This window comes from Haematobia irritans, chromosome 5 (assembly GCF_050003625.1).
Source record: "Haematobia irritans isolate KBUSLIRL chromosome 5, ASM5000362v1, whole genome shotgun sequence".
Lineage (NCBI taxonomy): Eukaryota > Metazoa > Arthropoda > Insecta > Diptera > Muscidae > Haematobia > Haematobia irritans.
In genome coordinates, this window is record NC_134401.1 from 42,834,705 (window position 1) to 42,906,793 (window position 72,089).

Below are 72,089 nucleotides of genomic sequence, written 5' to 3' on the forward strand. Positions count from 1 at the left end.
ACATCAGTTACCGCAATTCCCATCAAAAGTCTATTACTATTCAATTACATTTTTTTTTTTGTTTGAAGTAATTGTTTTTTTTTTTTTTTTGTTTTTGTATAAAAACAAACATTATTTTAATCTATATGCAATTTAAGTTTATTTATTTTAATGTTTATTTTATGGGACACAATGATAAAACAATTGATTTATTTCATTGTGACCATGTGTGTATCTGTGTGTGTGTGATGTATGGGAATGTGCAAACGTTTTATTTTCTTTTCAACTGACAAAATCACAGAACCTACATAAACACAGAGCAAGTAAAACGTTTCTGTGTAAATCACAAACATTCTGCTTTAAACGAAGATTTATGGCATTTCAAATAGTTGGTCATTTGCTGGTTAAAGGATATACTCACCACACACACTCACTTTAGTCAAAATATTCACATACACACCACACTCTCATACAATTGACCAGACTGTGACAACAAAAGCTACAAATAAACACAAATGTCAACAAAGAAACAATTGCATGTGTTTAGAACAAATATCAAGAAACACACACATACACATATACACGGATATAAAAACATTCACATACATGTATGAGTAAGCCTGTAAGTAAGCCATGTGTATTTGAACAATGTTTAGAGAGTGACTATAACAAATAATTTATATTATGGCCCATTTCCGGTTTAACTCAATTCTATTTACAGTTTACCATAGACACACACACATACACACATACTCTTACATATACAACCACACATACTCCAACAAAACCCTAAAATATAGAGCTAGCTCTCATATATATTCAAATAGACAATTTTATTACCAGTCATATTTTATTTTATCCAACATAAAATTGGAAAATATCTATGGGAACGTTTGTGTCCATATGGGAATATCCTAGAAAAACTTTGTACACATTTCTAGGTTTTGCAGGACAATTTGTCAAAAACACTAAAATCAAAAACAAACCATTGTCATAAACAGCCAAGGTTAAAAACTAAACAAAACAAATGCATGAAAAATAGTTTCTAATGGGGTCATGCAACCAAACATTTTTCCAGTAAAATGAAATTGCTTTTAGTGAAAAATTTAAATCAGAGATATAGATAAAATAAATGAATTTAAATTTAGACACGATAGAAAGAAGATCATTGCCACCAATGTGGCCAATTATAAAGGATTTGAGAAATTTTATTTTTAATTAACCCTTTAATGCCCCAATTTTTTTGCCAGCTGATTAAATATTCAATGTTAACGACACAAAAGCAAGAAAACTAAACAAGAAAAATGTATAAGGTAAATTTCAGTATGTGCTGCAAAGCCTCTTGAACAGTTTTAACTAAGTTTTCTTCATATTTTTGATATAATGAAGCCCGACTAAAGGGGGGATTGGGCATTAGAGCGTTAATTTAAATCCTTGGAAAAAAATGAGCTTCCAAAAAAGTAGTTTGGGTTCCCAATTTGTGATCTGGGAGTAGTGTGAACTTGGATGAATTTTACATAGGCTTGCCATCGGACGGAAGTATTTAGTTTTTGGATCTTTTGCATTGCTTTAAATGTTGTGCCTTGGAAGTTCATTTGAATGAAGAAATTAAAAAAAAAAACAAATAAGGAAAGTCTAAAGTCGGGCGGGGCCGACTATATTATACCCTGCACCACTTAGTAGATATAAATTTTCGATACCATATCACATCCGTCAAATGTGTTGGGGGCTATATATAAAGGTTTGTCCCAAATAAATACATTTAAATATCACTCGATCTGGACGGATAGAATTTGATAGACTTCTACAAAATCTATAGACTCAAAATTTAAGTCGGCTAATGTACTAGGGTGGAACACAATGTTAGTAAAAAACAAGTAAGTAAAGTAGAAAGTCGGGCGGGGCCGACTATATCATACCCTAAACCACCCTTACTGAATTATTAATCATAAGCATTTGTGGGGTAACATTGATATAGGTATGGGAGATAAACCGCAGTTGCAAATTTAAGAAAATTAAAGGGTACATGTCTATGGGTGCTTTGTGTCAATCTGACTATAGCTCATAGTCAATGTTGCCAGGGAAAATGTTCGGTTTACCCTACAATGACAAAAAAAGTTTCCTACTTTCCCATACATTCCCAAACAATTTTCTCTACTATAGTTTTCGTTAAATTTAAAAAAAAAATACAAAACAAAAATGGTTCTAAGTACTTTATTATCTTAAAACATGAATATGCAACGTATATAACTTAGAATATAAATTTGTATCACCACCACGGTTGCCACAGTTGGTAGAATTCTACCCAAATTAGTAATCTTTTTTTGTTAAATCTTTATAAAAATAAAATTTTGGAAAAAGTTTCTATAAACAAATTTTTGTGAGAAATTTTTCTATAGAAATAAAATTTTGACAATAAATTCTATAAAAATAAAATTTTGAGAAAAAATTCCAGAGAAATAAAATTTTGAGAAATTTTTTTATAGAAATAATATTTTGAAAAAAAATTCTATAGAAATACAATTTTGAAATAACTGTAATAAAGTTTACCACACATTGTTAAAGATCAAGCCTTGCCGGCTTCTAATTTCCTCCTCTAGAGCCACCAAAATGTAAAAATTATTACAAATTGTGTTGAGTGAAAATGTCCTACATTGTGTCCCTACGTCCCTACAAGACGCTAAATATTAGAAAAACCCTACATATCCCCTACTTCTAGCAACACTGGCTGTGTTGATAGTGCGCCTACGGAGCTAGTATGCCACTAATATTGAGCCCATTATTAAAAAAGAGAAAATCGTTAAATTAGTGTGGGTAATATAAAACAAATTTGTAAAAATCAAGCAATATTCTTATGTAAGTGCTACAAGTACGTATAAGAACGATCGGCTAGTACATCAAAATTTGAGTAAAATTGGTTAATAAATAAGAGTACTATGGCCAAATTTGGGAAAATCGAGCGATGCATATATATGGAAGCTATATCTAAATCTGAACCAATTTGCATAATATTTTGCGGGTTTGATTAATATCACAAAAGGTTACCTTGTGCAAGATTTGAGTAAGATCAGTTAAGAAATGAGGCCTGTATGGTCAAACATAAGGTTATTAAGGGCGAATTTTTCAAAATCGGGTGATACATATATGGGAGCTATATCTACATCTGAACCGATTTCGATGAAATTTTGCACATATAGTTAGTACTATAGAGGACTGAATCTAGCAAACTTTTAGTAAGATCGGTAAATAAATAAGGGTTCTATGGCCAAATTTGGGAAAATCGGGCTATACATATATATGGGAGCTATATCTACATCTGAACCGATTTCGATGAAATTTTGCACATATAGTTAGTGCTATAGAAGACTACATTTAGGCAAATTTGGGTAAGATCGGTTGATAAATAAGGGTTTTATGGCCAAATTTAGAAAAATCGGGCGGTACATATATATGGGAGCTATAGCTAAATCAGAACCGATTTCGATGATTTTTTGCACATATAGTTAGTGCTATAGAAGATTATATTTAGCCAACTTTGAGTAAGATCGGTTGATAAATAAAGGTTTTGTGGCCAAATTTGGGAAAATCGGGCGATACATATATATGAGATCTATATCTAAATCTGAACCGATTTGCATGAAATTTTGCAGACTTGAAGGGCGATGGAAAAGATTACATTTTGCCAAATTTGGTGACGATGCGTTTGGAAAAACGCGCAACGTGATTCCATTTGTCGAAATCGGGCGATACATATATATGGGAGCTATATCTAAATTTGATCCGATTTCTTCCAAATTCAATAGCGTTCGTCCTTGTGCCCAAAAAAACTCCCTGTACCAAATTCCATCAAAATCGGTTAATAATTGCGACCGGAATCCTGTGAACAACAAATACATGGACAGACGGACGGACGGACGGATACCAAGCTCTAGATCGACTCAGGAGGTGATTCTGAGTCGATCGGTATATATTTTATGGGGTCTAAAATCAATATTTCTGGTAGGCACATTTTTTGGCCGATCAAACTTATTATACCCAAACCACTATGTGGTTTAGGATATAAAAACCGATTAAATACGTATATAAAGGGTGATTTGTTAAGAGCTTGATAACTTTTAAAAAAAAAAAAACGCCTAAAATTTGCAAAATCTCATCGGTTCTTTATTTGAAACGTTAGATTGGTCCATGACATTTACTTTTTGAAGATAATTTCATTTAAATGTTGACCGCGGCTGCGTCTTAGGTGGTCCATTCGGAAAGTCCAATTTTGGGCAACTTTTTCGAGCATTTCGGCCGGAATAGCCCGAATTTCTTCGGAAATGTTGTCTTCCAAAGCTGGAATAGTTGCTGGCTTATTTCTGTAGACTTTAGACTTGACGTAGCCCCACAAAAAATAGTCTAAAGGCGTCAAATCGCATGATCTTGGTGGCCAACTTACCGGTCCATTTCTTGAGATGAATTGTTCTCCGAAGTTTTCCCTCAAAATGGCCATAGAATCGCGAGCTGTGTGGCATGTAGCGCCATCTTGTTGAAACCACATGTCATCCAAGTTCAGTTCTTCCATTTTTGGCAACAAAAAGTTTGTTAGCATCGAACGATAGCGATCGCCATTCACCGTAACGTTGCGTCCAACAGCATCTTTGAAAAAATACGGTCCAATGATTCCACCAGCGTACAAACCACACCAAACAGTGCATTTTTCGGGATGCATGGGCAGTTCTTGAACGGCTTCTGGTTGCATTTCACTCCAAATGCGGCAATTTTGCTTATTTACGTAGCCATTCAACCAGAAATGAGCCTCATCGCTGAACAAAATTTGTCGATAAAAAAGCGGATTTTCTGCCAACTTTTCTAGGGCCCATTCACTGAAAATTCGACGTTGTGGCAGATCGTTCGGCTTCAGTTCTTGCACGAGCTGTATTTTATACGGTTTTACACCAAGATCTTTGCGTAAAATCTTCCATGTGGTCGAATAACACAAACCCAATTGCTGCGAACGGCGACGAATCGACATTTCACGGTCTTCAGCAACACTCTCAGAAACGGACGCAATATTCTCTTCTGTACGCACTGTACGCATTCGTGTGGTTGGTTTAATGTCCAATAAAGTAAACTGAGTGCGAAACTTGGTCACAATCGCATTAATTGTTTGCTCACTTGGTCGATTATGTAGACCATAAATCGGACGTAAAGCGCGAAACACATTTCGAACCGAACACTGATTTTGGTAATAAAATTCAATGATTTGCAAGCGTTGCTCGTTAGTAAGTCTATTCATGATGAAATGTCAAAGCATACTGAGCATCTTTCTCTTTGACACCATGTCTGAAATCCCACGTGATCTGTCAAATACTAATGCATGAAAATCCTAACCTCAAAAGAATCACCCTTTAATTCAGTTTGACAAAATTTTCTATAGAAATAAAATTTTAACAAAATTTTCTATAGAAATAAAATTTTGACAAAATTTTCTACAGAAATCAAGTTTTGACAAAATTTTCTATAGAAATGAAATTTTAACAAAATTTTCTATATAAATAAAATTTTAACAAAATTCTCTATAGAAATACAATGTTGGCAAAATTTTCTATAGAAATAAAATTTTGGTAGATTATTTTTGGCTCTTGTGGCAACCATGATTATGAACCGATATGGACCAATTTTTGTGTGATTGGGGATCTGTTATATATAACTATAGACCGATATAGACCTTGTTAGATATGGTTGTTAACGGCCAAATACTAGCACAATGTACCAAATTTCAACTGAGTCGGATGAAATTTGCTCCTCCAAGCGGCTCCACAACCAAATCTCGGGATCGGTTTATATATATAATTATGGACTGATATGGACCAATTCCCGCATGGCGGCTAGATACCATATACTAACACCATGCACTAAATTTCAATCAGCTCGGATGAATTTTGCTTCTCCAAAAGGCAGCGGAGGTCAAATCAGGGGAGCGGTTTATATGGGGGCTATATATAATAATAGACCGATATGGACCAATTCCTGCATGGTTGGTTGAGATCATATACTAACAACACGTGCCAAATTTAAAACCAATCGGATGAATTTTGCTCTTCCAAGGGGCTCCGGAGATCAAATCTGGGGATCGGTTTATATGGGGGTTACATATAATTATGGACCGATATGGACCAATTTTTGCATGGTTGTTAGATACCATATAAAGGGTGATTCTTTTGAGGTTAGGATTTTCATGCATTAGTATTTGACAGATCACGTGGGATTTCAGACATGGTGTCAAAGAGAAAGATGCTCAGTATGCTTTGACATTTCATCATGAATAGACTTACTAACGAGCAACGCTTGCAAATCATTGAATTTTATTACCAAAATCAGTGGCAGAAAATCCGCTTTTTTATCGACAAATTTTGTTCAGCGATGAGGCTCATTTCTGGTTGAATGGCTACGTAAATAAGCAAAATTGCCGCATTTGAAGTGAAGAGCAACCAGAAGCCGTTCAAGAACTGACCATGCATCCCGAAAAATGCACTGTTTGGTGTGGTTTGTACGCTGGTGAAATCATTGGACCGTATTTTTTCAAAGATGCTGTTGGACGCAACGTTACGGTGAATGGCGATCGCTATCGTTCGATGCTAACAAACTTTTTGTTGCCAAAAATGGAAGAACTGAACTTGGTTGACATGTGGTTTCAACAAGATGGCGCTACATGCCACACAGCTCGCGATTCTATGGCCATTTTGAGGGAAAACTTCGGAGAACAATTCATCTCAAGAAATGGACCGGTAAGTTGGCCACCAAGATCATGCGATTTGACGCCTTTAGACTATTTTTTGTGGGGCTACGTCAAGTCTAAAGTCTACAGAAATAAGCCAGCAACTATTCCAGCTTTGGAAGACAATATTTCCGAAGAAATTCGGGCTATTCCGGCCGAAATGCTCGAAAAAGTTGCCCAAAATTGGACTTTCCGAATGGACCACCTAAGACGCAGCCGCGGTCAACATTTAAATGAAATTATCTTCAAAAAGTAAATGTCATGGACCAATCTAACGTTTCAAATAAAGAACCGATGAGATTTTGCAAATTTTATGCGTTTTTTTTTTAAAAAAAGTTATCAAGCTCTTAACAAATCACCCTTTACTAATATCATGTACCAAATTTCAGCCGGATCGGATGAAATTTGCTTGATGGTTTGTAACACATCGAATTATTCCTCTAAGACCCCATAAAGTATATATATTCTGGGTCGTGGTGAAATTCCGAGTCGATCTGAGCATGTCTGTCCGCCCGTCCGTACGTCTGTTGAAATCACGCTTACTTCCGAACGAAACAAGCTATCGTCATGAAACTTGACACAAATAGTTGTTATTGATGTTAGTCGGACGGTATTGCAAATGAGCCATATCGGACCACTTTAACGTATAGCCCCCATATAAACAGATCCCCAGATTTGGCTTGCAGGGCCTCTAAGAGAAGCAAACTTCATCAGATCCGGTTGAAACTTTGTACGTGGTGTAAGTATATGGTCTCTAATAACAATGCAAAAATTGGTTCATATCGATCCATAATTATATAGCCCCCATATAAACCGATCCCCAGATTTGACCGCCGGAACTTCTTCCAAGAGGATCCGGATGATATTCAGATTAATGACCGACTTGTCTCTCAACACAAGTTATCATAAGGCCTTGTGTCACTCTTCGCGAGGACCTCACAAAGGGACCCTTGGGGTCAACGACATGGGCAACTACATCTACAGGCACAGATAACGGCTCCAAGTAGTGACCCAACCCAAATGTCAACCAAGTATAATACAATGGCAGTAGAAAAAGAACTCATAAACGCTTTTAGGAACAGCACGAAAATCCTACGCTCCCCAGGGAGCACACCACGATTTTCTGTAGTGGCGGGAAATACTGAATCTAAAACGGCGATAGCACCGAACTCCAATAGGAAGAAAAGACAAAGATTGCGTCCGCAGAAGCCTAGGTCCGAGGCGGCAATAAATAAGCCGAGAGAGGGACACACCTACGCCAATGTGCTGATTTAATCTCTATAAAATGTAAAAAATATGTATAGAAAATAGGGGAAATTTTCTCAGTACTGAACCCTGGAAGGGGAGGAATTCATTGTAGAATCGTATCGACCAAATACCCTACTTTTCACTATAAATAAGTAAAATTCTGGTAGTTAGTTTAGTTCCCGCTCAGGAGGGAGCAGACCCACTGCTTTGTTTTAATTAAGAGTTTATATTTACGAGGGCTTGAATAGTACGAGCACTGGACTTGTCTGAAACGTTGGTTAGCTTCTGGCGACACATTCCTAATCCTGGTCTGGTCTTAGTATTTCCCTCTCAGGAGGTAGTAGTCCCGAGGCCTTGAATAGTACGAGCATAAGACTTGTCTTGGTAGGTTGGCCAGCTACATGGACGATAGACGATCTTATGTTAGATATCTGATGATCTACAAATCGACGTTATCGTCAACTAGGAATCATTTGAAAACCAGCTCACGATCAACTACAAATCAAAGAATTTTTATAGGGCCCCTATGAAGATCTGGATATGACTGAACATGCCTCGAATGCTGAGATCTGATGATCTAAACGAAGTTGTCATCAACTAAGGATCATTTGGAAACCAACTAGTTCAACGATCAACTACAAACTAAGGAACTACAATCTCCAGATTAAATAGAAATCAACGAATTCTTTATTGGATCCATATGGAAAACTTGGGGATCACGAAACATACCTCAGCTGTAGAGATGTGATGCACTATAAAGCGAAGCTATAGACCATTTGGAAACGAATAAGCTTGGAGATGATTGAACATACCTCATCTGTAGAAAAAACCATATCACAAAGCCCAGCTGAGAATTTGCTTCATTCCCCTTTTTTAACTTAAATATTTGTTTAACTACCTCTTGGTCTTTATTTCACTTAACAAACAAATCTCAAAATTAATTTCCCTGAAATGAATACATGACCATGCTGGATCCTTATGGAGACCCTGGAACATACCCCACATGTAGAAAAAACCATGTTACAATACCCAAATGAGGATTTAGCATCTCCCCATTTTTTGAACTTGAATCTCGTTTAACTTTCTCTTAGACTTAATTACACTTGACAAAAGAAAAAAACCATCTCAATGTCAATTTCCTCGAAATTAATACCCATGATCTTAAGGGAAACAAGAGAAAAAAACAAGCTTCCTGCTACTTAACAAAAGAAAAAACCAATCGCATTACATTTTCCCATTTCTTTTGACCTTCCTTTGAAAAGTCCTTTTGCAAAGGAAAATTTTATTAATACACAATCACAAAAGGGCACATGACCTCGGATGTTGGCAATCAGTCCATCTATCAGCCAACAATTTTACAGCTAAAAGACTGTCAGCTAATATACCCTACTCACAAAACACCACAGGACATAACAATAACTTCATTCACAGGTTTCCCATTATGTCTTTGCTCGAAATTTTGCAATTGCTCCAATACATGATGGCCACGACGAATTTTCCCAAAGGCTATACGACGACCATTCAACACATCCAGAGGTTTGAAACTCAAAGTAAAACTGATGAAGCGAAATTTACTACCACGCAAATAACGGCTGGGAAATGAAAGAATGCCAGCCGCTTGACCATGATTGATGGCCATGGCATCATGTTCGATATTGGGTATGGTCAGGGCATTTTTATTGGCCAAATACAATTCACCCTCGAGCCAAAGGTGTTCAAAAAGGCGAGTAAATTTGAAGTGGTCATGCTGACGCAGCCAACAGGTGCTTACAAACTGGGCCACAATTTCGGGGCATGCCTCGGTAAACAATTGCACTGTTAGACGACCCAACGCCTGGCCATTACTCCATTGTAAATCCATAAATATTTGAGGTCTCAATAATTTCGCCAATAGATTGGGACATTTGACAAATGGCAGGCTTTTATAACGTTGCCATATGTGATAGGGTATGGCATAGGAGAATTTTTGGTCATCTCTTACTTTCGTAGATTTTCTCTTTGTGTGAAATTTTCCATCAATATTTGTTTCGTTTTGGGCCTTTTTGTAATTTACGGTCATATGATGATTTGTTGGCAATTTTATAGGCATTTCCTGTAGCATGTCAATGCTTTTTGCTTGGCGTAAAGGTGATTGTGTAAATGTCCTGGAATTGCCATTCCTATACAGGGCCATCATCATTTCTAGGAATGTTTTTGGTTCATGGTTTTTCTTTTGCAGAGCCAAAGCCTTGGGGACATGACTGTCTATTAAGCTTGTGGCATTTTGTATACGCAAACGATGTTGCCGATACCTTTTCTTACGTTCGATTTCATTCATGATGATTTTGGAGATTTGTAGAACAAACGATTTTTCTATTTTGTTTAAATTCCGATGGTGATGGTGGTGGAGGAAATTTAAAAAGTAAAATTTTAAATTCTGAAGGAAAACAATTTCAATATTTTTTCTCGACTTGTCATTTGTAATGACAACTCATAATCAGATATGGAACCAAAAAGTAATCTACCAAAATTTGAAGAAAATTTTACTACAAAAACAATAAAAAATCTTATTATGAAATAAATATTTTATTATTATTTTTTAAGTTTATTTATTAATTTATGATCACTCCAAATAGCAACCATTTTCTGGGTATTGTAAATTTGTCGAAGTTTTTAACATTTTTAGCTTGCACCAATAAGAGGAAGTTACTACTTCTACGAAAAGGAAGACCTAAACCTAAAATTAAAAATTTTGTCAAAATTTCTTTCAATAATTTCTTTCTTTCTATAGAAGCTTTTGTCAACATTTTATTTCTATAGAAAATTTCTTCAAAAAAAAGTTTTTCTATAGAAAAAAAAAAGTTTTTCTATAAAAAATTTGTCAAATTTTATTTCTATAGAAATTTTTGTTTCTATTAAAAATATTGTCAAAATTTTATTTCTATAGAAAATTTTGTTAAAATTAATTTCTATAGAAAATTTTGTCAACATTTTATTTCTATAGAAAATTTTGTCAAAATTTTATTTCTATAGAAAATTTGATTCAAATTTGATTTCTATAGAAAATTTTGTCAACATTTTATTTCCATAGAAAATTTTGTCCAATTTTTTTGTACAGAAAATTTTGTAATTTTTTTTTTTTTTTCTATTGGAAAAATTTTTGTCTATAGAAAATTTTGTAAAAATTTTATTTTTATAGCAAATTTTGTCAAGATTTTATTTCTATGAAAATTTTGTCAAAATTATATTTCAATGGCAAATTTTGTCAAAATTTTATTTCTATAGAAAATTTTGTTAAAATTTTATTCCTATAGAAAATTTTGTTAAAATTTTATTCCTATACAAAATTTTGTCAAAATTGTATTTCTATAGAAAATTTTGTCCAAATTTGATTTCTTTAGAAAATTTTGTCAAAATTTTATTTCTACAGAAGATTTTGTCAAGATTTTGTTTCTATAGAAATTTTTTTCAAAATGTTATTTCTGTAGAAATTTTTTTTTTAAAGTTTATGTTGTCAAATGTTGTCAAAATTTTATTTCTATAGAAACAAATTTTGTCAAAATTTTATTTCTATAGAAGCAAATTTTGTCAAAATTTTATTTCTATAGAAAAATTTTTGAAAATTTTATTTTTATAGAAGCAAGTTTTGTCAAAATTTTATTTCTGTAGAAGATTGTGTCAAAATTTTATTTCTACAGAAGATTTTGTCAAGATTTTTTTTCTATAGAATTTTTTTTCAAAATTTTATTTCTATAGAAAATTTTTTCAAAAGTTTATTTCTATAGAAAATATTGTCAAAATTTTATTTCCATAGAAAATTTTGTCAAAATTTTATTTCTATAGACGCAAATTTTGTCAAAATTTTATTTCTGTAGAAAAGTTTGTAAAAATTTTATTTCTATAGAAAATGTTGGCCAATTTTATTTTTCTTAGAAAGTTTAGTCCAGTTTTGATTTATTTACAAAATGTGGTTCAAATTTTATTTCTATAGAAAATTTTGTCACAATTGTATTTCTAGAGAAAATTTTGACAAGTTTTGTTTCTAGCGACAATTTTTTCAAATTTTTATTTCTACAGAAAATTTTATCAAAAATTTATTTCTACAGAAAATGTTGTCAAAATTTTATTTCTCCAGAACATTTTGTCAACTTTTTTTGTATATTTTATTCAAAATTTTATTACTGAATAAAATAATTTTCCAAATTTGATTTCTTTAAAAAGTTTGGTCCACATTAGATTTCTATTGAAAAGTTTTTGTCAAAATTGTATTTCTATAGAAAATTTTGACATTTTTTTCCAGCGACAATTTTGTCAAAATTTTAATTCTATTGAAAAGTTTGTTAAAATTTTATCAAAATTTTATTTTATAGAAAATGTTGTTAAAATTTTATTCCTGCAGAAAATTTCGTAACAATTTTATTTTTGTAGAATTTTTTTTTTTTTTTAATTTTATTTCTATCGAAAATTTTGTCAAAACTTTATTTCTACAGAAAATTTTGTCAAAATTTTATTTCTATAGACGAAATTTTTTCGAAATTGTATTTCTATAGCAATTTTTTTTTCAAAATTTTATTTCTATATCAATTCTTTTTTTTCAATTTTATTTCTATAGAAAATTTTGTTTCTATAAAAAATATTGTCAAAATTTTATTTCTATAGAACATTTTGTCAAAACTTTATTTCTATAAGGGAGCCACCGTGGTGCAATGGTTAGCATGCCCGCTTTACATACACAAGGTCGTGGGTTCGATTCCTGCTTCGACCGAACACCAAAAAGTTTTTCAGCGGTGGATTATCCCACCTCAGTAATGCTGGTGACATATCTGAGGGTTTCAAAGCTTCTCTAAGTGGTTTCTCTGCAATGTGGAACACCGTTAGGACTCGGCTATAAAAACGAGGTCCCTTGTCATTGAGCTTACATTGGAATCGGGCAGCACTCAGTGATAAGAGAGAAGTTCACCAATGTGGTATTGCAATGGACTGAATAGTCTAAGTGAGCCTGATAGGATGCCACCAAACCTAACCTAACCATATTTCTATGAAAAATTTTGTCAAAATTTTATTTCCATAGAAAACGTTGTCAAAAATTTATGGCAAAATATTATTTTGTGAACATTTCATTTCTCTAGAAGAAAATCTTGTCAAAATTTTATTTCTATAGAAAATGTTGTTAAAATTTTTCTATAGTAAATTTTTTCAACATTTATTCCTATAGAAAATTTCGTCAAAATTATATTTCTATCGAAAATTTTGCCACAATTTTATTTCTATAGAAAATTTTGTCAAAAATTTATTTCTATAAAAAAATTTTGTCAAAATTTTATTTCTATAGAAAATTTTATTTCTATGGAAATGATGTCAAAATTTTATTTCTATAGAAAATTTTATTTCTATGGAAATGATGTCAAAATTTTATTTCTATAGAAAATTTTCTTAAAATTTACTATCGAAAATTTTGTCCAAATGTTATTTCTTTAGAAAGTATAGTCCAAATTAGATTTGAATAAAAAATTTTCTCAAAGTTGTATTTCTATAAAAATTTTGACAATTTTTGTTCTAGCGACAATTTTGTTTGTTTCTTTTCCATAGAAAAGTTTGTTAATATTTTATCAAAATTTAATTTATACAAAATTTTGTCAAAATTTTATTCCTATAGAAAATTTTGTCCAAATTTTATTTCTATAGAAAATTTTGTCAAAAGTTAATTTTCATAGTAAATTTTTTAAAATTTTATTTCTATAGAAAATGTAAAAATTTTATTATTTCTATAAAAAATATTGTCAAAACTTTATTTCTCCAAAATATAACTACTTAGTTAAAACCAACAAAAAACGCAATAGGATAAAATGGAGATATATTTGTTGATCAAATTATCTGTTTTTTTTTTGCTTGGTATAATTGGGTGGTCCTCTTGAAGCCAAAGGGGTATTGGTTCCATAACATAATCCTATTAATATCACCATGTATTTAATTTGCCTTACTAAAACTAACAACCAACCTATTCCAATATCTGTAGTTAAGCATAAATTGTTATCTTCCCCGAAAAAAAAAAATATTAATTCAAATTTTCCTTTATCGCTTTCTTTTCTTTTTTGTCTCGTTTTGGTATTTCCTTCAATTTTTCCATTAGCATTGCAATGGACTTGAAATCCGGTACATTACTCGTACCACCGGCTGTTAAAAATTCAAGTTGTTCACATCCCCGTTACACTAGCCACAATTTCCTGCAGCACGTTGGCATTGCTGAGACCATTGAAGCAGTTCTCATTTTAATTCTAACTCTGGGTGTAATTGGAGCAAATGCCCTGGTGATATTTGTCATAAACAATAGACGTTATTCGCCTTACATACATCAGCAGGTAGGTAAACAAACGTATTTTTAGTTTTTTTTTTGTGTTGGTGGATATAGTTTCCAAGTTTGTTAGGCGATAGAAATTTTGAATAAGTCAAGAGCACTGAAAAAAAAATAAATATTTTATTTATTTAAATATTAAATATTTTTATTTATTTATTTATTTATTTTAAATAATACCAAATGGTACTAAATGTAGTAGAAGAGGTTCAATATTTATTATTATGTTTTTTTATAATAAACTTCTATGATACACATTTACGTTACATCTCAACATTCCCAAACTACTTTTATTTTTTGTGTGGTTAAAAAAAGTTTTTTCTGTATTAAATTTCATTCCACCTAAAATGCCCTAAATAAGTATAGTTTCTGTTACAAAAAAAATATATACGGCCGTAAGTTTGGCCAGGCCGAATCTTATGTACCTTCCACCATGGATTGCATAGAAACTTCTACGAAAGACTGTCATCCACTGGGCGTGATTTCAACAGACGGACGGACGGACGGACGGACGGACATGCTCAGATCGACTCAGAATTTCAACACGACCCAGAATATATACCTTATGGGGTCTTAGAGCAATATTTCGATGTGTTACAAACGGAATGACAAAGTTAAATACAAAACGGTACTAATTTTAGTACAATTATACATTTATTTAGGAGGGTAATATTGCTCTAAGACCCCATAAAGCATATATATATATATATTCTGGGTCGTGGTGAAATTCTGAGTCGATCTGAGCATGTCCGTCCGTCCGTCCGTCCGTCCGTCCGTCTGTTGAAATCACGCTAACTTCCGAACGAAACAAGCTATCGAGTTGACACTTAGCACAAGTAGTTGTTATTGATGTAGGTCGGATGGTATTGCAAATGGGCCATATCGGTCCACTTTTACGTATAGCCCCCATATAAACGGACCCCCAAATTTGGCTTGCGAGGCCTCTAAGAGAAGCAAATTTCATCCGATCCGGCTGAAATTTGGTACATGGTGTTAGTATATGGTCCCTAACAACCATGCAAAAATTGATCCACATCGATCCATAATTATATATAGCCCCCATATAAACCGATCCCCCGATTTGGCTTGCGAGGCCCCTAAGAGAAGCACATTTTATCCGATCAGGCTGAAAATTGGTACATGGTGTCAGTATATGGTCTCTAACAACCATGCAAAAATTGGTCCACATCGGTCCATTATTATATATAGCCCCCATATAAACCGATCCCCCGATTTGGCTTGCAAGGCCTCTAAGAGAAGCAAATTTCATCCGATCAGGCTGAAATTTGTTACATGGTGTTAGTATATGGTCTCTAACAGCCATGCAAAAATTGGTCCACATCCGTCCATAATTATATATAGCCTATATGGGGGCCGGATATAGCCGATCACCAGATTTGACCTCCGGAGCCTCTTGAAAGACCAAAATTAATCTGATTCTGTTGATATTTGGTACGTGGTGTTAATATATGGCCTCAAGCATCCATGCAAAAATTTGTAGAAATCGGTCCATAATTATATATAGCCCCCATATAAACCGGTCCCCAGATTTGACCTTCAGAGCCCCTTGTAAAAGCAAAATTCTTCCCAGTCAGTTGAAATTTGGTACGTGATGTTAGTATGTTGGTTCCTATCAGTCCATTATTATATATAGCTCCCATATAAACCGATCCCCAGATGTGACCTCCGGTACCTTTAGGAGAAGCAAAATTCATCCGATCTGCTTGAAATTTGGTACGTGGTGGTAGTATATGATATTTAACAACCATGCCAAAAGTGGTCCATATCAGTCCATAATCATATACAGCCCCCATATAAACCGGTCCCGAGATTTGGTTTTGGAGCCTCTTGGAGGAGCATATTTCATCCGAGTGAGTTGAAATTTGGTACATTGTGCTGGTATATGGTCGTTAACAACCATGCCTAACTAGGTCCATATCGGTCTATAGTTATATATGACCCTCAGATAAATCGATCCCCAATCACACAAAAATTGGTCCATATCAAGTTCATAACTCTATATAGCCCCATATAAGCGACCCCCATATTTCAATTCTGGCTCTCTATGTACCGTGCAAAAAGTCCATATCGATTCGTAATTATTTGTAGACTTAACTATACATAACTTGTCTAATATATACCACGTATGGACTAACTCACAATTTAGAAAACGATGTTAAGAAGTTTTAAGATACCACAACCAAAGTAATTCGATTGTCGATGACAGTCTTTCGTAGAAGTTTCTACGCAATCCATGGTGGAGGGTACATAAGATTCGGCCTGGCCGAACTTACGGCCGTATATACTTTTTTTTTTTGAGTAGTTGTATCATGTTAGAAAGGCCATCTACACATTTGTTTCGATTTCTGTATGTCCTTTTTATCAGTGGTGCAAAGGAATAATTTTTGTATTAGTTTTATAAAATCAACTTAGTCCACCATAGCAATTTAAAATTTTTAAATTTTTCGTACCCTTCAATACCAATTTCTCGTACTTGTTATTTTTTTCGTGTCTCTTAAAACATTTTATTCGTATTTTTTGTATGAAAAATTAGGTTTCGTACTACTATTGAAAAATTAATTCGTTTCACCAATGCGAATATTCTTTCGTTTAAATTTATTGTACTGTTTTAGTGCCCTCTAGTGTACATTTTATTTATTTTTATACCTCTTGGGTCATTTTTGTATATTATTAGTGTAATCGAATGGGTTTTGTATTATTTTTGGAAAATTAATCCTTTCCAATATTTTATATTTTATTTGAATACTATTAATATTAAAATGTTCGTACTTTTCAGTACGTTTTTCTTGTATTTTTGTATACATATAATTATTAAAATAAAAATATTTCTCTATGTATTGTGCTCTGTCGGGTGCTCTTTTAGGAAATTTTAATTGAATCACTTTAACAAAATCCTTCGTCTTTTTGGCATTTTGCTTTGTATGCATTATGAATTCCTTCTAGTTATGTCCAATTTACTGACAGCTTTTTTTTATTTTTTTTTTTCATATTGCCCCATTTTTCCACCAACATTATCTTTGCATATTTTTTCCATTTTATACCAATTTATTTTCAATTTTTTCTTCATCACATCCTTGATTTTTTTTGTGTGGACGCAAACACATTCTCGGATGGGTGCTATTTTGCTGATGCCGGATGCTGAATTTAAAGCCACGTTATTTGCTTACATCGTTGGCCTTAAATGACCTCACCATTGGTTTGCTTATCACACCATTTGGTTTATTGCCAGCATTGTTTCACTGTTGGCCTTATGGTGAAATTTTCTGCCAAATTCAGGTAAGTTGAACTCGAAAGAGTATCAAGTTTATATATGGAAAAAAAGAGAAAATATTTTATGGTAGTAAAGTAAGAAGAAATAAAACAAAAAATAGTTGAAGAAAATATTTTTAATTTACTTTAAGTTAATGGCTGATATGTTAGTGTTATGAAAACGAGGGCTCATATTTTTAGTATTTTTTTATAATTTCGAGGGGGTATAAATTTAATTTTAATGCCTTAAATTATGAAAAAGGGGGTTTTGGACCGAGCCAAAATTCTGAGGTGATTTATCAGTGTCGGTCCGTATTTATTTATTTATATGGAGAAAAAAGAAAATATTTTATGGTATTAAAGTAAGAAACAAAAAAATGAAAAAAACATCTGGAGAATTTAAACCATTTAATTTATCTTAAGTTAATGGACAATAATGTTATGAAATCAAGTGCCAATATTTTAATATATATTTTTTTTTTAATTTCCAGAGGTTTTACAAATTAATTGTAAGGCTCTAACATATGAAACAATTACCCAAAAAAAGGTTTTTTTAGATCGGGCTAAAATATTAACATCTGTTCATTGCACTTAAGCACAAAGCGCTACTTCATAAATGCTGAAGTTCGTTTTCATAAATTTTCTCTCGAAATAAAATTTAGACAAAATTTTCTATAGAAATAAAATTTAGACAAAATTTTCTATGGAAATAAAATTTTGACAAAATTGTCTAAATAAATAAAATTTTGACAAAATTTTCTAAAGAAATAAAATTTTAACAAAATGTTCTAAAGAAATAAAATTTTGACAAAATTTTCTAAAGAAATAAAATGTTGACGCAATTGAATATAGAAATAAAATTTTGACAAAATTTTCTAAAGAAATAAAATTTTGACAAAATTTTCTAAAGAAATAAAATTTTGACAAAATTTTCTATAAAAATAAAATTTTGGCAAAATTTTCCATGGAAATAAAATTTTGACAAAATTTTCTAAAGAAATAATTTTTGACAAAATTTTCTATAGAAATAAAATGTTGATAAAATTGTCTAAACAAGTAAAATTTTGAAAAAATTTTCTACGGAAATAAAGTTTTGACAAAATTTTCTAAAGAAATAATTTTTGATTAAATTTTCTATAGAAATAACATGTTGACAAAATTGTCTATAGACATAAAATCTTCAAAAAAATTTCTACGCATTTAAAGTTTTGACAAAATTTTCTATAGAAATAAAATTTTGACACAATTTTCTATAGAAATACACTTTTGAAAAAATTTTCTCTAGAAGAACGATTTTGATAAAATTTTCTAGAGAAATAAATTTCTATAAAATAAAACTTCTAAAAAATTTTATACAAACAAAAAATTTTGATAGTTTTTTTCTATATAAATAAAATTTTGACAAAATTTTCTATAGACATAAAATTTTGACAAAATTTTGACACTATTTTCTACAGTAATAAAATTTTGACAAAACTTTCAATGGAAATAAGATTTTGCCAAAATTTTTATGGAAATAAAATGTTGACAAAATTTTCTATAGAATTAAATTTTGACCAAATTTTCTACAGATATAAAAATGTTCTATAGAAGAACGATTTTGATAAAATTTTCTAGAGAAATAAATTTCTATAAAATAAAACTTCTAAAACATTTTCTATAAGCATACAATTTTGACAGTTTTTTTTCTATAGAAATAAAATTTTGACAAAATTTTCTTTAGACATAAAATTTTGACAAAATTTTGACACTATTTTCTACAGTAATAAAATTTAGACAAAACTTTCAATGAAAATAAGATTTTGACAAAAAATTTTATGGAAATAAAATGTTGACAAAATTTTCTATAGAATTACATTTTGATAAAATTTTCTATAGAAAAAAAAATTTTAAAAAATTTTCTATAAAAAAAAAATTTTAAAAATTTTCTATAGAAATAAAATTTTGACAAAATTTTCTATAGAAATAAAATTTTGACAAAATTTTTTATAGAAATAAAATCTTGAAAATATTTTCTATAGGCATAAAATTTTGACAAAATTTTCTATAGAAATAAAATATTAACAAAATTTTCTATAGAAATAAAATATTGACAAAATTTTCTATAGAAATAAAATTTTAACAAAATTTTCTATAAAAATAAAATTTTGACAAAATTTTCTATCGACATAAAATTTTGACCATTTTGCAGTCTATAAAGCTTTGCCCAAATAAATTTGACAAACATTCTTTTCCTCTGTTGGTTAAGCAACTCTTGTAGTTTAGTCAACGCAATGGTTTTTAAGCTGAGATTAAAACAACAAATACATTTTTGGCCAAATTGACTATCGAAATAAAATTTTGACAAAATTTTTTATAGAAATAAAATTTTTACAAAATTTTCTATAGAATTAAAAATTTCAAAATTTTGACAAATTTTCTAATAGAAATAACATTTTGACAAAATTTTATATAAAAATAAAATGTTGACAAAATTTTCTATAGAAATAAAATTTCGACAAAATTGTCTATAGATATAAAATTTTGACAAAGTTTTCTATAGAAATAAAAATTTGATAAAATTCTCTATAAAAATAAAATTTTGACAAAATTATCTATAAAAACAAGTAAGACTGTCTAAAGTCGGGCGGGGCCGACTATATTATACCCTGCACCACTTTGTAGATCTAAATTTTCGATACCATATCACATCCGTTAAATGTGTTGGGGGCTATATATAAAGGTTTGTCCCAAATACATACATTTAAATATCACTCGATCTGGACAGAATTTGATAGACTTCTACAAAATCTATAGACTCAAAATTTAAGTCGGCTAATGCACTAGGGTGGAACACAATGTTAGTAAAAAAATATGGGAAACGTTTAAATCTGAAGCAATTTTAAGGAAACTTCGAAAAAGTTTATTCATGATTTATCGCTCGATATATATGTATTAGAAGTTTAGTCAATTTTACAACTTTTCGACTAAGCAGTGGCGATTTTACAAGGAAAATGTTGGAATTTTGACCATTTTTGTCGAAATCAGAAAAACATATATATGGGAGCTATATCTAAATCTGAACCGATTTCAACCAAATTTGGCACGCATAGCTATAATGCTAATTCTACTCCCTGTGCAAAATTTCAACTAAATCCGAGCAAAAAATTGGCCTCTGTGGTCATATGAGTGTAAATCGGGCGAAACCTATATATGGGAGCTATATCTAAATCTGAACCGATTTCAACCAAATTTGGCACGCATAGCTACAATGATAATTCTACTCCCTGTGCAAAATTTCAAGCAAATTGGGGTAAAACTCTGGCTTCTGGGACCGTATTAGTCCATATCGGGCGAAAAATATATATGGGAGCTATATCTAAATCTGAACCGATTTCAATAAAATTGGGCACACTTGACTATAGTACTAATTGTTCTTCTTGTGCAAAATTTTAAGCAAATTAGGGTAAAACTCTGGCTTTTGGGACCATATAAGTCCATATCGGGCGAAATATATATATGGGAGCTATATCTAAATCTGAACCGATTTCTTCCAAAATCAATAGGAATCTATTCTGAGCCAAAACACATACTTGTGCCAAATTTGAAGTCGATTGGACTAAAACTTCGACCTAGACTTTGATTACAAAAATGTGTTCACGGACAGACGGACATCGCTATATCGACTCAGGAGCCCACCCTGAGCATTTTTGCCAAAGACACCATGTGTCTATCTCGTCTCCTTCTGGGTGTTGCAAACATATGCACTAACTTATAATACCCTGTTCCACAGTGTGGAGCAGGGTATAATAACATTTGGACAAAATTTTCTATAGAAATACAATTTTTGCAAACTTTTCTATAGAATAAAATTTTGACAAAAATTTCTATACAAATACAATTTTTACAAAATTTTCTATAGAAATACAATTTTGACTAAATTTGTATAGAAATAAAATTTTGAAAAAAAAAAATCTATGGAAAAAAATTTTAATTTTATAGAAATTTTATTTTTGTAGAAATAAAATTTTAACAAAATTTTCTATAGAAATAAAATATCGACAAATTTTGGTGGATTATTTTTGGTTCGAGTGGCAACCTTGGTTGTCAACCAAGGAGAACAAAAAAGTTTTTCTGGCTAAAATTATCATGAAAACTAATTGGCAAATTTTCAAAAATATTTTTTTAAGCCTAATAAGTTCTCAGCTCACCTTTGTTTTTCGCTTATAATCAGGTGGTACGGTATTCTCCGTATGACTTCAATGCTCTCTAATTTTTTTTTCCATAGCGAACATATTCCAATTTAATTGTGAATCTTTTTGATATCACAATTTTAATACATAAACATACACTCGCCATCATAAAAGACTATGTACAAAAAAAAGGCTTAAAACAAGGACAACTGGTAGTCATCATAATTTTGTTCTGTTACAATCCACCAACAGTGTCGAGTTAACATAGCCCAATGATTCTTAACTGTGTTTTCTTTTTTCGTTTTTCGTCACTATGGAATTGGGTCAATTCTGGCATTTGTTGAAACCAAATCCAAAAAAAAAACCTCTCATTTATAGCGAAAGATAGGGAGAGTGAGAGAGAGCTTAAGAGGAAATAAACAAACACAAAAAATACCGGCAACGGAAACAGCCGGATATGTTGTTCAAGCCAATGATAATGATGTCAATGTTGATGTGAAAGTTGTAACATTTAATATTTTTAAGTGTTATGCGGAAACATGAAAAAAACAGAGGCAATTTTGTCCTTTCCCATGCAATACATGTCCACATAATAATGATCACTGTTTGTTGCGTTGTTGTTGGACAATTTTTCAAATGGATTAAAAGCGACCAACAAGAGTGACCCAAATATAGGCTATGCGAAACGGAAAGTTTTTTTTTTAAGGCTAATGAAATTTAATTTTATGACATTAAATTTTAATGGAAATTACATTTGGTAAAATAAATTGTGGGCATATTTTCGTTTGGGGGTGTTACTTGATTTAAATGTGATTTAATTCAATTGAGTTTAGAGAGAGCCTAAAGTTTAGAGAGAGTCAAAAAATACATACACAGAAAAAAGTGAATTGTTTTTATCAGAAGAATGAACTATTTACAGAAAAATTTAACTAATTTGCACTCCACATATAGAAATTTTGACAAATTGTTATTAAAACAAAGAAAATTTAATGCTCTGGATGAAATCAATGGCGCCAAAACATGTCCATTTTAACCTTACAATAGTTCATCCTTACTATTTTTGGGAATCCTAAGAAAATTTTCTTCTGCTTCAGTTCATATTGAACTTACCTGTAATCACATTTAGTTCATAAAATATACAAAAACAAGAATTTACAGCAGTAATTTCGGCCGGGCCGAATCTTAAATACCCACCACCATGAACCAAATATTAGGGTTTCCTTTGAAATTTCAGGAGGGCTTGAGAACACTTCCCGAAGATGAAAGATTTCACCTATGAGGACTATATCAGATTCTGGATTTATAAGAACCATTTTTGTTTGAGTTTTAGAGGAATCATTAACATCTCTTGTAAGTGTGCAAGAAAATTATAAAATAACGTCTTGATTTGAAATCTTAAGTCAGTAGATTTTCACCCGAGAAGTAAAATATGGAAATTTTCAAGCAATTTTCATGATCAGTGCGCCTTCTATACCCTCAAGAAGTGAAGTCGGTCTATATGGAGGCATTACCAAATGGACCGATAAAAACTTAATCCGATACACGTTTTTGTGAGCCTAAAATACCAGAATATTTACAATTTCAGTCAAATCGGATAAAAACTACGGTTTCTAGAAACCCAAGGAATTAAATCGGGAGATCGTTCTTATGGGGGCTATACTAAAATATGGACCGATACTCACCGTTTTCGGTACACCTCTTTATGGCCCGAAAATACCTCTAGATTTCCAATTTCAGGCAAATTGGATAACAACTTCGGATTCTAGAAGCCCAGGAAGTAAAATCGGGATGTCGGTCTATATGAGGCTATACCCAAACATGGACCGATACTCACCATTTGTGGCACACCTCTTTATGGTACTAAAATACCTATAAATTTCCAAATTCAGGCAAATTATATATAAACTACGGATTCTATAAACCCAAGATGTAAAATCGGGAGATCGGTCTATATAGGGGCTATACCAAAACATGGAACGATACGAACCATTTTCGGCAAACCTTCTGATGGTCCTCAAGTACCTCTAGATTTTAAATTTCAGGCAAATTGGATAAAAACTACGGTTTCTATAAGCCCAAGACCCCAAATCGGGAGGTCGGTTTATATGGGGACCATACCAAAACATGGACCGATGCTCACCATTTTTGGCACACCTCTTTACGGTTCTAAAGTACCTCTCGATATCCAATTTCAGGTAAATTGGTTAAAAACTGCGGTTTCTAGAAGCCCAAGAAGTAAAATCGGGAGATCGGTCTATATGGGGGCTATACCAAAATATGGACCGATACTCACAATTTTTGGCACACATATTTGTGGTCCTACAATACCTCTAGATTCCCAATTTCAGGTAAATTGCATAAAAACTGCGGTTTCTATAAGCCCAAGAAGTAAAATCGGGAGATCGGTCTATATGGGGGCTATACGAAAACATGGACCGATACTCACCATTTTTGGCACACCTCTTTATGGTCATAAAATACCTCTAGATTTCAAATTTCAGGCAAATTGGATAAAAACTACGATTTCTATAAGCCCAAGACCCCAAATCGGGAGGTCGGTTTATATGGGGACTATATCAAAACCTGGACCGATATAGCCCATCTCCGAACTTGACCTGCCTGCAGACAAAAGACGAGTTTGTGCAAAATTTCAGCACGATTGCTTCATTATTGAAGACTGTAGCGTGATTACAACAGACAGACAGACAGACAGACAGACAGACAGACAGACAGACAGACGGACAGACGGACATCGTTATATCGTCTTAGAATTTCTCCCTGATCAAGAATATATATACTTTATATAGTCGGAAATCGATATTTCGATGTGTTACAAACGGAATGACAAACTTATTATACCCCCGTCACCATTCTATGGTGGTGGGTATAAAAATATACATACAAAAAGGAAATGTCCTTGGGCTATGAAAATTTCTATACAAAATTTTGTCAACTTTTTATTTCTATAGAAAATTTTGTCAAAATTTTATTTCTATAAAAAATTTTGTCAATTTTTTTTCTATAGCAAATTTTATCAAAAATGTACTTCTATATCAAAATTTTATTCCTATAGAAAATTTTGTCAAATTTTTTATTTTCTATAGCAAATTTTGTCAAAAATTTACTTCTATAGAAAATTTTGTCAAAATTTTATTTCTATAGAAAATTTTGTCAAAAATTTTTTTCTATAACAAATTTTGTCAAAAATTTACTTCTATAGAAAATTTTGTCAAAATTTTATTTCTATAGAAAATTTTTTCAAAATTTTATTTCTATAGAAAATTTTGTCAAAATTTTATTTCTATACAAAATTTTGTCAAAAATTTACTTCTATAGCAAATTTTGTCAATATTTTATTTCTATAGAAAATTTTGTCAATTTTTTTTTCTATAGAAAATTTTGTAAAAATTTTTTTTCTATAGCAAATTTTGTCAAAAATTTACTTCTATAGAAAATTTTGTCAAAATTTTATTTCTATAGGAAATTTTGTCAAAATTTTATTTCTATAAAAAATGTTGTCAAAAATTTTTTTCTATAGCAAATTTTGTCAAAAATTTACTTCTATAGAAAATTTTGTCAAAATTTTATTTCTATAGAAAATTTTGTCAAAATTTTATTTCTATGGAAAATTTTGTCAAAATTTGTTATTTTTTATACATTTTGTCAAAAATGTACTTCTATAGAAAATTTTTTCAATTTTTTTTTTTATAGAAAATTTTGTCAATTTTTTTTTCTATAGAAAATTTTGTAAAATTTTTTTTTTCTATAGCAAATTTTGTCAAAAATTTACTTCTATAGAAAATTTTGTCAAAATTTTATTTCTATAGAAAATTTTGTCAAAATTTTATTTCTATAGAAAATTTTGTCAAAAAAATTTTTTCTATAGCAAATTTTGTCAAAAGTTTACTTCTATAGAAAATTTTTTCAAAATTTTATTTCTATAGGAAATTTTGTCAAAAATTTTATTTCTATAGAAAATTTTGTCAAAAATGTACTTCTATAGAAAATTTTGTCAAAATTTTATTTCTATAGAAAATTTTGTCAAAATTTTATTTCTAAGAAAATTTAGCAAAATTTTATTTCTGTAGATAATTTTTATAGAAAATTTTGTCAATTTTTTTAACACACAATTTTGTAAAAATTTTGTAAACATGTTATTTTTATACAAATTTTTGTCAACATTTTATTTCTATAGAAAATTTTGTCAAAATTTTATTTCTATAGAAAATTTTGTCAAAAATTTTATTTCTATAGTCTATTTTGTCAAAAATTTACTTCTATAGAAAATTTTGTCAAAAACTTACTTCCATACAAAATTTTGTCAAAATTTTTTTTCTATAGCAAATTTTGTCAAAAATTTACTTCTATAGAAAATTTTGTCAAAGTTCTATTTCTATAGAAAATTTTGTCAAAATTTTATTTCTATAGAAAATTTTGTCAAAATTTTATTTCTGCAGAAAAATTTTTCAAATTTTATTTCTATAGAACAATTTTCTAAAATTTTCTTGCCATAGAAAATTTTGTAAAATTTTATTTCTATTAAAAATTTTGTCAAAATTTTATTTCTATAGCAAATTTTGTCAAAAGTTTACTTCTATAGAAAATTTTTTCAAAATTTTATTTCTATAGGAAATTTTGTCAAAAATTTTATTTCTATAGAAAATTTTGTCAAAAATGTACTTCTATAGAAAATTTTGTCAAAATTTTATTTCTATAGAAAATTTTGTCAAAATTTTATTTCTAAAAAATTTAGCAAAATTTTATTTCTGTAGATAATTTTTATAGAAAATTTTGTCAATTTTTTTAACACACAATTTTGTAAAAATTTTGTAAACATGTTATTTTTATACAAATTTTTGTCAACATTTTATTTCTATAGAAAATTTTGTCAAAATTTTATTTCTATAGAAAATTTTGTCAAAATTTTATTTCTATAGAAAATTTTGTCAAAATTTTATTTCTATGGAAAATTTTGTCAAAATTTTTACCTATAGCAAATTTTGTCAAAAATTTACTTCCATAGAAAATTTTGTCAAAATTTTATTTCTATAGAAAATTTTGTCAAAATTTTATTTCTATAGAAAATTTTGTCAAAATTTTATTTCTATAGAAAATTTTGTCAAAATTTTATTTCTGCTGAAAATTTTTTCAAATTTTATTTCTATAGAACAATTTTCTAAAATTTTATTGCCATAGAAAATTTTGTAAAATTTTATTTCTATTAAAAATTTTGTCAAAATTTTATTTCTATAGAAAATTTTGTCAAAGTTTTATTTCTAAAGAAAATTGATTTTAGCGCTCAGTTCAGCTACAAAAGAATGATATTCGTAACATTAGAAATGAGCGTAGTGGCGTCGTCACTGCCAAATCTCAGTAAGCGATAATAGGCCCCAATTACACGCAGAGATGGAATATGATCACCTCAACCATGTTTCAAGAGCAACATGTTATTTTTGGATGGTGACCGTGTAACATGTTTATGGCAAAAATGTTCTTTTCTCGCCAAAAATAATATGCTTGCCGAAATCAGGCACATTATCTCCGAGAAAATAACATGGTTGCGACAAACATGTTACATGGTCACCATTCAAAAATAACATTTTGCTCTTGAAACATGGTTGAGGTGATCATATTCCTTCTATGGGTGTAGGAACGAAACACAATCTCACGAAGTTGGGGTTAATTTTCATATGAAATATATATATATATATATATATTTTTTTTTTTTTTTTAATTTTTATATGAAATAATAAAGGCAATATGAAATATTTGCGATTTATTTGCATAATGTAAATGGGCCATAAAACTAAAATTAAACTAATCCTGAAAACAACACGTAAAAATTTAGTATTGTTGTTTTCCATATAATTTTTTGTGGTCTGATTTCATTTAGGTTTTGTGGCTTTGAAGCGCGCGCCCACATTTCTAATTACAAAAAAAATCGCATCAAGAGATAAAATAGGAAATCAGACTATGCCATGACATCGACCAGCATATTTAGGAGTTTCTTTTTTAACGTGACATTAGTACATAAATAATCATATTATATTTTATCCACATTTACTTCGGCTCACTCTCATTTCAGTTTTACCAAAAATGCCAAATTTTACAACTACAAACGTTTGCATATCTACAACAAAATTCTCCCATTCAACATTATTTAGATTTAAAAAAAAAAACAATATTGAAGCATACCTTTAGGCTACATATATATTTTAGAAATATATTAGTATAATTTAAGGCATTCACATATTTTTCCATTTTTTTTTTTTCATTTTCACAATGGAAATGAGGAAATGAGAAACTAAATGAAGTTACTCCTTATATTAAGTAAATATTTAGTATAGTTGGTTTCCAAATAATTTTCTGAGGTCCGACTTTATGTAAGTTTTGTGGCTAAGTTCAATGGGCTCATATTTTTAGCGCCCCTTACAACCCATTCTTATTTCATTTTTTTTTTTCAACCCACTCGCTGTCGGCTGTACCTTAAATGCCAACTTTCACTATTAAGTTTGCATTTGTAGTACAAAATTCTCCCAGTCAACATTGTTTAGATATAACAAAAAAAAATCAATATTGAAGCATTACTTTTGCTGGATATTATTTCATTTACTTTTATCCACTCTCATTTCAGTTTTACCAAAAATGCAAAATTTTACCATTACCTTTGCATTTGTAAAACAAAATTCTTCTAGTGAACATTGTTTAAATTTTTACAAGAGCAATATAGAACATACCTTTCGGCTTTATATATTTTACAAAACTATTAGCATAATTTTAGGCACCCAAATATTTTTCTAATTTTAGTTTTAATTTTCATTAGTTTTCAAAATAAAATGAAGTTACTCTCCATAAAAACTAAAAATTAAAGCATACCTTTAGGCCTCATATATTTTACAAAATTATTAGAATAATTTAAGGCATTTCAATATTTTTCAATGTTAATCCTCTAATGCCCAATCCCGCCTTTAGGCGGGCTTCATTAAATAAGGAAGCTTTTAGTAAAACACACCTTAAGACAACAAAAATGAATAAAAGAGAAAAGAAACCTTAGTTGAACCTGTTCAAGAGCCTTTGCAGCATATACTGAATTTTACCGTATACATTTTTATACCCTCCACCATAGGATGGGGGTATATTAACTTTGTCATTCCATTTGTAACATATCGAAATATTGCTCTTAGACCCCATAAAATATATTCTGGATCGTGGTGAAATTCTGATTCGATCTAAGCATGTACGTCCGTCTGTTGAAATCACGCTAACTTCCGAACGAAACAAGCTATCGACTTGAAACTTGGCACAAGTAGTTGTTATTGATGTAGGTCGGATGGTCTTGCAAATTGGCCATATCGATCCACTTTTACGTATAGCCCCCATATAAACAGATCCACAGATTTGGCTTGCGGATCATCTAAGAGAAGCAAATATCATCCGATCCCGTTGCAATTTGGTACATGGTGTTAGTATATGATTTCTAAGAAACATGCAAAAGTTGGTCCACATCGGTTCATACTTATATATAGCCTCCATATAAACCGATCCCCAGATTTGGCTTGCGGAGCCTCTAAGAGAAGCAAATTTCATCCGATCCGGCTGAAATTTAGTACATGGTGTTAGTATATGGTCTCTTACAACCATGCAGAAACTCGTCCATATCGGTCCATAATTATATGTAGCCCCCATATAAACCGATCCCTAGATTTGAACTCCGGAGCCCCTTGGAAGAGCAAAAGTCATCCGATCGGGTTGAAATTTGGTACGTGGTGTAAGTATATGGTTATGGACCATATCGGTCCATAATTATATATAGCCCCCATAAAAATCGATCCCCAGATTTGACCTCCGGAATCTGTTAGAGGAACAAAATTTATCCGATTCGGTTGAAATTTGGTACATTGCGCTAGTATATGGCCGCTAACAACCATGCCAAAATTGGTCTATATCGGTCCATAGTTATATATAGCGAATCCCCAATCACACAAAAAGTGGTCCATATCGCCAACAATAATCTACCAAAATTTTATTTCTATAGAAAATTTTGTCAAAATTTTATTTCTATACAAAATTTTGTCTAGATTTTATTTCTGTAGAAAATTTTGTCCAAATTTAATTTCTATAGATAATTTTGTCAAAATTTAATTTCTATAGAAAATTCTATATCTATAGAAAATTTTTCGAAATTTTATTTCTATAGAAAATTTTGTCAAAATTTAATTTCTATATAAAATTTTATATCTATAGAAAATTTTGTCAAAATTTTATTTTTATAGAACATTTTGTCAAAATTTTGTTTCTATGGAAAATTTTGTCAAAATTTTGTTTCTATGGAAAATCTTGTCAAAATTTTATTTCTATAGACAATTTTGTCAAAATTTTATTTCCCTAAAAAATTTTTTCAAAATTTTATTTCTATAGAAAATTTTGTAAAAATTTTATTTACATACAAAATTTTTATTTATATACAAAATTTTGTCTAGATTTTATTTCTGTAGAAAATTTTGTCAAAATTTTATTTCTATAGAAACTTTTGTAAAAATTGTTATAGAAAAATTTGTCAAAATTTTATTTCTACAGAAATTTTTGTTAAAATTTTGTTTCTATGGAAAATCTTGTAAAAAAATTTTATTTCTATAGACAATTTTGTCAAAATTTTATTTTGAAAGTAAATTTTTTTAAAATTTTATTTCTATTGTCAAAATTTTATTTACATGCAAAAATTTTATTTATATACAAAATTTTTCAAAATTTTATTTCTATACAAAATTTTGTCTAGATTTTATTTCTGTAGAAAATTTTGTCAAAATTTTATTTCTATAGAAACTTTTGTAAAAATTATTAAAGAAAAATTTGTTAAAATTTTATTTCTACAGAAAATGTTGTTAAAATTTTGTTTCTATGGAAAATCTTGTAAAAATTTTACTTGTATAGACAATTTTGTCAAAATTTTATTTCTAAGGAAAATTTTTTCAAAATTTTATTTCTATACAAAATTTTGTCAAAATTTTATTTCTATAGAAAATTTTGGCAAAATTTTATTTCTATAGAAAATTTTGGCAAAATCTTATTTCTATAGAACATTTTGTCAAAATTTTGTTTACATACAAAATGTTTATTTACATACAAAATTTTGTCAAAATTTTATTTCTATACAAAATTTTGTCTAGATTTTATTTCTGTAGAAAAATTTTTCAAAACTTTATTTCTATAGAAACTTTTGTCAAAATTTTATTTCTACAGAAAATATTGTCAACATTTTATTTCTATACAAAATTTTGTCTAGATTTTATTTCTGTAGAAAATTTTGCCAAAATTTTATTTCTATAGAAACTTTTGTCAAAATTTTATTCTTATAGAAAAATTTGTCAAAATCTTACTTCTACAGAAAATTTGGTTAAAATTTTGTTTCTATGGAAAATCTTGTAAAAATTTTATTTGTATAGACAATTTTGTCAAAAATTTATATCTATAGGAAATTTTGTCAACATTTTATTTGAATAGAAAATTTTGTCAAAATTTTATTTCTATAGAAAATTTTGGCAAAATTTTATTTCTATAGAAAATTTTGTCAAAATTTTGTTTACATACAAAATTTTTATTTACATACAAAATTTTGTCAAAATTTTATTTCTATACAAAATTTTGTCTAGATTTTATTTCTGTAGAAAAAATTTTCAAAACTTTATTTCTATAGAAACTTTTGTCAAAATGTTATTTCTACAGAAAATATTGTCAACATTTTATTTCTATACAAAATTTTTGTCTAGATTTTATTTCTGTAGAAAATTTTGTCAAAATTTTATTTCTATAGAAACTTTTGTCAAAATTTTATTCTTATAGAAAAATTTGTTAAAATTTTGCTTCTATGGAAAATCTTGTAAAAATTTTATTTGTATAGACAATTTTGTCAAAATTTTATATCTATAGGAAATTTTGTCAACATCTTATTTGTATAGAAAATTTTGTCAAAATTTTATTTCTATAGAAAATTTTGGCAAAATTTTATTTCTATAGAAAATTTTGTCAAAATTTTGTTTACATACAAAATTTTTATTTACATACAAAATTTTGTCAAAATTTTATTTCTATACAAAATTTTGTCTAGATTTTATTTCTGTGGAAAATTTTTTCAAAACTATATTTCTATAGAAACTTTTGTCAAAATTTTATTTCTACAGAAAATATTGTCAAAATTTTATTTCTATACAAAATTTTGTTTTGATTTTATTTCTGTAGGAAATTTTGTCAAAATTTTGTTTCTATAGAAACTTTTGTCAAAATTTTATTTTTATAGAAAAATTTGTCATAATCTTATTTCTACAGAAAATTTTGTCAAAATTTTGTTTCTATGGAAAATCTTGTAAAAATTTTATTTTTATAGATAATTTTGTCAAAATTTTATTTCTATAAAAAAAATTTGTAAAAATTTTATTTTTATGGAAAATTTTGTCAAAATTTTATTCCTATGGAAAATTTTGTCAAAATTTTATTTCTATAGAAAATGTTTTCAAAATTTAATCGGCTTTTTTTTTTCGTTTAATATATACTAACGCACAATTTAGGAGACTGTGTTAAGAAGTTTTAAGATACCTTGCCATCGGCATGTGATACCGCAACCCAAGTAATTTGATTGTGTATGACAGTCTTTAGTATAAGTTTTTACGCAATCTATGGTGGAGGGTACATAAGATTCGGCCTGGCCGAACTTACGGCCGTACATACTTGTTTATTTTTAATATAAATACCAAATTTCACCTTTTTAAACTTTTGCATATCTAAGACAAAAATCGCCCACTCAACGTTATTTATATTTAATACAAATATTTTGTAAATACAAATATTTTTCCATTTTTCATATTCATAATGCAAATAGGTCTCACAACCAAAACGAGGGTTTGTGTTTAATAAGGGTTAGTGACTAATTTTTCCTGAAGCCCCGGAAATGTTGTATTTTTATAATATCTCTACTTTTCGAATTTCCACAAAAATTTCATCATGAAATAAAATAGGACATCTTTCTATAACATAACTATAAAAACAAATACCATGCCATTGGCCAGCCTATTTGAAAGTTTCTGTATAAACGGGTTATCATTACACCGATATTCATATTTACTTTTACCCACACTCATTTCAGTACCAACTTTTACCATTAAAAACATTTGCATATCTTTAACAAACATCGCCCAGTCATCATTATTTAAATTTAAAAAGAAAATCAATATTGAAGCATACCTTTAGGCTCGATGTATATTTTACACAAAAAATATTAGCATAATTTAAGGCATTCAAATATCTTGCCATTTTAATAAATCTCCCTTTTTCTTCATTTTCTTTTCTCACACAAATTGGAAATACCACAAACAGGGTCTTCTGCGCGGAGCTCTATCCCAACAAAGCGCTGTTATCCTAATATGTATGGCTGTCGATAGATACATGTGTTCGTTACATCCTCGTCGCTATTATCAGCATTCTAGCAAAAAGGTAAGTGGCCATAAAACATCATAAAACCAATTGGGTGAGAAAAGACTCTCAAGATAAAAGAAAACTCGTGCTATACAACCTTCTCCGTCAAACACAATTAGAGGGAAAAAGGTAAACCCCAAAACCCCAAATATCTGGAAAAATGTTTGCCTGATTTGTTAAACATGCCAATAATGAAGTAATTTTCCTAGCTCAATATAACGATACACCCCCCGCCAATACGTCTGGCGAAACATCTTGTCTTAAAAGGCAAACACTTTAAAAAGTAATTTTCTTATTTAACGATTTGCTATCAATAACCAAAAATGCCATGTAAATTTGTTTTTCAAAGCCTTTGTTGCTCCTCTTGTTTTCTGAGCAATCCAAGGAGAAAATCTTTTAAGAATAAGAAAAAAACAAATTAAACGAAAATCTTTGGCAAATCATTGAAAATATGTTTCACAAATTTTATTTTAAAGATATCCAAACTTGGAAAATGCGTTGAAAAGAGTAACAAAAAAACAGAAATCAAATACTCTATGGCCTGACATTGAATTGGGTAAATATTGGGGAAAACTCCACAAATAAAAATGAACCAAGAGAAGCAAGAGATTCCAAGGATTCCTCCAACTAAGGCAAAACTTTTGTTTGCTGCAAATCGGAAACGACAGGAAGGACATAAATTGAAAGTACACAGAAAAGATAGCACAACAAAACTAGACAAGATAATATTCTACAATTTGTTGTTGTTGTTTTCTCATTATAGCTTATTCGATATTTTATGGTGGTGTTGTTGTAGAATTTTGTTATTTGAGCCAAATGTCATGATATCCCATTTGGCAGCCTTTATGGCAACCCACTTAAAGCCACTACAACATCAATAAGCACACACGCACACTCTTTCTCTCACTCTCTGATTCTCTCTCTCTTGGTTAAGAGGCTTGTCTCCACATGAGGATGTTTAAAGCCATATAACTAGCATGACTTAAAAACTTTTTTATTCCCTTTATGAATATAGTATTAAACAAAAAAAAATTAACAAAGTGGCTGATATGTATTGCTACGAAATTCAGGTTGCTATCAGTTTTACGCCGCTCGTCTGACAGCTTCATGTTATTGTATAGAAGCTTACAATAGCATTTTAATATATTTCATTAAGAAAAAAAAAAACTCGTAATGAAATTCAAGTGTAATAGGGTGTTTGCTTTTAATTTGGCTCGAAAACAACAAGAGGCTATGGGCCCTCCAGCAAAAAAAAATGTGAATGTTTCTCAAAATTTTATTTCATAGAAAATTTTGTCAAAATCTTATTCCTATAGCAAACATTTTATCAAAATTTTATTTCTGTAGAAAATTTTTTCAAAATTTTATTTCTATGGAAAATGTTGTCAAAATTTTATTTCTGTAGAAAATTTTGTCAAAATTTTATTTCTATAGCAAACATTTTATCAAAATTTTATTTCTGTAGAAAATTTTTTCAAAACTTTATTTCTATAAAAAAATTTAGTCAAAATTTTAATTCTATAGAAAAGTTTGTAAAAATTTTATTTCTATAGGAAAAATTTTATTTCTATGGAAAATTTTGTCAAAATTTTATTTTATTAGAAAATTTTCAAAAATTTTATTTCTATAACAAAATTTTTCCAATTTTTTTTTTTTATACAAAAATTTCAAAACTGTATTACTATATAAAAATTTGCCAAAATTTTATTTCTATAGATAAATTTTTCAAAATTTTCTATAGAAAGAAAAATGTTAAAATTTATTTCTATCGAAAATTTTTCCAAAATAATTTTTTTATAGAAAATCTTCCCCAAATTTTATTTTTATAGAAAATTTTATTTCTATAGAAAATTTTGCCAAAATTTATTTCTATAGAAAATTTTGCCAAAATTTTATTTCTATAAAACATTTTGTCAAAATTTTATTTTTATAAAAAATTTTGTCAAAATTTTATTTCTATAGAAAATTTTGTCAAAATATTATTATCACAATTTTATTCATACGGAAAATTTTTTCAAAATTTTATTTTTATAGAAAATTTTTCAAAATTTTAATTTCTATAGACAATTTTGTCAAAATTTTATTTCTATAGAAAATTTTGTCAAAATATTATTTCTTTAGAAAATTTTGTGAAAATTTTATATCTATAGAAAATTTAGTCAAAATTTTATTTTTATAGAAAATGTTGTCAAAACTTTATTTCTATAACAATATTTTCCCAAATTTTTTTTTATACAAAAATTATGGCTATAGAAAATGTTGTCACAATTTTACTTCCATAGAATTTTTTTTTTTTTCAAAATTTTATTTCTATAGAAACTTTTGTCAAAATTTATTTCTATCGAAAATTTTTCCAAAATATTATTTTTATAGAACATCTTCCCCAAATTCTATTTCTATAGAAAATTTTGTCCAAATTTATCTCTGTAGAAAATTTTGCCAAAATTTTATTTATATAGACAACTTTGTCAAAATTTTACTTCTGTAGAAGTTTTGTCAAAATTTTATTTCTGTAGAAAATTTTGTCAAAATTTTATTTCTTTAGAAAATTTTGTCAAAATTTTATTTCTTTAGAAAATTTTGTCAAAGTTTTATTTCTATAGAAAATTTTTGTCAAAATTTTGCTTTTATAGAAAATTTTGTCAAAATTTTATTTTTATAGAAAATTTTGTCAAAATTTTATTTCTACAACAAAATTTTTCCATTTTTTGTATACAAAAAATTTCAAAATTGTATTGCTGTAGAAAATTGTGCAAAATTTTATTTCTATAGAAAATTTTTTCAAAATTTTGTCAAAAATTTATTTTTATAAAGAAATTTTGTCAAAATTTTATTTCTATAGAAAAGTTCGTCTCAATTTTATTCATACGGAAAATTTTTCTAAAATTTTATTTTATAGAAAATTTTTCAAAATTTTATTTCTATAGAAAATTTTGCCAAAATTTTATTTCTATAAAACATTTTGTCAAAATTTTATCTTTATAAAAATTTTGTCAAAATTTTATTTCTATAGAAAAGTTGTTCACAATTTTTTTCATACGGAAAATTTTTCCAAAATTTTATTTTAATAGAAAAATTTTCAAAATTTTATTTCTATGGAAAATTTTGCCAAAATTTTATTTCTATAAAACATTTTGTCAAAATTTTATTTTTATAAAAAATTTTGTCAAAATTTTATTTCTACAACAAAATTTTTCCATTTTTTGTATACAAAAAATTTCAAAATTGTATTGCTGTAGAAAATTGTGCAAAATTTTATTTCTATAGAAAATTTTTTCAAAATTTTATTTTTATAAAGAAATTTTGTCAAAATTTTATTTCTATAGAAAAGTTGGTCTCAATTTTATTCATACGGAATTTTTTTCTAAAATTTTATTGTATAGAAAATTTTTCAAAATTTTATTTCTATAGAAAATTTTGCCAAAATTTTATTTCTATAAAACATTTTGTCAAAATTTTATTTTTATAAAAATTTTGTCAAAATTTTATTTCTATTGAAAAGTTGTTCACAATTTTATTCATACGGAAAATTTTTCCAAAATTTTATTTTAATAGAAAAATTTTCAAAATTTTATTTCTATGGAAAATTTTGCCAAAATTTTATTTCTATAAAACATTTCGTCAAAATTTTATTTTTATAAAAAATTTTGTCAAAATTTTATTTCTATAGAAAAGTTGTTCACAATTTTATTCATACAGAAAATTTTTCCAAAATTTTATTTTTATAGAAAATTTTTCAAAATTTTAATTTCTATAAACAATTTTTTCAAAATTTTATTTCTATAGAAAATTTTGTCAAAATATTATTTCTTTAGAAAATTTTGTCAAAATTTTATATCTATAGAAAATTTAGTCAAAATTTTATTTTTATGGAAAATTTTGTCAAAATTTTATTTCTATAGAAAATTTTGTCAAAATATTATTTCTTTAGAAAATTTTGTCAAAATTTTATATCTATAGAAAATTTAGTCAAAATTTTATTTTTATAGGAAATTTTGTCAAAACTTTATTTTTTATATTTCATGTTAGCCTGATACCGAAACAGGCAATTAACGTCATTAGATAAATTAGATAAAACTTTATTTCTATAACAAAATTTTTCCAATTTTTTTTTTATACAAAAAATTTCAAAACTGTGTGGCTATAGAAAATTTTGTCACAATTTTACTTCCATAGAATTTTTTTTTTTTTTCAAAATTTTATTTCTATAAACAATTTTGTCAAAATTTTATTTCTATAGAAAATTTTGTCAAAATATTGTTTGTTTAGAAAATTTTGTCAAAATTTTATATCTATAGAAAATTTAGTCAAAATTTTTTTTTTTATGGAAAATTTGTCAAAATTTTATTTCTATAGAAAATTTTGTCAAAATATTATTTCTTTAGAAAATTTTGCCAAAATTTTATATCTATAGAAAATTTAGTCAAAATTTTATTTTTATAGGAAATTTTGTCAAAACTTTATTTTTTATATTTCATGTTAGCCTGATACCGAAACAGGCAATTAACGCCATTAGATAAAACTTAGATAAATTAGATAAAACTTTATTTCTATAACAAATTTTTTCCAATTTTTTTTTTATACAAAAAATTTCAAAACTGTGTGGCTATAGAAAATTTTGTCACAATTTTACTTCCATAGAATTTTTTTTTCAAAATTTTATTTCTATAGAAAATTTTGTCAAAATTTATTTTTATAGAAAATTTTGCCAAAATTTTATTTATGTAGACAACTTTGTCAAAATTTTACTCCTGTAGAAAATTTTGTCAAAATTTTATTTCTGTAGAAAATTTTGTCAAAATTTTATTTCTGTAGAAAATTTTGTCAAAATTTTATTTCTTTAGAAAATTTTGTCAAAATTTTATTTCTTTAGAACATTTTGTCATAATTTTATTTCTATAGCAAAATTTTTCAAAATTGTATTGCTATAGAAAATTGTGCAAAATTTATTTCTATAGAAAATTTTGTCAAAATTTATTTCTATCGAAAATTTTTCCAATATATTATTTTTATAGAAAATAATTATTTCTATAGGAAATTTTGTAAAAATTTATTTCTATAAAAAATGTTGCCAAAATTTAATTCTATAGAAAATTTTTGTCAAAATTTTATTTCTATAATAAAATTTTTCCAATTTTTTTTATACAAAAAATTTCAAAATTGTATTGCTTTAGAAAATTTTGTCACAATTTTACTTCTATAGAAATTTTTTTCAAAATTTTATTTCTATAGAAAATTTTGTAAAAATTTATTTCTATCGAAAATTTTTCCAAATTATTATTTTTAGAGAAAATCTTCCCCAAATTTTATATCTATAGAAAATTTTATTTCTATAGAAAAGTTTGTCAAAATTTATTTTTATAGAAAATTTTTTCAAAATTTTATTTCTATGGAAAATTTTGTCAAAATTTTATTTCTAAATCTAAATCTACCAATCTACCCAACAGTAAAAAATTTACCAATTTTGGTAGAATTTTACAAACTGTGGCAACCGTTTGTGCAATCCGTCTTCGGCTGTTGGTGTTTTTGATTTCGTGAAAGACAACTATCAAAAAAATTATTGTGTGCCCCAAAGAATTGATATACTAAGGATACGTTTGCGACATGATCGTAGGTATACCTCCGATACCACGATACCCAATACCCCATATCGGTCAATAATTACATATAGCTCAATTATAAACCGATTCCCAGATTCATAATTTTAATTGAACCGGTTCAAAGTTGGTATATAATCTCCGTATTATAAAAGCTCTTTTCAAATGACCCTTACATTAAAAATCAATTACATACATTACCCATTTTCTTGTTCCTACTTTATATTAAATTTATTAAAAAAATGTATTTGTTATCTTCTCTTTGTAAATAGGGTTGTGTGGCTGTCCTCAGCTTAACTTGGATTATAAGCCTGACAATATTTGGATTTTTAGTGCTACCCAAAGGTATGTTAATAAGGCATTTATGGCCACTCACTAACAATTTATTCATAACGAATTCTGAGAAATATGGGATATTCTCCTACATAGCTACAAGTATCAAATAATTTTTTTCATATTCCTTTTTTTCCTATCTTCTTTTCCCACCATCATTCAATATTTTTCTTTTCTATGGTTTGCCCAATATTGCGCCCACTGATAGGCTATTATTTCAACAATACTGGCCTTATGGCCTGTGAGCCATTCTATAGTAAAGCCTCATATCGTATATTGGCCACATGTGGTTTCTATTTTCCTACCACTATGGTGTTAATGTACTGCTATGGCTCTAGTTTTCATATGAGTCGATTTGCCCTTAACGATCCCACAATGCCTCTGACATCGGCCATTCAACATCCGGCCTATCAGCAACAGTTCTATCATCCCTATCATTCACATATGCATATGATGCAGCAACATCAACAACAGCAACATCAGCAGCAGCAACAACAACAGCAAATGCATCATCAACAACAACATCAGCAACAACATCAGCAGCAACATCAGCTTAAAAGAGGCGATAGTGCCGGCAGTGGCCCTGGTGGAGGTGGCAGTATTGGAGGGACCAGTATAATGGGCATGACACCCAGTATGGATGGTGGTCCAACAGGCTGCATGAACACCCCCACTGCTATGCTACCAAATACCCCGATTATGAATCTTAGTATGGCCATGGGTATGGGTTTGGGATTTGCTGGTAATACCATAACGAAAAAGGTAAGTATGTACATAAGTGGAAAATGGATGTAACCACTTTACCAAGTGGTATTTACTTTTGTGAAATCTTTATTGGGGAGTATTTTCATTTCTCAAGAATCTCTCATTTTTCCAAACTGGGGTAATGTTATTAAATTTTAATGTCATATAGGCAAATTAAAACAAGTATATACGGTCGTTTGTTCGGTCAGGCCGAATCTTATGAACCTTCCACCATGGATTGCGTAGAAACATCTACGAAAGACTGTCATCCGCAATCGAATTACATGGGTTGTGATAATACTTACCGATGTAAGGTATCTTAAAACTTCTTAACATCGTCTTCTAAATTGTAAGTTACGTAGTATATATTAGACAAAAAAGGTATGTATAGATAAGTCTACAAACAATTACGAATCGATATGGACTTTTGCAAGGAACTTAAAAGCCAGACTTGAAATATGGGGGTTACTTTTATTTGGGGCTACATACAATTATGAAATTGATATGGACCAATTTTTGTGTGATTGGTGATCGATTTATCTGAGGACTCTATATAACTATAGACCAATATGGGCCTAGTTAGGCGTGGTGGTTAAAGGCCATATACTAGCACAATGTACCAAATTTCAACTGACTCGGATGAAATTTGCTCCTCCAAGAGGCTCCAACACCAAATCTCGGGATCGGTTTATATGGGGGCTATATATGATTATGGACCGATATGGACCAATTTTGGCATGATTGTGAAATATATGGGGGGGGGCTATATATAATTATGGAGTGATATGGACCAATTCCTACATGGTTGTTAGAGACCATATAAAGGGTGGTTAAAATTTCAAGGGCCGATGTTGATTTTGAATAAAACACAAACTATTTAGGAAATTATTGTAATTTTATTTTATTATGATATATTGGTATTACTCAATTATGTATGGAATAAAATATCGGCCAAATGGGCGCCGCGAACTCGGTGCCACACCTTCATCCGATGGTCCAAATTTTCGATGACGCTGAGGCATAATTGAGGTTCTATGCCGTTAATGTGCCGAATTATCTCATCCTTTAGCTTTTGAATTGTTGCTGGCTTATCGACGTACACCCTTTCTTTCAAATAACCCCAAAGAAAAAAGTCCAACGGTTTCAAACCACATGATCTTGGCGGCCAATTGACATCGCCATTACGTGAGATAACACGGCCATTGAATTTGTTGCGCAAAAGAGCCATTGTTTCGTTAGCTGTGTGACAAGTGGCACCGTCCTGCTGAAACCACATATCGTCCACATCCATATCTTCCAATTCGGGCCATAAAAAGTTCGTTATCATCTCACGATAGCGAACACCATTCATAGTAATTGCCTGACCGGCCTCATTTTGGAAAAAATACGGCCCGATGATGCCGCCAGCCCATAAACCGCACCAAACAGTCACTCTTTGTGGGTGCATTGGTTTTTCGATAATCACTTTTGGATGATATGGACCAATCCCTACATGGTTGTTAGAGACCATATAAAGGGTGGTTAAAATTTCAAGGGCCGATGTTGATTTTGAATAAAACACAAACTATTTAGGAAATTATTGTAATTTTATTTTATTATGATATATTGGTATTACAAAATTATGTATGGAATAAAATATCGGCCAAATGGGCGCCGCGACCTCGGTGCCACACCTTCATCCGATGGTCCAAATTTTCGATGACGCTGAGGCATAATTGAGGTTCTATGCCGTTAATGTGCCGAATTATCTCATCCTTTAGCTCTTGAATTGTTGCTGGCTTATCGACGTACACGCTTTCTTTCAAATAACCCCAAAGAAAAAAGTCCAACGGTGTCAAATCACATGATCTTGGCGGCCAATTGACATCGCCATTACGGCCATTGAATTTGTTGCGCAAAAGAGCCATTGTTTCGTTAACTGTGTGGCAAGTGGCACCGTCCTGCTGAAACCACATATCGTCCACATCCATATCTTCCAATTCGGGCCATAAAAAGTTCGTTATCATCTCACGATAGCGAACACCATTCACAGTAACTGCCTGACCGGCCTCATTTTGGAAAAAATGCGGCCCGATGATGCCGCCTGCCCATAAATCGCACCAAACAGTCACTCTTTGTGGGTGCATTGGTTTTTCGACAATCACTTTTGGATTTTCATTCGCCCAAATGCGGCAATTCTGTTTATTGACGAATCCACTGAGGTGAAAATGTGCCTCATCATTGAAGATGATCTTCTTCGAAAATTGATCATCCACTGTTGCCATTTCTTGGAACCATTTAACACGTTGTTGGATTGTGTATCTCTACATGGTTCAAATTGAGTAAGTCTGAAATAGAGAAATGTTCAATAAAATTCGGAAAAAACTTGGAGTTTAGGTGTGGTTCACATTCAACATCGGCCCTTAGAATTTAACCACCCTTTACTAACAAACACCACGTACTAAGTTTCAACCGGATCGGATGAATTTGGTCCTCCACGACCGATACGGACCAATTTTGGCATGGTTGTTATCGGCCATACACTAGCAATATGTACCAAATTTCAACCGGATCATATGAATTTTGCCCCTTCAAGAGGCCCCTGAGGTCAAATCTCGGGATCGGTTTATATGGGGCATATATATAATTATGGACGGATGTGGACCAATTTTTACATGGTAGATAGTATATGGTATCTAACAACCATGCAAAAATTGGTCCATATTGGTCCATAAATATATACAGCCCCCATATTAACCGATCCCCAGGCTTGACTTCCGGAGCCTCTTGAAGGGGCAAAATTCATCCGATCCGGTTGAAATTTGGTACATTTCGCTAGTGTACGGCCGATAATAACCATGCCAAAATTGGTCCGTATCGATCTATATTATATATAGCCCAAAAAAAAGCCGATCCCCAATCACAGAAAAATCACGATTGCCACTCGAGCCAAAAATAATCTACCAAAATTTTATTGCCATAGAAAATTTTGTCAAAATGTTTTTATACACACCACCATAGAATGGTGATGGGGGTATAATAAGTTTGTCCTTCCGTTTGTAACACATCGAAATATCGATTTCCGACTATATAAAGTATATATATTCTTGATCAGGGAGAAATTCTAAGACGATATAGCCATGTCCGTCTGTCCGTCTGTCTGTCTGTCTGGCTGTCTGTCTGTTGTAATCACGCTACAGTCTTCAATAATAAAGCAGGCAGGTCAAGTTCGAAGATGGGTTATATCGGTCCAAATTTTGATATAGTCCCCATATAAACCGACCTCCCGATTTGGGGTCTTGGGCTTATAAAAACCTTAGTTTCTATCCAATTTGCCTGAAATTGGAAATCTAGAGGTATTTTATGACCACAAAGAGGTGTGCCAAAAATGGTGTGTATCGGTCTTCGTTTTGGTATAGCCCCCATATAGACCGATCTCCCGATTATATTTCTAGGGCTTCTAGAATCGATAGTTTCTATCCAATTCGCCTGAAATTGGATTTTAGCACCATAAAGAGATGTGCCAAAAACGTTGACTATCGGTTGATGTTTAGGTATAGCCCCCATATAGACCGATTTCCCGATTTTACTTCTTGGGCTTCTAGAATCCGTAGTTATTATCCAATTTGGTTGAAATTTGAAATCCAGAGGTATTTTAAGACCATAAAGAGGTGTGCTAAAAATTGTGAGTATCGGTCCAGGTTTTGGTATATCCCCCATATAGACCGACCTCCCGATTTGGGGTCTTGGGCTTATAGAATACATAGTTTTTATCCAATTTGCCTGAAATTGGAAATCTAGAGGTATTTTAGAACAAAATTGTGAGCATCGGTCCATGTTTTGGTATAGCCCCCATATGGACCGATCTCCAGTTTTTACTTCTTGGGCGTCTAGAATCTGTAGTTTTTATCAAATTTTCCTGAAATTAGAAATCTAGAGGTATTTTAAAACCCTAAAGAGGTGTGCTGAAAATGATGAGTATCGGACCATGTTTTTATATAGCCCCCATGTAGACCGATCTCCAGATTTTATTCTTGGGCTTATAGAAACCGTAGTTTTTATCCAACTTGCCTCAAATTGGAAAACTAGAGGTATTTTGGGACCTTAAAAAGGTATGCTGAAAATGGTGATTATAGGTCAATGTGTTGATATAGCCATCAGATAGACCGATCTCCCGATATTACTTTTTGGGCTTCTAGAAACCGTAATTGTTGTCCACTTTGCCTGAAATCGAAAATCTGGAGGTTTTTAGGAATACAAATAGGTGTGCAAGAAATGATTTTATTTTTTAGGCTTCTAGCATCCGTAGTTTTTATCCAATTTGCCTGAAATGAGAAATCCACAGGTCCTTAAATATGAGTGCCGAAAATGGCATGTATTGGGCCATATTTTGGTTTCTCTCCCAAATAGACCGATCTCCCGATTTTACTTCTTGTGCTTTTAGAAACCATAGTTTTTATCAAATTTGCATGAAATTTTAAATCTAGAAGTATTTTAGGAACATAAAGTGGTGTGCCGAAAATGGTGAATATTGGTCCATGTGCACTGATAATGAAAATAGCTTGAAACTGAATTATAGTTTCCAGATTTTACTTCTGGTAATCATTTAAATAATGGGGGTAAAAATCTACAGATATTAAATTTTAAATCAAGGGGTTATTTCATTTTCATTTCATTTTCTTGCACACTTGCACACGATGTTTATGATTCCTTTAAAACTCAAACAAATATGGTTCTTATAAATCCAGAATATGATCTAGTAGGTAAAATCTTTGAATTTATCTTCGGGAAGTGTACTGGTTAAACTGATCTGCTTGTCACCAAATCCCCCTGAAATTTTCACAGGAAACTATAATATTTGATTCATGGTGGTTGGTATTTAAGATTCGGCCCGGCCGAACTTACAGCTTTATATACTTGTTTTCTATAGAACATTTTGTCAACAATTTATTTCTATAGAAAATTTTGTCAGGATTTTATTTCTGTAGAAAATTTTGTCAAAATATTATTTCTATAGAAAATTTATGAAGCATTTCATGGTTGGAGAGGAATATTTGCAAAATCTTCCAAAACATCAAGAATTCTACCAATCTACCAAACAGTAAAAAATATGCCATTTTTGGTAGACTCGTGTTCATAATTGTATATGGCCCCACATATAAAGCAACCCCCGTATTTCATTTCTGGCTCTATAATTACAGCACAAAAGTTCATATCGGTTCGTAATTATTTCTTCTCTATATATACCGGTCAAAAATTAAACATATACGTATTTAATCGACCTTTCTTTTGTCTACTATATATCCCGCATGGACTAATTTATAATTTAGAAGATGATGTTAAGAAGTTTTAAGATGCCTTGCCATCGGCCGCAACCCAAGTAATTCGATTGTGGATGTCAGTTTTTAGTAGAGTTTCTACGCAATCCATGGTGGAGGGTACATAAGATTCGACCTGAAGGAACTTACGGCCGTATATACTTGTTTGATACTTATAAATTTCTAATTTAAGGAATTTTTTTTTCCAATTAAAAATTTATGTTCTATTTGTTTTCAAGCACTTACAATTTTCTATTTCATTATTTCTCATTTCATTTGTCTTCTAATTGGAAATGTTTGCCTATTCTCCCCGAACGATACAAAAAAAAAAAAAAAAAAAAACGACCATAGATTGCACCGCAAACACGAGAAAAGAAATCAAGTGGAGCAACATCACGTTCAATGGCAGCCATATCGTTGGGTTTCATTGTTATGGTTACACCCTGGACAATACAGGAGATTGTGGCAACATGTACAGGTTCAAAGGTAAGTATTAAGGCCCAAAACAAAACTACAGAAAGAAGGATATAATGGCCAAGGACATGTAAGCATATACACGCACGCACTCTCTCTCTCTCTCTCATACACACACACACACACAATAAGACATTAAATGATTACCCATGCTATAGCTGTGTGGTGATCATAAAATGCAAGAAGAAGAAGAAAAACCTTCCATTTAGCCAAAAAATCACATACACACTTCTAGATAGACTCAATACAGTGTCCTCTTGGCTTTGTCAAACAACATTAGAAACCTTAACCATATCTGTGTGAAATTAGTTTTAGCCAAAGTTTTTGCCATTTATGGCTTTTCCTTATTTGCTCTGTACTAATTTCGAATATTTTCCTCCATTTGTTTTGCCTCTCTCTCTCTCTCTCCCGTCTTTTATTACAGTTACCTCCTTTTCTGGATTTTGTGGTCACCTGGACAGCCTTAAGCAATAGTTTTTGGAATCCTTTCATCTATTGGCTGCTAAATGATGACTTTAGGCGTGTAAGCAAAAAAATGATGATGCCTTTGCGGGTAAGTAGGTCCTCTAGGTCGTTAAGTTTTATTTCATTTCAATTAGGAAAGCTCACCGGAAGTGTAGCCATATCCTTTAACACTCACTATCTGGCCAAGGGAAAAAGGGAGCAGGGAAATGTATTTCCTTTACCCTACTTCCTTTCCTTTATTGACCCCCCTTTTTATTACAAATGAGGTTTAGCATGTGCTTGGCATAGGAAATCTGATTGTTTTTTCGTTTGTTTGCTTTACCTTGATCATTGCCTTGGATTTAATATAATTTATTGATGTCCTTACATTCCTTTGCTTAGGATACGCTTTATTAAATTAGCATTTTTTTCTTCTTCTCCTAATTTCTTCGTATTCCATTGATTGTGAAAATTAAAGAATTTTTATTGCTTAATATTGGCTACACGTGATAATAAGGCTTATGTCTCTAATAGAGTTGAAAATTATTTCGTGATATACAAGGATAAATTGTGTTATTCCTTTTTAAGCCCTAGAAGAGGTATACTGTGCTTCCGAAAGGAGGTAGTTTTGGATTTCCATGGAAAAAAATGAAATATCTTAACCCTTAAATGTCCGAAATCGGCGATTTTCATGAAGTATTTTTGAAGTTTTAATTCATTTTATTGGGAGCTCAAATTTAAATTGCGGAATTTTTTCGAATATTTGAGAAATTATTTTATTTATTCCAAAAAGAACTAAGGAAAGTCTAAAATCTTGCGGGGCCGACTATATTGTTCCCCGGACCACCTCGTACTGGTCCAAAGGAGGCATATTTAAGGAGATATGACCAAAATAATTTTTTTTTTTTTTTCAAATAAAAATTTTATTTTTTCGAGGATTTTCAGAGGAATTTTTATATTTTGAGAGTAGTAACGAACTAACGTCCTTTTCGCTCTCAGGCGTATATTTAAAGAGATATGACTAAAATAAAATTTGAATTTTTTGAGGATTTCCGTCGAAATTTTGATTTTTTTTTTTTGTGGTCACGAATTAGTCCAGGACGGGGCGAATCGAATGAAAGATATTGTTTAGTGTAGTTTTTCACCTTTTTATTTTTTATAAATGAATTCTTAAAATTGAATTGTATCTCCACTTATTTCTAAGCTTCAAATTGAATTAATTGAATTAGTGAATTACCCTATTAATTTGAATACAACCATGAGTTGTAAAATTGTAAATGAAATCCAAACCAGTATTTGTATCACTAAGTGGCAGGGAGCCACCGTGGTGCAATGGTTAGCATGCCCGCCTTGCATACACAACGTCGTGGGTTCGATTCCTGCTACGACCAAACACCAAAAAATTGTTCAGCGGTGGATTGCCCCACCTCAGTAATACTGGTGACATTTCTGAGGGTTTCAAAGCTTCTCTAAGTGGTTTCACTGCAATGTGGAACGCCGTTCGGACTCGGCTATAAAAAGGAGGTCCCTTGTCATTGAGCTTAACATGGAATCGGGCAGCACTCAGTGATAAGAGAGAAATTCACCACTGTGGTATCACAATGGAATGAATAGTCTAAGTGAGCCTGATACATCGGGCTGCCACATAACCTAACCTAACCTAACCTATCACTAAGTGGCAACACATCTTTTCATTCCGTTTTGGGCCGAGCTGACTTGGCAAAAAGTATTTTCACTGCTGAGCCTTCTCTGGCATGAGCCTAAGCTTCTCGTCACATCTTTTACACGGTGGTGTAACTCCCAATAGTATTTGAACCTAAGTTCATCTCCAATTTTGGTCTTAAGCCAATATAAGCAGACTGTCCTCTGGATGGAACCTAAGTTCCAACTTTTCTACTATAGTATTTTCATAAGGGAATACTAAAACGTTCAGATATGTATGGGGCCTTCTGGGGCTATATAAGTGCATATCGGGCGGAAGATATACATAGGAGCTACATATAAATCTGATTTCTTCCAAAATCAAAAACGTACTATTCTAACCCAAATTGACCCAAATTTAAAGTCAATTGGACTAAATCTACGACCTAGATTTTTCCCACAAAAATTATTCCCCACAAAATTATTTCTATAGAAAATTTGAGGTTTCCTTTGAAATTTCAGAGGGTTTGAGGACAGATCAAGCAGAGCAGGTCAACCAGTACACTTCACGAAGATAAATTTAAAGATTTTACCTATGAAGATTATATCAGATTCTGGATTTATAAGAACCATTTTTGTTTGAGTTTTAGAGGAATCATTAACATCTCTTGTAAGTTTGCAAGAAAATTATAAAATAACGTCTTGATTTGAAATCTTAAATCTGTAGATTTTCACCCGAAAAATAAAATCTGGAAATTTTACATTGAGTTTCAAGCAATTTTCATGATCAGTGCACCTTCTATACTCTCAACAAGTGAAATCGGTCTATATGGAGGCATTACCAAATGGACCGATAAAAACTTAATCCGATACACGTTTTTGTGAGCCTTAAATACCAGAATAATTACAATTTCAGGCAAATCGGATAAAAACTACGCTTTGTAGAAACCTAAGGAATTAAATCGGGAAATCGTTCTGATGGGGGCTATACTAAAATACGAACCGATACTCACCGTTTTCGGCACACCTATTTACGGCCCGCAAATACTTCTAGATTTCCAATTTCAGGTAAATTGGAAAAAAACTACGGTTTCTATAAGCCCAAGAAGTAAAATCGGGAGATCGGTCTATATGGGGGCTATACCAAAACATGGACCGATAACTCACCATTTTTGGCACACCTCTTTATGGTCGTAAAATACCTCTAGATTTCCAATTTCAGGCAAATTGGATAAAACTAAATCTGAACCGATTTCTTCCAAAATTAAAAACGTTATATTCTAACCCAGATTGACCCAAATTTAACTTCGGCCACAAAAATATGTTCACAGACGGACTAACATTTTGTCAAAATTTTATTTCTATAGAAAATTTTGTCAAAATTTTATTTCTATAGAAAATTTTGTCAAAATTTTATTTCTATAGAAAATTTTGTCAAAATTTTATTTCTATGGAAAATGTTCTCAAAACTTAATTTCTATAGGAAATTTTGACAAAACATTATTTCTATAGGAAATTTTGTCAACATTTTTATTCTCTAGGAAATTTTGTCAAAATTTTATTTCTATAGAAAATTTTGTTATAATTTTATTTCAATCGAAATTTTTGTCAAAATTTAATTTCTATAAAAAATTTTGTCAAAGTTTAATTTCTATAGAAAATTTTGTCAAAATTGGCGCATATTTAAGGCGATATGGCCCAAATAAATTTTACATATGCAAATTTGAATTTTTCGAGGAATTTCATAGAAATTTAGCCATTTTGGGAGTTGTCACAAATTGACGTCTTTTTCGCTCTAAGACGGGCTGAATCGGATGAAAGATATATATGGGGCCTTTTGGGGACATGTAAGTGCTTATCGAACGAAAGATATATATAGGAGCTATAACTAAATCTGAACCGATTTCTTCCAAAATTAAAAACGTTATATTCTAACCCAGATTGACCCAAATTTAACTTTGGCCACAAAAATGTGTTCACAGACGGACTAACATTTTGTCAACATTTTATTTCTTTAGAAACTTTTGTCAAAGTTTTATTTCTATAGAAAATTTTGTCAAAATTTTATGTCTATGGAAAATGTTCTCAAAACATCATTTCTATAAGAAATTTTGTCAAAATTTTATTTCTATAGAAAATTTTGTTATAATTTTATTTCAGTCGAAATTTTTGTCAAAATTTTATTTCTATAAAAAATTTTGTCAAAGTTTAATTTCTATAGAAAATTGTGTCAAAATTTTATTTCTATAGAAAATTTTGTCAAAATTGGCGCATATTTAAGGCGATATGGCCCAAATAAATTTTACATATGCAAATTTGAATTTTTCGAGGAATTTCATAGAAATTTAGCCTTTTTGGGAGTTGTCACAAATTGACGTCTTTTTCGCTCTAAGACGGGCTGAATCGGATGAAAGATATATATGGGGCCTTTTGGGGACATGTAAGTGCTTATCGAACGAAAGATATATATGGGAGCTATAACTAAATCTGAACCGATTTCTTCCAAAATTAAAAACGTTATATTCTAACCCAGATTGACCCAAATTTAACTTTGGCCACAAAAATGTGTTCACAGACGGACTAACATTTTGTCAACATTTTATTTCTTTAGAACATTTTGTCAAAGTTTTATTTCTATAGACAATTTTGTCAAAACTTCATTTCTATAAGAAATTTTGACAAAACATTATTTCTATAGAAAATTTTTCAAAATTTTATTTCTATCGAAAATTTTTTCAAAATTTTTTTTCTATAGGAAATTTTGTTAACATTTTTATTCTCTAGGAAATTTTGTCAAAATTTTATTTCTATAGAAAATTTTGTTAAAATTTTATTTCTATAGAAAATTTTGTCAAAATTTTATTTCTATAGAAAATTTTGCCATAATTTTATTTCTTTAGAAAATTTTGTCAAAATTTTATTTCTATAGAAAATTTTGCCAAAATTTTATTTCTTTAGAAAATTTTGTCAAAATTGTATTTCTATAGAAAATTTTGTTAATTTTTTTTTTGCTCTAAATTTTATTTCTATAGCAAATTTCGTCAAAAATCTATTTCTATAGATAATTTTATTAAAATTTTATTTCTGTAGAAAATTTTGCCAAAATTTTTTTTCTATAGGAAATTTTTTTAACATTTTTATTCTCTAGGAAATTTTGTCAAAATTTTATTTCTATAGAAAATTTTGTTAAAATTTTATTTCTATAGAAAATTTTGCCATAATTTTATTTCTTTAGAAAATTTTGTCAAAATTTTATTTCTATAGAAAATTTTGCCAAAATTTTATTTCTTTAGAAAATTTTGTCAAAATTGTATTTCTATAGAAAATTTTGTTAATTTTTTTTTTTTGCTCTAAATTTTATTTCTATAGCAAATTTCGTCAAAAATCTATTTCTATAGATAATTTTATTAAAATTTTATTTTTGTAGAAAATTTTGCCAAAATTCTATTTCTGTAGAAAATTTTGTCAATATTTTGTTTATATAGAAAATTCGTTAAGTATCTTTTAGTTGAAAAGGAATATTTTGTAAAATCTACCAAAACATCAAGAATTCTACCAATCTACCAAACAGTAAAAAATCTACCATTTTTTGTAGAAAATTCTATCAACTGTGGCAAGCGTGGTCATATAACCAGCCTTCCCGGCCCTGGCTATGAAAACTACTCTTGATAGGATTTTGGAGTGTTTCCAATTCTAATATATGTCATGAAAATCACGGCTTAGTGAGTTGCTATGCGGTAAGCGTCTCTTTTCGAGTAATACCGTAAATATTTCTTTAAGACTCGTCGACTTTAATGTTGAGAATGTTTGTATAGCTTCACTGGCTAAAATCTTAAATAAATTTCAAATCTATAATAAGTCGATAACTTTGAATGAGATGTCTTAAGTTGTTCTAATGAAGTCTTTTAAAAGATCTCATTCACATTAGTTCAAGGGATCAAATTTATTAAGTGTCTTTTTTTAAGCCACCATAAAAAAACCCCAGCTATGATGACAACTCATATGGGGATTTTTTATTTGATTACAGTTTTTTTTTTTCTTTTCAATAACAAAATTTACAAAGATCTCTAATACGCACTCAATGTCAATAAGATGGGATGTGTAGAGTACCCCACCTTAAGAAAATCGTAACCCTTTTACCAAATAATAGAAATCATTCAATATTCCAATCGCTTGCTATAATGCAATACAAAGCTTTTAGTTTCTTTCGAAACCATTTTGTCCTTTATGTTTTGTCCTAATTGAATCAAGCATATCCTGTGCAAGGATTCTCTATCATTGGTTCATTGTCATTTAGCCAAATGGCAAAATATTGGGGGAAGACAAATCAAATATCTCACACACACACGCATAACATGAATGACAAATAAAGGCAACAAAATATTTTGACCGAAATATGATTTGTTTTTATCCTTCCCAGTAATAAAAAACGAAACAAACAAAAAAGTGTAAAGGAAAATTGATACAACAATACCCATGAAAAAGAGACTCGTTTGTTTTTTTTTTTTTTTGCTATGCAACAAGAGACCTTAAATATTGGATTTATCTCACAGTCGAATAGAGAAATCCAAAACAAACTAAAATGACACCACAATGATTTTTCCTGATTCTCCTTTTCCAAAGGTCCAAGAACAAAGGTTTTTTTTTCTGACCCAAAACGAAAAACTTTGACGTCTTTCTTTTTCTAAAAGTATTTCGTTGTGTGAATGTTAAGGGAATTGAATGAGAGATTTAAGCTAATCACAATACCACAATGAAAGATAGGATAGCTCTTTGGCCTGTTGCCGGACAAAAGTTTGATAGCCATTTCACTTAAAACTAATCCCATTTAGTATGATTTTCATACCATATACCTTTGGATAAAGGACTAAATAATCTAGCTTTGAGTTTTTCTCTCTGTACGTCAGAGGGACATATAAAGTGGGAAAACATAAACTCTTCTTTTCTATTTTCCGAGTAATGTTCGGGGGGTTGACAAAATTTAAATCCTTTAATATCCACAACAAAAGTCCACTTTTATGCTTAGCTCCATTAGAGAAGCTTTGAAATTCCCAGAAAGACCATCAACATTATAGGAAATACTTCCAATAGCAGCCCAGCAAAAAAATTGGAAGTTGTTTAACAGACATTTCTTTTAAAGCGCATCCCGGGATCCCTTATTGATTTTTTCCACTTCCGAGCAGTCCTTTTGACCAAGTCTTACAAAGTACGGAATTAGGCCGTACTCAGATCGTGCTCAGATCGACTCAGAATTTCACCAAGACCCAGAATATATATATATTTTATGGGGTGTTAGAGCAATATTTCGATGTGTTACATGCGGAATGACAACGTTAATATACCCCCATCCTATGGTGGAGGGTATAAAAATACAAGAAGAATATGGGTGGAAAACGACTGGTTAGAGCTGGAGGTGAATCAAAAGGTGCATCAAACCCTTGGTCTAACTTGGAAACCTGGGACCGAAAACAAATTCGAAGTGAAGTTTGTACAATAATAAAAGGATGTGGGGAACATGTCAGATTGGGACACATAGCAAGCTCAATACTGACATTAGTGCCTATCAGCCGACATGAGACTGGGAAGACTGGATCCTCTGTTCAACACAAAGCCAAGCTATCCTCTGTGAATCCATTCGGGAACCTTTCAGTAGCTTATCTCCATATTTTCTATAGAAATAAAATTTTGACAAAATTTTCTATTGAAATAAAATCTTGACAAAATTTCCAATAGAAATAAAATTTTGACAAAATTTCCTATAGAAATAAAATTTTGACAAAATTTCCTATAGAAATATTATTTCGACAAAATTTCCAATAGAAATAAAATTTTGACAAAATTTCCTATAGAAATAAAATTTTGACAAAATTTCCTATAGAAATAATATTTCGACAAAATTGTCAATAGAAATAAAATTTTGAAAAAATTTTCTATAGAAATAAAATTTTTACAAAATTTTCTATAGTAATAAAATTTTGCCAAAATTTTCCATAGAAAAAAATTTTGACAAAGTTTTCTACAGAAATAAAATATTGACAAAATTTTCTATAGAAATAAAATTTTGACAAAATTTTCTATAGAAATAAAATTTGAAAAAATTTTTCATAGAAATAAAATGTTGACAAAATTTTTCATAGAAATAAAATGTTGACAAAACTTCCAATAGAAATAAAATTTTCTATAGAAACACAGTGATCTAAATTTGCACATAAGTGAACAGGACGATGTCCTAGTGGATTCTGGTAATACGAACATGTCAATGACGTCGGGAAATGGTGGTGGAGGAGGAGCTGGTGATCTTAACAAAACGAAAGCCAATACAGAAGCAAATCGAACATTGGGTGGTGGTGGTGGGGGTGGTGGTGTCAACGTAAATCCGGCCACATCAACTATCGCTCCGAGAAAATGTCTAACTATTGCACGAAGTTCTTGCCGCTCTCCAGCCACGAGTGCATTACAATTCACTCCACAAGATATCCTCTGTGAATCCAGTCAGGAACCTTTCCGTAGCTTATCTCCATATTTTCTATAGAAATAAAATTTTGACAAAATTTTCTATAGAAATAAAATCTTGACAAAATTTCCAATAGAAACAAAATTTTGACAAAATTTCCTATAGAAATAAAATTTTGACAAAATTGCTTATAGAAATAATATTTCGACAAAATTGTCAATAGAAATAAAATTTTGAAAAAATTTTCTATAGAAATAAAATTTTTACAAAATTTTCTATAGTAATAAAATTTTGCCAAAATTTTCCATAGAAAAAAATTTTGACAAAGTTTTCTACAGAAAAAAAATGTTGATAAAATTTTCTATAGAAATAAAATTTTGACAAAATTTTCTATAGAAATAAAATTTTGAAAAAATTTTTCATAGAAATAAAATGTTGACAAAATTTTTCATAGAAATAAAATGTTGACAAAACTTCCAATAGAAATAAAATTTTCTATAGAAACACAGTGATCTAAATTTGCACATAAGTGAACAGGACGATGTCCTAGTGGATTCTGGTAATACGAACATGTCAATGACGTCGGGAAATGGTGGTGGAGGAGGAGCTGGTGATCTTAACAAAACGAAAGCCAATACAGAAGCAAATCGATGATTGGGTGTTGGTGGTGGGGGTGGCAACGTAAGTCCGAAAACATCAAATATCGCTCCTAGAAAATTTCTAACTATTGCATGAAGTTCTTGCCGCTCTCCAGCCATGAGTACATTATAATTCACTCCACAAGTTATCCTCTGTGAATCCAGTCGAGAACTTTTCTGTAGCTTATCTCCATATTTTCTATAGAAATAAAATCTTTACAAAATTTCCACTAGACATAAAATTTTGACAAAATTTCCTATAGAAATAAAATTTTGACAAAATTTCCTATAGAAAAAAAAAAAATTTGACAAAATTTTCAGTAAAAATTTTGAAAAAAATTTCTATAGTAATAAAATTTTTACAAAAATTTCTATAGTAATAAAATTTTGCCAAATTTTATTACTATAGAAAAAAAATCTTGACAAAGTTTTCTATAGAAATAAAATTTTGACAATATGTTCTATAGAAATAAAATTTTGACAAAATTTTCTATAGAAATAAAATTTTTCCAGAATTTTCTATAGAAATACAATTTTGACAAAATTTTTTATAGAAATACAATTTTGACAAAATTTTCTTTATAAATAAAATTTTGACATAATCTTCTATAGAAATAAAATTTTGACAAAATTTTCTGTAGATATAAATTTTTGTCAGAATTTTCTATAGAAATAAAATTTTGACAAAATTTTCTATAGAAATAAAATTTTGACAAAATTTTCTATAGAAATAAAATTTTGACAAAATATTCTTCAAATTCAATATCTTTAAAATTTTTAATGTTTGTGTTATTTCATACTATTAAAGTTCCGTGGTGAGTAAGCTCCCCTTTTTTTCGGGTAATTCATTAAACCCAAAGTGGACTACACTTGAACCTCCCGAAAAAAGGTTTTTGATAACCTAAACAAATTTGCAAGCATATTTCTTTTCCTTTGCCAAATCATCGATTTGAGTGCAGTTGGCAGGGTTTGTTTTGAGCGTTGTTAGATTTTTGGTAAAATGTTCTTCAAATTTTTGTAGATAATTTTTAGCACGTGTGACAACCGTGCTTGGTACTCGAATTATGAGCTTTAATTGTAGAATAATGATTTTTATACCAGCAAAATGTCTCATTTGTGTACAACATCATCAAACTTTATGATTTGCTTGAAATAATTATTTGTAAACAATGTTGACTATATTTCTGTAGCAATTCCTAAATATGCCTGCTAATTATGCCCTTTTGCATATCTTTTGCAGTGTAAACGTCAAGAGGATACACCCGAAAGTAAATCACCATGCTGTCACATAAATTCCGATTTGGAAATCACAACATTACCAATGCCACCCGAACCACCAACCTCGAGACCGCCGCAAAATAGTGGCAGTGGTGGTGGTAAAGGCCACTTATCATTGGGCTCGGGCAAAGTTGGTGGTTCTGTGCTGGGCATTTGTGCACGAGGACGTAGTAATAGCCTAAATCGCAGCTCTTCATTTCACATAAAAAATACTGGAATGCATTCATCACATCATGCGCATATGCGGCCTGACATTGAAGGACTCTCGGAAAAGTATTGGGGAGAAATTCTAGAGCGTACAGTAAGTTCGAATAGCCTACATGCGGCTATGCAGAAATCCTATGGGCCCACGGGTACGCATTTGTATCATCCGCATGCCTATCATCCGCCCACACCGACCACTACAATGACAACGTCATTTAGCAAACACAGTGATCTAAATTTACACATAAGTGAACAGGACGATGTCCTAGTGGATTCTGGTAATACGAACATGTCAATGACGCCGGGAAATGGTGGTGGAGGAGGAGCTGGTGATCTTAATAAATTTACAACATCAAACCAAGAAGACGAGTATGACCATGGGGTCCAATGTGCCAAAACGAAAGCCAATACAGAGGCAAATCGAACATTGGGTGGTGGTGGTGGGGGTGGCAACGTAAATCCGGCCACATCAAATGGCGGGCGTGGAAACCAACCGGACATTTAGTACGCAGAGGATGTGATACAGGCAAAAACGAAATCATCACAAAATGCTTGTAAACTGACAATGGCAGAAGGAGTCCCTACCAACGCCGCCACCACAACCACCCCCACCAGTTCCAACACACATGATTGTTTTAAGGGCAACAATGACAATGGTATCGCTCCTAGAAAATTTCTAACTATTGCACGAAGTTCTTGCCGCTCTCCAGCCACGAGTGCATTACAATTCACTCCACATTTACGCAAATCGGCTACATTGACACGACAACACCCACTGCCTTCAATGCCATGTCTGCGTCATAGTAAATTTTTAAGTAGGAGTGCCATACTCACCACCGCTCCCACCATTACAAATGCCTCAGTGGTATGGGCTAGTCCCCATCAACACCATCAACATCTTCACACAACACAAGCTACAACACCACCGAAATTTGTGGCCATTGCATTGCCAATGGCTGAATACCGGAAATGAAATATCATGGAAGCGATGAATGGATGAGAAACCATCCGGCAACCTCTCCTCTCTTCGAATATTCGATGTTAAGAGCAAGCCTTTCTTTGATGACGTATATTTTTCGCCCAGCTTCCCTTCGACTCAAGTATATTTTATGGGCCCCACTGATGATGACGATGATGATGATTATGATGCCATATGATAACCGGCTTGTCATTGCAGCTTTAACTGCGATTTGTTGCATATCCGGACCATGTATTTTACTCTACCATTCATTATAGGATCTGTTTTTTTTTCGTCCATCTGTATGTCCACATTTCCGCCATTTGTTAGTCATTTTTATATTAATTGCTTTTCACCATTGAGCGAGAGCTCGAGAGAGAAAGAGTAGCAGAAAGAGAAAGAGGGAGAGCGTGAGTGAGTGAAGAAATTATCTTCATATCACATCCTCCACATCATGTAAATAATGCAAAATGTATGTATTGTATGTATGTAAATGTAGTTAGGTATATGTGTTCGTGTATATGTATGTGTCTGTGTATTGTATGTCATATGAATTATTGTAGGTAGTATTACAAGTAAGTAAGTAAGTGTATATTTGTTGGAGTTCAAATGATTTATATGCCCAAGTAATGACAGTTAATTTTGGATATTTTAAAATTTTTATTTATGACCAATGAAGAGGGACATCTTTTGGTATTCTTGGAATGCATTTATGTAATGAGATTTTCAGGCAATTTTATTATACTGTCGATACAAAACCATGCCATGCATAAATATTTTCTCGAAATTTTTGGGGATCCGTTAGCTCATTTGGGTAATAGTTTCGCTCACACATGAAAATGGCGTTCCAATCGCCAAGTGAATCTGAAACAGAAAGAGTTTGGGATGCGTTCTAGCTATTTGAACTATTTTCCTTCTAACTTTGGTGACTCGTCCACTTTAATCTAATTAGTCCGTAAAGTCAATGCGAATACGGTTGAACTGCATTACAGGTCCATGGCGAATCCCTTGCACCACTTTTCTGGCTCGACTCGCTCATTTTAATACAACGAATTGAACTCGGACTAATCACCTCCAGGTGAATACGGAAACACTTTAGGTGAAGAATCCCTTTGGACTATAGCTAATCCAGGCTGCGGACTATGTCCCTTGCACCACGTTCCTGGCTCGACTCGCTCATTTTAATACAAGGAATCGAACTCGGACTAATCACCTCCAGGTGAATATGGAAACACTTTGGGTGAATGTCGCTCTTTGGGTGAAGAATTTTGAATTTAGCTACTTGCTCTATGATTTTGTCAGCTCTGGTAACTCATTCGTGTTAATACAATCAATAGGATAACGATGGACTACGTATTCAGACGAAACGTGTTGAAAGTAAATGACGTAGCACTTTGGGCTACGTCATTTACGTCGGGTTGCTGACAGGGAGCCACCATGGAACGTCGTTCGGACTCGGCTATAAAAAGGAGGTCCCTTGTCATTGAGCTTAACATGGAATAGGGCAGCACTCAGTGATAAGAGAGAAGTTCGCCAATGTGGTATCACAATGGTCGGAATAGTCTAAGTGAGCCTCATTCATCGGGCTGCCACCTAACCTAACCTAACCCACTTCTCTGTCAGGCCAGGTAAATCGTCCACTTTAATACAATGAGTCCGGATCGAAGTTCGAGCTGCAATGGAATTGATGCGGACGGACCTCGTTACAAGTACATGATAAACCATTTTGTTGCATAGGAATTTCGTGGTGTTCCATACCTCTCTTTCCGCACTAATGACTCGCCTATTTCAATACGTTGAGTTCGATGATGGAGCGCGAATGCGGAAGGACCACGTTACATGTAAATGAATATTTACTTTGGACTTCAAACAGTTCGGGTTGAGAACTATACCACTTGAACTATGAGCCCGATGATGCGGAATGACCGCATCATCGCCACAGGTAAATGGGGAATCCTTTTGGACTCCAAGGAGTTCAGACTTCGGACTATTCGAAATGCCAAAAATTTCCCTCAGCCAAAAAGAGAAGGCCTCATTCCCCATCTCTGCCTGACCAATTTCTGGCACGAATATAATGCCGCATAGGCACTCTTTATGCGATCCGAAGTATTTAAAAAGTTCTAGGTGCGGACTAAAAATTGCACTATTTCTCTGGTGACAGATCCACTTTAATACAATGTGAGTCGGATGCGGACGAACCGAGTTCATGAAAAGGACATATTCTCTTCGGATGAAACGCGTCCAAGTATAGTACGAACCACTATAGACTTAACTGAAAATCGGATGCGGATGGACTGCGGAAGAGCTGCGAATATAATGCGGCATAGGCCCTCTTTATGCGATCCGAAGTATTTAAAAAGTTCTAGGTGCGGACTAAAAATTGCACTATTTCTCTGGTGACAGATCCACTTTAATACAATGTGAGTCGGATGCGGACGAACCGAGTTCATGAAAAGGACATATTCTCTTCGGATGAAACGCGTCCAAGTATAGTACGAACCACTTTAGACTTAACTGAAAATCGGATGCGGATGGACTGCGGAAGAGCTGCTTTGTTCTATTGTTCAGGTCTGGTGACTTGTCCGTGTTAATACAATGAGATTCGCGGGCCGTGTATACATGAACAGCGTTCCAAATACATGACCAATAACTCTGGCTTTAAGAAGTTCGGGCCTTACTTCACTGTCAACTTAAGTGACTCGTACATTTTTATACCCTCCACCATAGGATGGGGGGTATATTAACTTTGTCATTCCGTTTGTAACACATCGAAATATTGCTCTAAGACTCAATAAAGTATATAGATTCTGGATCGTGGTGAAATTCTGAGTCGATCTGAGCATGTCCGTTCGTCCGTCCGTCCGTCCGACCGTCGGTCTGTTGAAATCACGCTAACTTCCGAACGAAACAAGCTATCGACTTGAAACTTGGCACAAGTAGTTGCTATTGATGTAGGTCGGTTGGTATTGTAAATGGGCCATATCGGTCCACTTTTACGCATAGCCCCCATATAAACGGACCCCCAAATTTGGCTTGCGAGGCCTCTAAGAGAAGCAAATTTCATCCGATCCGGCTGAAATTTGGCACATGGTGTTGGTATATGGTCCTTAACATCCAAGCAAAAATTGGTCCATATCGGTCCATAATTATATATAGCCCCCATATAAACCGATCCCCAGATTTGGCTTGCGAAGCCTCTAAGAGAAGCAAATTTCATCCGATCCGGCTGAAATTTGGCACATGGTGTTGGTATATGGTCCTTAACATCCAAGCAAAAATTGGTCCATATCGGTCCATAATTATATATAGCCCCCATATAAACCGATCCCCAGATTTGGCTTGCGAAGCCTCTAAGAGAAGCAAATTTCATCCGATCCGGCTGAAATTTGGCACATGGTGTTGGTATATAGTCTCTAACAACCATTCAAAAATTTGTCCATATCAGTCCATAATTATATACAGCCCCCATATAAACCGATCCCCAGATTTGAACTCCGGAGTCTCTGGGAGGAGCAAAATTCATCCGATCCGGTTCAAATTTGCAACGTGGTGTTAGTATATGGCCGCTAATACCCATGCCAAAATTGGTCCATATCGGTCTATAGTTATATATAGCCGATCCCAATCACACAAAAATTGGTCCATATCGGTTCATAATCCTGGTTGCCATTCGAATCAAAAATAATCTAGCAAAATTTTATTTCTATAGAAAATTTTGTCAAAATTTTATTCCTATAGAAAATTTTGTCAAATTTTATTTCTATAGAAAACTATGGCAAAATTTTATTTCTATAGAAAATGTTGTCAAAATTTTAAATCTTTTGAAAATTTTGTCAAAATTTTATTTCTATAGAAAATTTTGTCAAAATGTTATTTCTATAGAAAATTTTGATAAAATCGTATTTCTATATAAAATTTTGTCCAAATTTTATTTCTATAGAAAATGTTGTCAAAATTTTATTTCTATAGAAAATTTTGTCAAACTTAACTATATACTATATAACTATATAAAACTAGAAGTGCCCATATGTAATAGGTACTTTTTGTTAATGTGGTATCACAATGGACTGAATAGTCTAAGTGAGCCTGAATCTTAATCGGGCTGCCACTTTAACCTAACCTAACCTAACTATATACGTATTTACCCAAATAATTCGATTGTGGATGGCAGTCTTCAGTAGAAGTTTCTACGGAATCCATGGTGGAGGGTACATAAGCTTCGGCCTGGCCGAACTTACGGCCGTATATACTTGCTATACAATGATTTCGATGCGGCAGCGTGAATGCAGACGGACTGCGTTCAGAGATGGTCTGTATCAAACTTTTTTAGGTTTGTGACTGTAGCAAAGTTGTAAACGTCGTAAACGTAACATACGCGTGCGTCGTAAATGTAGAAAAAGTAACAAAAGTCGCAAACTGAAAATACTTTAGTCGCGTTAGCTAGGCGGCGAATTCGATGATATCCAAGACTATGGTATGTGCGAAGAAGTTTCAATTCTTAGGAATGTTCGCAATTTTCGGTTTTAGTCCCCACATTTTCCCTATTGCCTTTTGCACGAGTACAGGGTAACCGTGGCTTTTCTCGTCCTTTCTTAGCTTAAAGTTCAGTCTCCTGTCCAATATAACTTCAAGGTGTTTTGCACACTCACCAATGGGAATTTCGATACCACCTAAGAAAGTAGGCTTGAACGTGGAAAAACTTTCACAAATTTCTGCAAAAAACTCACAGCGAAAATGTTCAGAATTTCTTCTATTCAAAATTAGGTTTTCTACAGTAGGTTTACTACTTTTGCGACATACGTATTATACCGTCGCAAATGTATGTCGCAAAAGTCACAGTTTGTGACAGGCCATCCCTGACTGCGTTAGAGGTAAATAACGAATCATTTCGAACTTCAAGTAGTTCGGGCTGCGGCCTAACATCTATTTTCTGTGAATTCTCGTGGCTCATCCGTTTTAATACATAGAGAATGGAATGCGAGTGAATCAAGAAACGTATTCTCTCAATGCCCCGTCCGTTTAATACAATGAGTCCAAATCGGAGGAAACGTGTTCTTGAAAAAGACGAACTACTTTAGACTTTAAGAAGTTCGGGCTGCGGACTAACAATTTCTATCAGATTTGGTTACCCGTCCGGATGCGGCAGTGCGTATGCGGTCAGGCCGTATTTGTAGTAGAGGTGTGCACGTGAGTAGTATTTTACTCACGCACACTCACGATGGAAAAATCTTACTCACGCACACTCACGCACGATATTGTTTGGTAGGACTCACGCTCACGCACACTCACGAAAAGAAAATGTGTACTCACGCACACTCACGCACGAAAATGTCGTGACTCACGAAAATACCGTGACTCACGAAAAATATCGTGACTCACGAAAAATGTCGTGACTCACGAACAATTTTTTGAGTAATTTACCTTAGCGACGTGTCTGAAAACACGAGCATTATTAAAATCGAGAGCGTTATTACACTCGTAACATCCCAGGTGTCACTAAAATTGTAAATGAATTTAAGTCTTAAGCGTTTTATGTCGGTGAGCGGGATTATTTTCGTGAGCGTAAATCTCTACTCACGCACACTCACGAAGATAATATTTTCGTGACTCACGCTCACTCACGACATTTTGGTATGTTAATCACGCTCACGCACACTCACGCCGTTGCCATGAGTCGATTTTCGTGAGTCACGACAATTTCGTGTCACGTGCACACCTCTAGTTTGTAGTAAATCGAGCCGCCCCTGCGTACGATACACGTTACAAGTAAATGACGCACCGATATGGACTTCAAGGAGTTTGGGCTGCGAGCCATGCCACTTTTCTGTCAGCTCTAGTGAATCGTCAATTTTAATACAATGAGTCGGATGCGGCCTACCTGCTTTACAGGTAAGTGAAGAATCACTTGGGTCACCAAGGAAATTCTGTTGCGGTCTCATTGTTTTCAGGTAAAAGTGGTATTCTCTCAGCCCAGGGAAATAATGACCCCCTTTGGGTTGTAAGAAATTCGGAATGCGGACTCAGCCAATTTTGGTGACTCGTCCGTTTTAATGTAATTATTAAGATACGGACGGATGGGCGGGTATGCGGATGAACCTCGCTGTATGTAAATACAGCACCACTTCAAAGAGATTGACCTGAAAACCACGCCACTTGCACTACCATTGTGTCAGTTATTCGGGCACATTGATACCATTGAATAGCCTACAGGCGATCCTGGAACCCTAATGGTTCTATGGTATGAATATGTCATTCAGCCATTCCATGGTCTCAGGAAGAAAAGAAATCGAAATGTGTCAACTTTTCTGGGGGGTTTTCTATACAGTGAAACCCTTCAAACTTGGACACTCTGAAAACCGGACACCTCCCAAACGTGGACAGTTGTATGGGGACGTTTGCTATATTAACACATTAAAATTAACCTACCAGAACTGGACAACTCCCAAATGTGGACAAAATTTAGGTGACCGTGGGTGTCCACATTTCAGAGGTTTCACTGCAAAGGGTGATACGGTCAAAATTTGGTCAATATAAACTGGACGTATTTCTTTCACTTTTGCATTCAAAAAACCTGAACACCCCTCATTTTGAAGGTGTGTGTGTAGAATGTTGCTCCTATTTTGATTTTGGAACTCACTCTTCAGTTGTCAAAATGCCGTCCAAGCAAGAAGAGCAGCGTATCAAAATTTTGCTCGCGCATCGCGAAAATCCGAGCTACTCGCACGCAAAGCTGACAAAATCGCTAAAAGTTGCCAAATCAACCGTTACAAATGTAATTAAAGTGTTTGGGTAACGTTTGTCGTCAGCCAGGAAGTCTGGATCGGGGGGAAATCGAAAACCGGAAGCCGCTGAGACGACAAAGAGAACTGCCGGTAGTTTCAAGCGAAACCCTAACCTCTCTCTCCGAGATGGCGCAAATAAGCTGGGTGTATCGTCTACAACCGTGCATCGAGTCAAAAAACGAGCCGGACTATCGACTTACAAGAAGGTAGTGACTCCAAATCGCTATAACAAATAAAATACGACGGCCAAAGCGCGATTCCGGAGGCTGTACACGACGATGTTGACGAAGTTTGACTGCGTGGTAATGGACGACGAAACCTACGTGAAAACCGACTACAAGCAGCTTCCGGGACAGGAGTTTTATACGGCAAAAGGAAGGGGAAAGGTAACAGATATTTTTAAGCACATAAAACTGTCAAAGTTCGCAAAGAAATATCTGGTTTGGCAAGCCATCTGTACCTGTGGCTTGAAAAGCAGCATTTTCATAGCTTCCGGGACAGTCAACCAAGAAATTTACGTGAAAGAGTGTTTGAATAAACGTCTGCTGCCTTTCCTGAAGAAACACGGTTGTTCCGTACTGTTTTGGCCGGATTTGGCATCTTGCCATTACGGTAAAAAGGCCATGGAGTGGTACGCCGCCAACAACGTGCAGGTGGTTCCCAAGGACAAGAACCCTCCCAACACGCCAGAGCTCCGCCCAAATGAAAAATACTGGGCTATTGTCAAGCGGAACCTAAAGAAGACCAAAAAAAAACTGCTAAGGACGAGCAGCAGTTCAAGGCAAACTGGCTTTCTGCGGCGAAGAAGGTGGCTGTACAAAATCTGATGGCAGGTGTCAAGCGTGAGGCCCGGCAATTCGGATTTGGAAAAGCGAAAGCCTAACTGAATATTTTTCCTGAATTTTATACTAATTGAACTTGAAAAAGAAATTTAATTTGATTTTTTAAATAAACGATTTCACCGATTTACACGCGTTTTCCCTTGACCAAATTTTGACCGTATCACCCTTTAGTTTTATTTAGTTTTATTTAATACTAATATGGCTTCTAGGACCAATGGTTCAGTCAAATATATTTCCCACAGAATACCAAAAGTTAGAGAAATAATTTATTTTTTTCATTTTCTGTCATTTCATTTTTCTTTCTATTAAAATCTATTACCTAAAAAATAAAATTGTGATTTAACTGTATTTAAAATCAAAAATTCGAAACAACATTCTTGTGAATTATCAAATAAATTTAAAATAACAATAATAATCAACAAATACTAGATAGTTAACATTAGGCCTACTATAAGAGAAAACAAGATTCAAATAAAAACTATATATAGAAATATCGGTTATTGATAAATAAAAGTCTTAAAAAAAGGTTTCTTTTAGTTTTGTGAATTTTATATTATTGAATTAAACATAATTATGTATACAATAAAAATTAAAAAAAAAATGAAAACAAAATATAAAAATACTAAATGTGCACTTAATCCCCTAAGACCATTATAATCAAATATAAAAAAATAACAATACGAATAATTAATAATGAAAAACTAGATACCCCGTAATGTAAATATTTAGATAAATAAATAAACCAATATAGAAAACAATTGGAAAAATTAAAAAAAAAAACAAAAAACATATTTAATATCATAAATAAATGTAAAATAATTTTAAATGTAAAGGAAAATAAATGTGAAATGTTTTTTGAAGAAAAAAATTAAAAAAAATTGAAATCAAGTCTAAATTGACTCTATAATAAAACCTCTATGAATTTTAAATTGAAATTCATAAGGTATCACCTACTAACACTAGATTCTAAATGTTAGCTAAGTATACAAAACTGTAAGTGATTTTAATTTTAACGATTTTATTTTTGTTTTTCGTTTTATTTTTAACATTAGTTTAAACTTAGCTTAGCCCTATTTACTATACAAAAAATACATGATTGTGAGAAAAAAAAACCTAAAACCAGAAATAAAAGAGATCAAAACATATGTCCTGGCAAGATCCATGAAATCGAAAATTTATGTGTATCAATATTAAACGTAAATGACATGATGAGATGACCATCTGATATAAATAAAATTACAATATCATAAATGATATATAAAGAAATTTTAAGAAAAAAATATTTTATTTTTTCAAAAGGTATCAGTACTGTGGTAAGTTTTAACAGGAACCTGGAAAGTCCGCTCCAACGAATCTTACACACCAAAAATTTTTTTTCTGAATCAATCACGAAATTAATTGATCCAATTAATTTTTTAATTGAAATGTCTTCAATCACCGAAATGATAGTATTAATTAAAAAATTAATTGACAGTCAATTAAAAAATTAATTGATCCAATTAAAAAATTAATTGATACTATTAATTTGTGTGATTAATTTTTATTTCAATTAAAAAATTTGTTGATTCAATTAAATTTTTAATTGAATATTTTTTAAAACTCAATTAAGATTTTAATTGGAAAAATTTTCGTGAAATTTTTTTCTGTGTATGTAGCCTCAGAAATATATTGTATAGAAAATTTGTGTATGGTTCCTAAAGGGTTACTACGAACATTATGTTGAATTTGTAGGAGATAGGAGGAAAAATAGGTTTACGTACACGCATAGATACCGATCCCCAGATTTGACTTCTGGAGGTCAGTCTCTTGGAAAATTAAATTTCATTTTCACGCATAAATTGGTTCCTATCGGTCCATAATTACCCAGCAAAAAAAGCGTCGCCAAAAAAGCATCCGAAAGTTGTGCAAAATTGGCGCAAAAGCGATGAATTTAACCAGGGCTTGTCATAGGAGGGATATCCACCATTTCAACAGCTGTTGCACTGAATTTGCATCACTTCTTAAGATGTTATCTGAATTCAAAGTTTTCGATGTGAATTAAAGAATTTTGTGATATTTTGCTAAATAAATAATTTATTTAATTTTTTATAAATTCTAACGCTAGTATGAAACGTTTGACTTCAAAAATTCGCAATTTTTCTAGAAAGAATATTTCATTTTTTTTCGACAAAATCTTAAAAATGTGTACCATTTTATTAATTCTTACTCTGTTTTTAACTTATTTGAAACAAAAAAAAGGTTAAAAATACCTATAAAAAATATGGAAAAGTCGAGCTATAAAAAATTTAATTAAAAGAACTTCATCTGTAGTTAAACTAAAGAACATCTTTGGGAGGACATTTTTTGAAGTGCTTTTAAAGTAGTGCGTTTAGAAGAACTTCCAAATTTTTTTGCTGGGTATATACATATAGCCCCCATATAAACCGATCCCCAGATTTGACCTCTTGGGTCTCTTGGAGTAATAAATTTCATCCGATCCGCTTGAAGTTCGATATGTAATGTAAGTATGTGCCATCAATGTGTGAAATTGTGTCCAGATCGTTTCATAAATATTTATAGCCCCCATATAAACTGATACCCACATTTGATTTCCGGAGCCTCTTGGAAGAGTAAATTTCATCCGAGCCGCTTGAAATTTGGAACGTGACGTTAGTAAGGATGTGAAAAAATTTCATGGGGTTCATCCATCTGTCCGTCAATCGATGTATTTGTGGTTCGAAAGGTCTATCGAATTTGACACAGCATATTTTTTCAAAAAATTTTTTTCACCCATTTTGGTTATTTTTCTTATAGAAATGAACTTTTGACAAAATATTCTATGGTTTGCCGATGGTCAGGTATCTTAAAACTTCTTAACACCGTCTTCTCAATTGTAAGTTAATCCATACGGGGTATATATATTAAACAAAAAAGCCGTATATAATTCAGTTTGACCAAATCATCTATAGAAATAAAATTTTGACAAAGTTTTCTGTAGAAATAAAATTTTGACAAAAATTTCAATAGAAATAAAATCCCGACAAATTTTGTATAGCAATGAAATTTTAACAAAATTTTCTATAAAAGAAAATTTTGACAAAATTTTCTATAGAAATAAAATGTTGACAAAATTCTCTATAGAAATAAAATTTTGACAACATTTTCTAAAGAAATAACATCTTGACAAAATTTTCTATAGAACTAAAATTTTGACAAAATTTTCTATAAAAATAAAATCTTGACAAACTTTTGTATAGTAATAAAATTTTGTCAAAATTTCCTATAGTGATAAAATTTTGACAAAATTTTCAACAGAAATAAAATCCTGACAAATTTATACAAATAAAAAGAAAATTTTGACAATATTTTCTATAAAAGTAAAATCTCGACAAAATTTTCTATAAAAATAAAATCTTGACAAAATTTTCTATAATAGTAAAATCTCGACAAAATTTTCTATAAAAATAAAATCTTGACAAAATTTTGTATAGTAATAAAATTTTGACAAAATTTTCTATAGAAATAAAATGTTGACAAAATTTTCTATAGAAATAAAATGTTGACAAAATTTTCTATAGAAATAAAATGTTGACAAGATTTTCTATAGAAATAAAATTTTGACAAAATTTTCTATAAAAATAAAATTTTGACAAAATTTTCTATAAAAATAAAATTTTGACAAAATTTTATATAGTAATAAAATGTTGACAAAATCTTCTATAGAAATAAAATTTAGACAAAATTTTCTATAGAAATAAAAATTTGAGAAAATTTTCTATAGAAACAAAATGTTGACAAGATTTTCTATAGAACTAAAATTTTGACAAAATTTTCTATAAAAATAAAATTTTGACAAAATTTTGTATAGTAATAAAATTTTGTCAAAATTTTCTATAGTGATAAAATTTTGACAAAAGTTTATATAGAAATAAAATTTTAGTAGATTTTTTTGGGGATCGGCTATATAAAGGGTGATTCTTTTGAGGTTAGGATTTTCATGCATTAGTATTTGACAGATCACGTGGGATTTCAGACATGGTGTCAAAGAGAAAGATGCTCAGTATGCTTTGACATTTCATCATGAATAGACTTACTAACGAGCCACAACGTCGAATTTTCAGTGAATGGGCCCTAGAAAAGTTGGCAGAAAATCCGCTTTTTTATCGACAAATTTTGTTCAGCGATGAGGCTCATTTCTGGTTGAATGGCTACGTAAATAAGCAAAATTGCCGCATTTGGAGTGAAGAGCAACCAGAAGCCGTTCAAGAACTGCCCATGCATCCCGAAAAATGCACTGTTTGGTGTGGTTTGTACGCTGGTGGAATCATTGGACCGTATTTTTTCAAAGATGCTGTTGGACGCAACGTTACGGTGAATGGCGATCGCTATCGTTCGATGCTAACAAACTTTTTGTTGCGAAAAATGGAAGAACTGAACTTGGTTGACATGTGGTTTCAACAAGATGGCGCTACATGCCACACAGCTCGCGATTCTATGGCCATTTTGAGGGAAAACTTCGGAGAACAATTCATCTCAAGAAATGGACCGGTAAGTTGGCCACCAAGATCATGCGATTTGACGCCTTTAGACTATTTTTTGTGGGGCTACGTCAAGTCTAAAGTCTACAGAAATAAGCCAGCAACTATTCCAGCTTTGGAAGACAACATTTCCGAAGAAATTCGGGCTATTCCGGCCGAAATGCTCGAAAAAGTTGCCCAAAATTGGACTTTCCGAATGAACCACCTAAGACGCAGCCGCGGTCAACATTTAAATGAAATTATCTTCAAAAAGTAAATGTCATGGACCAATCTAACGTTTCAAATAAAGAACCGATGAGATTTTGCAAATTTTATGCGTTTTTTTTTAAAAAAAAGTTATCAAGCTCTTAACAAATCACCCTTTATAACTATAGACCAATATGGGCAAATTTTGGCATGGTTGTTATTGGCCATATACTAGCGCAAGGTACCAAATTTCACCGCGTACCAAATTCGAACCGGATCGGATGAATTTGCTCCTTCAAGAGCTCCGGAGGTCAAATCTGGGGATATAATTAAGACCGGTATGGACCAATTTTTGCATGGTTGTTAGAGACCATATACTAACACCATGTACCAAATTTCAGCCTGATCGGATGAAATTTGCTTCTCTTAGAGGCTCCGCAAGCCAAATCGGGGGATCGGTTTATATGGGGGCTATACATAATTATGGACCAATTTCGACCACTTTTTGCATGGGTGTGTGAGACAATATATTAACAACATGTACGAAATTTCAGCCGGATCGGATGAAATTTGCTTCTCTTAGAGGCTCCGCAAACCAAATCGGGGGATCGGTTTATATGGGGGCTATACATAATTATAGACCGATGTGGACCAATTTTTGCATGGTTGTTAGAGGCCATATACTAACACCATGTACCAAATTTCAGCCGGATCAGATAAAATTTGCTTCTCTTAGAGGCTCCGCAAGCCAAATCGGGGGATCGGTTTATATGGGGGCTATATGTATTTATGGACCGATATGGACCAATTTTTGCATGGTTGTTAGAGACCATATACTAACACCATGTACTAAATTTCAGCCGGATCGGATGAAATTTGCTTCTCTTAGAGCAATCGTAAGCCAAATTTAGAAGTCCGTTTATATGGGGCCTATACGTAAAAGTGGACCGATGTGGACCAATTTTTGCATGGTTGTTAGAGACCACATACTAACACCATGTACCAATTTTTGCGTGGTTGTTAGAGGCCATATACTAACACCATGTACCAAATTTCAGCCGGATCGGATGAAATTTGGTTCTCTTAGAGGCTCCGCAAGCCAAATCGGGGGATCGGTTTATATGGGGGCTATATGTATTCATGGACCGATATGGACCACTTTTTGAATGGTTGTTAGAGACCATATACTAACACCTTGTACTAAATTTCAGCCGGATCGGATGAAATTTGTTTCTCTTAGAGCAATCGCAAGCCAAATTTGGGGGTCCGTTTATATGGGGACCATCCGACCTACATCAATAACAACTACTTGTGCCAAGTTTCAAGTCGATAGCTTGTTTCGTTCGGAAGTTAGCGTGATTTCAACAGACGGACGGACGGACATGCTCAGATCGACTAAGAATTTCACCACGACCCAGAATATATATACCTTATGGGGTCTTAGAGCAATATTTCGATGTGTTACAAACGGAATGACAAAGTTATATACCCCCATCCTATGGTGGAGGGTATAAAAAAATATATTTTATTTTTTCAAAAGGTATCAGTACTGTGGTAAGTTTTAAAAGGAACCTGGAAAGTCCGCTCCAATGAATCTTATATATCCTCCAGAATATATTGTATAGATCCACTTGAAGTTCGATATGTGATGTAAGTATGACCTCTCTATGTGCAAAATTGTGTCCATATCGGTTCATAAATATTTATAGCCCCCATATAAACTGATGGGAATCAGTTTCGTTTGATTTCCGGAGCCTCTTGAAAGAGTAAATTTCATCCGAGCCGGTTTGAAATTTGGTACGTGACGTTAGTAACCCAGCAAAAAATGGAGCACTATTTCAGCAGGATTGTAAGGGAGAGAGGCAGTATCAACTGCTTACAAAACAACGGAATCAGCGCTGATTTTTGTGGGCGATGTCCCGATTTATAGCAGCTTCAACATAGCGCTGATATAATTGCTCATTTCAATAGCAATATTGCTCAGAAGTGAGCGATATTGTTATTGGTATGAAGGAAAACAGCACTACCTTTCGCGCATCTATACTGCATGAATTGGTTGCAATAACGTAAACGAACGATCATAAACTAGTTTGATTACTCGTTTACGATTTGATTACTCGCCGATACATGCAGTGTGGATGCACTGCCTACTTTATTGTATACCAAAAAGCGTAACTAAATTTTACTGCTGAAATATTTTTTGCTGGGAAGGGAGTGAAAAAATGTCATGGGGTTCATCCACCTGTCCGGCTATCGATGGATTTGTGTTTCGCAAGGTCCATTTCGATCGAATTTGACACAGCAGTTTTTTTCACCAATTTTGGTTATTGTACCCTGCGCCACATCGTGGAACAGGGTATTATAAGTTTGTGCATATGTTGTTTGAAGGAGATGAGATAGACACATGGAGTCTTTGGCAAAAATGCTCAGAGTGGGCTCCTGAGTCGATAAAGCCATGTCCGTCTGTCTGTGAA

At 31.6% G+C, this 72,089-nt stretch overlaps 2 protein-coding genes across 2 annotated transcripts; one reads left to right on the plus strand and one right to left on the minus strand.

The window, feature by feature from the left end:
* Window positions 1-9,211: 9,211 nt before the first annotated feature.
* LOC142238605 (peptidyl-prolyl cis-trans isomerase A) lies at window positions 9,212-10,445 on the minus strand. Its single transcript, XM_075310298.1, has one exon. It carries the CDS (start codon window positions 10,302-10,304, stop codon window positions 9,378-9,380), a length of 927 nt encoding a protein of 308 aa, XP_075166413.1. The 5' UTR covers window positions 10,305-10,445; the 3' UTR covers window positions 9,212-9,377.
* Window positions 10,446-14,103: 3,658 nt separating this feature from the next.
* Window positions 14,104-56,952, plus strand: LOC142239651 (uncharacterized). Its single transcript, XM_075311441.1, has 9 exons — window positions 14,104-14,325; window positions 17,490-17,615; window positions 33,128-33,244; window positions 39,096-39,168; window positions 39,365-39,641; window positions 39,717-39,918; window positions 45,549-45,683; window positions 46,096-46,224; window positions 56,089-56,952. Exons 1-9 carry the CDS (start codon window positions 14,104-14,106, stop codon window positions 56,833-56,835), a joined length of 2,028 nt encoding a protein of 675 aa, XP_075167556.1. The 3' UTR covers window positions 56,836-56,952.
* Window positions 56,953-72,089: the final 15,137 nt, after the last annotated feature.

Coding starts and splice junctions, on each gene's coding strand:
- LOC142238605 (XM_075310298.1), bottom strand. CDS start 10,304: ATGAATGAAATCGAACGTAAGAAAAGGTATCGGCAACATCGTTTGCGT.
- LOC142239651 (XM_075311441.1), top strand. CDS start 14,104: ATGGACTTGAAATCCGGTACATTACTCGTACCACCGGCTGTTAAAAAT. Junction 33,245..39,095: donor ATCAGCATTCTAGCAAAAAG/GTAAGTGGCCAT, acceptor CTTTGTAAATAG/GGTTGTGTGGCTGTCCTCAG. Junction 46,225..56,088: donor AAATGATGATGCCTTTGCGG/GTAAGTAGGTCC, acceptor TATCTTTTGCAG/TGTAAACGTCAAGAGGATAC.